The following is a 72,089-nucleotide window of genomic DNA, read 5'->3' as shown; positions in this document are numbered from 1 at the left end:
TCCTTTTTGGACTTTGCTTAATCAAACAACACAAAGGAGTGAGAGTTGATTTCCACGATCTCATGGTAGATGAAGTACAATCCAATTGAAATGTCACAAGAATAATGTACAATGAAGGGGCTGATAAGAAGATGTAAGGTCGTGAAAGATCATATCTTTTTTATTGTTGGAATAGAGTTTGATAAATCACACTACCTGCTGCTGCAGATATGTTAGAAAAGAAGATTAAATGGAGCACAAGGAATTGTGTAAGAAATGGAGAAATGCACGTTCAAAAGAGGAGGCAATATCTTAGAGTATACGTAATTGGTGAAGAAGCAAGCGAGTGAGAAAATCAGACATCCTTGCCTTGGATAGTTAGTTTAGTCGGTGGGAAATTCATATTGTACATTAGGGGGAATTGATATCAGTGGTACTCTCACTAACTTGTTTGTGTGATTACCATAAGGTCTTCTAAGTAAAGTAAATCTTAATACTTAAATGCAACCATGCAAACAGTCGACAAAGTGCTTAAAGAAGACTCTGAGGGAAATGATGAAGGTGTGAGGTCTTTATTCTCAAATGCAACCATGCAAAGCAAACACGGGCATTGTTTACCATACGGGCTCACACTTTGTTACTGGATGGTACTATTAAAAGCATAGTGACCATTATTAAGCGTGTTGCCTTTATCTTCTCTTATCTTGTTAGAGCCTTGCTGTTTGACATAGAGTTGGTGGATCCCAAATGTAACATATACCTCTGAGGTGCATGAAGGTATATACAATGCATTGCCATATGAGACTGTAATGTGAGGCACATCTCAGCCATAAACTCTTAAACCTGTCATCATATTTTATTCAAAAAACCAAATCCAATGATTACATCCTTCATCGGGTTTTAAAAAATACTATCACTCTTAATTGCTTTTTATTAAGAGTGATAGTTTGTTGATGGTGTATATTCAGTCTTTTTATTGATGGTGTATTAATTAATGCCCGTTATGCATGGGCATTAATTAATATACCATACCATACCCCTCCCACCTCTCTCAGATGAACCTCCTCCGCCAACTTCCCTTCCCACACCCACCTTTAGCAAACTTTACATCAACAACACGTTGGGTGAATTTGTACAAGCACATCAGTGCACTTGCACAAGCACGCTTCAGCTCTTAGGTGGACGAAGCTACATCAATTTCTTAATCACAAATCCTCTTCCTAATCATGATCTCACCTCTAACCTGCAGAGCACCCACCATAATTATGTAAATAATGTCCATAGCTACATCAATTTCTTAATCACAAATCCTCTTCCTAATCATGATCTCAGCTCTAACCTGCCGAGCACCCGCCCGTAACCTACTTCTCTCGTGCTTTCATTGCAAGAGCATTTATATTGAAAAGGATTCATCTAATCAGCGCCAACACAAATATTAGTCCATGCTTATTAACATTGGTATGCTAATTGATGGATCATACATCTTCGCTTGTGTGTGTTCTTTCCAATACCGATATGCCCGCAATTTCTTATCACTTTCCGTCGAATTGTCCGACATCGTGTCTTCATCACTTTCCATGGAACAGAGCACGTGAATTTATAAGCAAGAAGAACTACTTAATTATAGAATGTGTAACTATGGTATCTTTTCTTTTTTCAAAATATACTATAATTAAAACACACTATTTACATTGTTGAACATTGGGTGCATATTTGCTTTGTTCCACTACTTTATATTACATCATAGTACTTTACTCTTTTAATCTACCATCCTTCACTTTATCTATTCATAGAGATTGAATATATGTTGCGCAATATCATAGAACAATATACATCAGAGACATAAATATAAACTTTTGATAGCAATTATATCAGAATAGGAGCTCCTATCCAATAGAGATATTACATTTTTGTATACACCAAAATGTAAGATTGGAACTTGTACTTCAAGGTGGCAAAGTAGGTGCAAACAATTCATAGGAAGCAGAATACATATACAAACCACAAGGCGGGCGCCTATCATCATCATGCCCACTACACGATCACATCATCATGTGCGCTAATGCGCTATAGAAAGCTAGGCCTTTAAGACCGACTGGTGGTACCACATCCTTTCCTTCTAGTAGGATTTTTTTCATTTTATTTTATTTCAGTTTGCACACTCTACCACCCTACCCTAACCTCTGGTATCATTAGCCTACCCTACCTAGTCAATGTTCCCTGCCTGCCTGCCTCATCATCATCATCATCATCATCATCATCATCAGCCTATCTATCCTGTCTCATTAAGGTTCCCTGCATGTGCATTGACATTATTAGCTTGCCTATACATCACATCAGCCAGCCTTCCTGCCTGCCTGCCTGCCTGCCTTAACTTTCCCTCCCTACCCGTGTATAATGAATGCATTCGCGCTTGCTGAGGCCCAACCAACCAACCAACCTGCGCATCATCAAGCTTCCCTGCCTATGTATGTATGTATGCATCATCAGCGTATCTTGAATGTGCATCGATGTCACAATACCTGCAGTGCCTTCGGAGACCACTAGTATAACTTCCATAAAATATTTTATGAAACAATAGTTCTTGCTTTTCAATTTCCAATCCATCGTCATTATATTATTGCAGGGTTGGAAAATGGTACATGAGTCTTTAAAGAAGACCATCTTCTTAAAATGGCACTCTACATTTTACCAATCTCTCTGTTTGTTTCTACAATGAGTAAAGACGAGAAAATGGTACCTCCAATGACTCAGCAACAAATGCATGCTGAATAATAATGACTACAATCACTTAGAAATTCACCAGCCATATATCCTCAACAACCAATGGATGGATGGGACTCATCAGCTCTAGACTTCAACAACTGCAAATGAAAATTAGAGTGGGCGCTTGTGCCTGCTTCTTTGCTTGCTTGTCTCTAGAGCAGTGCAACCTACATACATATCAGTTTTGAATTCAAAACCTAATGTGACCACATCATATAGCATAGCATAGCATATTGTGGAAAAATGTTTCTCTATTATTCAAGTCCAAGGACGGCTCACCCCGGCTCCAAAAATAAAAATACATAATGTGCTTTGTTGCATAACCTACATAGTACATTATCGCACATTATCTATGCTATATAGCATAGTTAAACACATGTAGCAAAGATTATGTGCTATACAGCACAAATTATGTGCTATGTAGCACATTATATTTGTAAATAGGTTCAATTATGTTATATAGCATAGAATATGCGCTATATAGCACACAATCTTTGCTACATGGGTTTAATTGGCTATATAAAGTAGATAATTTCCTATATAGCATAGGCTCAGCACAGGTAAAGTGCTACGTAGCATAATATGTGGTAAATGCCACATATTATGTATTACAAAGGACATTATCCATGCTACATATACATAGCACATAATCTTTGGCATAGGTTTTATGCTATGTACCACAAATTATGTATTACAAAGGACATTATCCATGCTACATAGCACATAATCTTTGAGTTACCAAGTACCATAGTTTCTGTGCTATATACCAGAGGTTATGTGCTATCTACCATAGGTTATATGCTATATACCAACAATTATGTTGGTATATAACACATACTCTTATGTTACATAGCACATAACATCATGCATGAACCTTTTGGTTGCTATAGCACCTTCTAGCTTTGTGGTGCACAAGAATTTGACCTGTGTACAAATGGAGCTCCTAGTAGAAATGGCACATCAAACTTTCAGTTATTACAAAGTAGTGGCATGCTTACTCGTCATGCAACGAACATCCTTTTTTAGCTATGAGTATTTGAAATGTACTTTATAAGTTTTTTTTTTTTTGGTTCTTTTTTATACTATGGTGTGTGCTATATTTTTTTTGCTAAAAAGGTAGCCACATTACCATGATTTCACCCTTCTCTAACGTGACTCACCTTCATAACCCATGTGGTTAATCCTTTGATTATGCCATGCTCTTAAACTGTGAACTTGCCTCTATTGTTGTGTTGAATTGCAAGAATGTATCAGGGTAAAAGATCAACCTAGCATAATAATAAAACTCCAGATCGTAACATCGACGGCATTGATATTTCAAAGATTCGAAGTAGAAGCAACGAGGCACAATAGTTAGCCCATTAAAGTCAACCTTCCATGTTGTGTGGCAGTAAAAAGAGAAGCCATTCACGACACTTTAAACATTGCAAATATTTTTTCCTTGTATGTTTAAGAGGAGACTTTATGCTACCTCTCAACCATAAACTTTCCTCCTCCTCAAGCATTTGTCAGCAAAAACAACAGTCCAAATTGTCATCGTATAATTAGAGCGTAGAATCGATTGTTACATGTATAATATCGCTTCATAACCATCCACAAATTTTTTAACGAGGGTAACTTCATAAGAATGTTCAATCAAAATTAACAATTCTATGAACTAACCCACTGTTATATGCATTATAGGGCTTGGTTATGCATTAGAAGGCTGGGGAAAAGCCCATGTACTACGTAGGTCAGTAGTTAGGCCTCTCCTTTTCTACGTCCATCTTCCAAGCTGTCAAGAAACGTAGCAGTATTCGATCATCGTCTAGCCTAGCCTAGCGGGCTGCTACTAGCAACAGCCAACCTGCTCACCAACGCCAATCTCAACGCTTCCAGCATTCTGAAGGAGCGGGACACTAGCGCGTTCCCCTTAGGTTTGGAGGAGCTGGAGCACGTGAAGGAGTGCTACCAACAAGGGCGAAGGCCCATCTACATCGAATTGCTTAGGCAGTCCGATCCACGGAAGCCGTGTTGCAGGTGATCAGCTTGGAGAGGTTCCTACGCTACCAGAGGTAGAGCGGAGCCAGGTACTCCGCCTGCTTGCTAGCGGTGGCGCAGGTGGCAATGATCGACGTGGCAGGGGTGGGCTTGCCACACGGGACTAAATGACACATCATGAATCACGAGGGATGTAAGGGTTGAAAAGGGGCGTCGCGATCTGGCCTAATTTGGACTGTCGGATTCCTGTCAGGCAAGTGAATTAGGGGTGAACTCAGGGTATACCATGGGGATTTTTGGGACTTAGAAAGTTTTTGAGGGGTTGAGCTCAATGCAAAAGAGGATTTGAACTTGGAACTAGCTACTCAAGCTTTCAACATCTAACCACTATGCTATACCTTCCAGCAGGTTGTGGAGAGTGTGTTTAAATTTAAATCTTGATATTTTGTTCCCTAGTTCACTTTCTTATTGGAAAATGTTTCCCTAGTTCACTTTCTTGCCAAAAAAGCTCTCCCTAGTTCACCTCTACTTTACCCGCGAGTTCACCCTTAGTTTCACCCCTTAGTTCACCCATAGTTCACTTGGAAATCCAACGGTGTTGATCAAATCCTGATCTCGACCCCTCTTTCCAACCATAGATCCCTCATGATTCATGATGTGTCACTTACTTATGAGGGTGAGCTTGAAGAACTTCACTTGACTCTCCACCCGATCTCACCCTCCGTGACTTGTGTGAGTATGTACTCGTTAAGACAAATAAAACACAATAAACATTTAGATACAAAACGACTTACAAAGGCATTAGGAAGTGAATGGGGTCTTCTTGGGCCCTTTAATTTGCCCAAGCCTAATCAAGGTGATTAAGGAATAGCCAAATGGGGGGTTGCCATGTGGACTGAAATGTTGGGTTTGTAAGAGAGGTGTAAGAGTGGTCAAAGGGTGCACTTTTTCCCCCAAAAAGGGGGGGAGGCAATTTTACAATTTTCGGACCTCCATAACTTCTACATACAAGCTCCGATTTGAGCGGAGATTATAGATCCGTGATCTACGCATCAAGAGCTTTCCATAGATATGTTACATGATATGGTTTTGTCCGCTAGATTTTAAATTCCATTTTCCCCCCAAAATTCAAATTCGAATAAAGTAGCCGTTTTGAAGCTTCTAATTAGAAAACGTTTCTTCTTAAGAGAAAAGGTTTGACTCCTTAAACTGCCAAATAAAAGGGCCCAAGAAGCCTTCCATTGAGGTCCTAATACGGTTACAAACCTCAAAGTATAAATTAAACTCTATTCGTACATTGTATATAATTCAATATGTTTATTAATGAACTCTATGGTTTTACATAGTAAACACATTAAATTACATGCTTCCCCTTGCATCTTTTTTTTGAAATAATAATTTATTAATATATTAACAGCTACAATAAAGTCACAACTTTTTTTACAAAATCCCTTAATCCCACTTCCTATTAGGCAATTCACATCCACATTTCATCTTCCCATACAAGAGGATTTTTCCCAAGAGAAATGAAAACCCAGCTGCATACATGTAGACAATAACACATCAAAGAAATGAAAACCCAGCTGCATACAAGCAGTCAATAACACATCAAAGGTGAAATATTTAGGTGACTGTTCTTCAACATCCCTCCCTTTGGTCCATATCTTCACTACTCATCTTCTTCCCAAGGGGTCTCAATCAAGGGCATAAATCTCTTCTGGCTGTTTCTCAATCAAGGGCATAAATCTCTTCTGGCTGTTTTTCCTTCAAGTACCATCTCCTAGTTCTGGGTCCAAACTTGGGAGATTTGGCTTAGACATCATCCCATGTATATACCTGCCACACAGCAGCAACAAGCAGCATAAGGATATCCCAGTATACATTAACATCTCATCATCAATGATCTGAATCACCTAATCCCTGATTGTAATCCTTGAATAGCCTCAACATACCTATTATTATTTATCTTATTAATATAGTATTTAGACGAGCAAAAATGCACACATTTGAACATAATTTCAATAGCCTCTATCCCCATGACTGGTCTCTTTATTGAATGTCCAACTCATTCTAACCACCCCACACGCAACAATATCTTATAATACAAAATATTAGCTTAATCCATTTGTCTCTTTGTATACTCTCCCCAATAGCCAATCCCCCCCCAGAACCCCCTCAATGCAAGATAGTCCCAAAAAGCATGCTTCCCCTCTTCAATACCTGTTTTACATCTAGGGCATGTCTCGGCAATGTGATTCCTTTGGAGAAGTTTAAACCCAAGAGGTAGAGTCAGCAAACATACTCTCCACAGAAAGGTTTGAGATTTCACTGGAATCAAAGCTTCCCAGATCAGGTTCCACCTTTTCTTCCAAGTGTTCAGATCCCAACTTACTCTCCAGACTTTATTGCAATATTTAACATTCATTTCCCCTTTGCACATCACTTCATACAATGTCTTAGTAATGATTATGTCAAGTTTAACCCCATTGAACCAGCTCCAATCCTAAAACCAAGAATCTTCATTAAATGCTGTGGAAAAACTAGCTTTTCTCAATCTCATCTAGAACTGAACTCGAGATCTGAACCAGCTCCAATCCTAAAACCAAGAATCTTCATTAAATGCTGTGGAAAACTAGCTTTTCTCAATCTCATCTAGAACTAAACTCGAGATATGAACCTCAATTTGCTGTAGTTTGAAGTCCCTCATAATTTGCTCAATTTCTTTCTAGCCACAGCTTGAGAAAAGCCCCCCATGTCCCCTAATTTCCTTAGACCTCTATTTTCAATCTTCTAGAGACCTTTGTATCAAGAAGAGCTAGAGAGGGCTTAAACTTATGGGTCCACCAGATATCAGATTTAATAAAGAATTCCCAATAATTATATGTTTGTGTACTTATGTATGTGTATGTACGTATTTGTGTGATCATGCATGTGTACTTATGTTTGTAGAATTCCCAATAATTATATATTTGTGTACTTATGTATGTGTATGTACGTATTTGTGTGATCATGCATGTGTGATCCCATGGCTTTTGTCCCCGAATACTTTAGTTCGCACTCTCTCTCTCTCTCTCTCTCTCTCTCTCTCTCTCTCTCACACACTCACACACACACACACACACACACACACATGTATGTATATAAGTACACACACATACATACATACACTCTTATGGAAATAGTCTCATCTTCTATCAATTTATCTATCTCTAGACATCCATAAGTATACACATACATACATACATATATAATGTACTTGGTATACACATAGACTACCTATACATATATAATGTACTTGGTATACACATAGACTACCTATACATATATAATGTACTTGGTATACACATAGACTACCTATACATATGAACAACATCTATCTATCAAATTAAGAAAGAGTCATGCCACAAATTGCTATATCATAATATTCTCCTTTTATTACAAATTAGCATGTGATTGTGCATGTGTATCCATGTGTGATCTATGTGATACATGTATCTACATGTGTGTGTGTCACCATATTCTGCCATTGATAAATTCTTGTAAATCCATTGTATATATACTCCTTTCCATGCCAAAGTTATTGCACATACAAATGTAAAAAATATACATGCAATTCAAATCACAACACCACATAACCTTATAACACATACTTTATAATATACTCTCTTCAAACTCTTGCAAACGTAGGTGGGTATATGTGTATGGACATATACATACATACACATATATATGCATGTGGGGTGCATGCATACATGCATGCCTGAATCTGTGTAGGTACATGCATGCAAGTTTATGTATTTATGTATTTATGTATTCCGCAATTCTTATGGATACTGGGGTGAAAATAGTCTAAGACTTGCTCTCTATTTAAAAAACATTATACTATACAACTTTTATAATATGTATGAATATGTAGGTGGGTATATATGTATGTACATACATACTACACATATATGCATGTGGGTTGTATGCATGCATGCATGCATGTTTGAGTATGTGTGTGTAGGTATATGTATTTATGTAATTATGTACGTATGTACATGCATGTAAGTATATGTAGATTTGTGTGTTTCTCTTCTACTATGTTCCTATGAAATTCCACAATCTTTGTAGATAATGGGGGTGGAAATGGTCTCATCTTCATGGCTTAGTCTAAGACTTGCTCTCTATTTAAAAAACATTATACTATAAAACTTTTATAATATGTATGAGTATATATATATGTACATATATATACATACATAAGGGGGTATATATGTATGCACATACATACATACACATATATGCACGTGAGGTATATGCATGCACACATGATATGAATGTGTGTACACGTACTGTCGGCCTCCAGATGTGTGTACATGTATTTAAAACCAATTAGGAGAGATTCTCTCTCTCAAACACACACACACCACCATATTCATATCATTTACACGTCGAATCTTCTGTTACATATGACGCTTCCGGATTAAAAAACACACACATATTGCGTTTAAAACCAATTAGGAGAGATTCTCTCTCTCTCAAACACACAGACACCACCATATTCATATCATTTACACGTTGAAACTTCTGTTGCATATGGCGCTTCTGGATTTTTTTTTTAACAACCGGATTATATCTCACGCATATGTCTCTCTCACGAACCAATTTTTAAAAAATGACAGAGCACAATAGCTTACCTTTTGGTGGCGAAAGGTGTAGAGTCTGCCGGCCTACACAAAACAAAACACAGTCATTAGAATAGAGAGAGAGAGAGAGAGAGAGGCCAACCTTGCAACAATACCTGTCAACCACATACATCAACGTCCAACACACACACACACACACAAGGCAAACCTTGCAAAAATGGCAAGAGAGAGGGGAAGGCAGCAATACCTACAGGTCAAACACAATACCATCGTTAGGATAAGAGGATTAGTAGAGTGATTCGAAGTCTCTCTCTCTCTCGTTCTTCACCATCCTGCATCCTTTGGCAATGATACCTCAATTCTAACTTCAACCTACATGTTTCTCTGTAGTTGGTAACCTGGACAGCCCACCTCGCTAGCCTCTAGGGTCTTTCTGACAGACATTAAGGGGGTTGCGGCCCTAACTTACGAAGGCAAATTGTTCTCTCTCTCTCTATCTCTCTCTTTCTCTCTCTCTCAAACAAAACAGCCTTACACTACCGGAGGCTCATCCCACACACAGAAGTGTACCACAGTAGTAGCGAGCTGCCTCTCATCCGATGAGATATGACCGGAGGCTTCTCTTCTACAGGTTCAACCCAGAGAGAGAGAGAGAGAGAGAGAGAGAGAGAGAGAGAGAGAGAGGTACCACAGCAGTAGAGGAGCAGTAGCGAGCTATTCGAATGGTAAAGGAGACGCGCGTTCAAATCGTAGAGAAGACGTTGCAACGCAAATTTGAATCAAGGAGGGCAACGACCTCTGCAACGCGGTCTGGAGGGAGGGCGTTGGCTTAACGTGCATCCCCACGTATTAAAATTTAATATTAATTAAATTTTATATGTGTATATGTGTTTATTTATTTTATAAATGCACATGTACATATAGGTATACGTCTCTAAATATAATAAAACATATTATTATAAATAATATATATTTACATGTGGGTGCGTGAGAGAGAGAGAGAGTGTGTGTGTGCATGAGAAAGAAGTATATTTGTGTGTGTGCATAAATGTATGAGAGAGAGAGAGAGAGAGAGAGAGAGAGAGTGGAGGGGAGAGAAAGAGAGAGAAACACAGAGAGAGACAAAGACATGGAAGTCTATGTGTGAGAGTGTTTGGGGAGAAAAAGTGTCTGCTTGCATTAGTACATGTGCATGTGTGTGTGTGTGTGTGTGTGTGTGTGTGTGTGTGTGAGAGAGAGAGAGAGAGAGAGAGAGAGTTTCGACATTTGAGAGTGTGTTCATGTGTATGTGAGAGAAAGAGGGTGTGCATGTGTGTGTGTGTGTGTGTGTGAGAGAGAGAGAGAGAGAGAGAGAGAAAGAGAGATTACGTGTAAGATGCATTTATTTTAGAGTGAGCACACCTCACCACTCATCCCTACCATTAAAAATTTAATCTAAAATTTAATTAATTAAAATTATATATACGTGTGTAAATCTATTTAATCGTGTGTGTGTGTGTGTGTGTGTGTGTGTGTGTGTGTGTGTGAGAGAGAGAGAGAGAGAGAGAGAGAATTTCTATATAGGAGATAGTTTGTGTGGGAGGAGAGAGTGTGCGTTTACATTAGTGTATGTAAACGCCTATTACAAGATAAAGGAAGAGTCCCCACCCCTTTACATGGAGAAAGGAGAGGGAGAATTTTTGAAACATACTTACATACACACACATATGTGTGTGTGCGATGACCTAGTACTCCTTAGCAATAATCATGCCCTTCTCCTTCATGCTAAGATTGAACTTTCCTCCGAGTTCAACATGACCAATGGTGGAAGGATCCCTATTTTGCCTTGGTATATGCATGTGGTGCGGGATGAGCATAATACCGACAGTATCAAAATTTAGCAACACTTCATTAAAGAAATTCTCCAAAAGCTCGGCATGCAAGATTGTTGGTGGCCAAGCCTCATCCCTAGAAATCTGGCTAAGAAATCACCATTGAGATGTTTCCTACTTCATCCAATTTAAGAGCAAGGAAATGTTGGAGGTCCCCTATCAAGGACAAGAAGTTTTTGGGCTGGAGTCAAAGTCCATTGCCAAAGCTCTCAAAAGAGTGCTCTGATATCTTAAGCACACTGAAGATCTTGGAATCAGTTATACTGGATGGATGTTGGTTCCTTAACCATCCTAGTCGGATGGTTGGATTATCCAATGTTGAAGACACACGAAGATTGTTGCTATGCAAATACAACAATGGTCAGATTCTCCAAGGTTGAAGATGCACAAAGATTGTTACTATGCAAATACAACAATGGACCACATCATCCTCAACCTCCTCAAGCATGTCATCTCTATATCTTGTCAAATCACTATGTTTGGCATCTGACTTCACATACCATGATAATGTTGAGATATCAAGCTCAACTAGTGTTGTAGACATTGATGACCTGCCTAGGTAATATCTTTCGCACTTATTCCACTAGCATGGTTGGTGAGATTATGGTTGATATATCGCCAGTGTGGACGATAGGCTCGTTGACAGCCATGTGTGGATTACTAGAGTATGGCATAGTTATAACACTAGCTCATATAGGCGGGTGCACACTAGCTCATATAGGCGGGTGCACACTATGGACTGACCATTGTATGTTATAGTAGAAGAGTACTTTCCCTTATAGTATGTATTCTTATCTCTTTAGTTTTAAGGTTGTAGAGAAGAGAGAAGAGAGAAGATAGGAAAAAAAATTCAGCCATTCATCTCTCTCTTGTGTATATGTGTTTTCTTGTAAGGAACTCAAGCTCTCCCTCTCCCTCGCATTCTCTATATGGTATCACAGCTTCAGTTTGTGTGAGAGCTAAGAGATAAGTTAGAGGCAAGAACAAGGCAAGCAAGGAAGCAGAACATGGGTAAGGATATTTTCATCTCTTTAACTCTTTAATTTTGGAACAACACCTTTTGGAGCTATGAGAGCTACAAGCAGCACAGGGAAGTCATTGTCTTAGATTGAGACATCCTCCTAGGTAGAGGAAGAAGACCATATTATGTGCAATTAAGTATGTTAACTACATTTTTATGCGTTTCGGCACGTCGGGTGCATTTTAGACTCTATTTTGGCTTTGCAAGATTTTTGTAGGCACTCCATGAAAGTGTCAATTTTGACTATGTATGCCGCCCAACTTCTAGTTCAAGAAAAGTTGCAGTAGAAATTTGATTGCATGATAGTTTGTGCAAAGAATCTAAGTATTACAGGTGTAGGCAGATGTATGTTTATATGACTAGTTCACATACAGTAGTATTTAAACATATTTACAGTACTGTTATTAAAGATTGTAGATTTGCTGCAAGTGAAGAAGGTTTTTTGCAAGCACTGTTTGGTAAGATGCTATAAGTAAAGATATGTAAGAAAGAGAGGGTAAGGAAAGGAGATGCACTCAAGTGGAGTACCACTATCGTGCCAAGAGCTTCGGCTCAAGATTTGTAGTATTAAGTTTGTAAAAAGGTAATTATGCATCTCTCCAAATTCACTTATATAGGCCCATAGTGTGTTCATATGGCCTTATTGTCCATTATTATTTTGCATGTCTGGGTGCTCATAGCTAATTGCCCAATTAATGTGTTCCCCTTCATTACAAACCATCCCCCCCACCTGAATGGTTTTGTCCTCGAAACCCTTGATTAGAATTACATAATTACATTATTATAAGGGCTGGGTACAACATTGTGGAGAACACATCTCCTTAATTCCAAATGTGAATGTAGCATATAGAGGGTAAGGTCTTCCAGAAGAGTACGCAAACTCTTACATTGCTATAAATCTACATAAGACACCCCCAAATCAGCTCCTTGTCTTTGCTTCATGAAGGTACATGCCTCTCCCAGAGCTCATTCCAACCATTGAGCTTACCACATATAATATGGACTGAAAATAGTGAATTTTCAAGAATTTCCAGCAAGCCAATTCACTACTATGATACCTCCATCATTTGCTTTATCAAAATCTTTGGCAATGCTCCATCATAAAAGCAAGTTGCCATGAAGCGTCTTATTTGGGCAATCCTTTCCATTTGACTACTACTAGGTATTCCACAAGAGTTCGATCACAAAGAACCCTATCTCTTTTGCCTAATACCTTCTTTGGCAGGTATTCAACCAACCCTTCTTCATCTAAGGGAGGAAATTCATCATGAATAACTCCTTCCAACCCCACATAAGCTTTCAAGTGTGATACATGAAAGACATCATAAATCTTTGTCTCGACGATGAAGGTAGCAACAATTGATAGGCTACTTCACAAACCTTCCTCAATTCTTTGTAGGGTCCAAAATACCTATGAGACAATTTGGTATTAGTATTGCCTTTAAGTGATCCATATCTTGATTTTGGAAATCCCAAAAACACATATTCACCCTCCTTGAACTCTAAGTTCCTTATATGCTTATCCACATAATACTTCATACTCTCTTGGGGTTGCTTCATATGTGTCTTGCATTGTTGAAGCAAGCTTTCATTTTCTCTACCACTTCTTTTGCATTTTGATTCACCACATCTTGCTTAATGACCATCATTAGCATATTCATTTGTACCCATATAATACTTCAAAAGGATACATGCCAATGCTCTCATGATGGGTGCTAGTGTATGCAAATTCTTTTGCATTTTGATTCACCACATCTTGCTTAATGACCATCAATATTTTAGCATATTCATTTGTACCCATATAATACTTCAAAAGGATACATGCCAATGCTCTCATGATGGGTGCTAGTGTATGCAAATTCAACAAGAGGCAACCACTCATCCTATGCACTACCAACATCATTGCTTCTTTGATGGTGTTCGGTCTTTATGCTTTTACATCAGTCCATAAGCTATTTTTAATCCTCTAATGTACTTTGTCAACTTGAACTTAACGCTAAGACCTCCGACATGTAATGAGAGCTTCATGAATTTATGGGTGTACTCCCGTGCACTCATAAATTGTGTACTCCCATACACTCACAAATGAGAAGTGTACTCCCGAACACTTCCCATTTGCTCCAGATAAGCCCACATTTCAACCAAGCTATCCCTTTACAACTACATACGTATCTCTTCCTTAACTCATCTTTGAAGACATCCCAAGAAGGTATGACATCATCATTTGTAGCAAGATGCCTCCACCATGTGTGTGCATAGCCTTTAAGATAGAGGGAAGCATAGAAGATCTTGGTTCTTTCATTATGTGGATTCAACTCAAAGTAAAAATGAATCTTATTAATCCACTTCCAACACATCATTGGTAGACTTCTCGCCACTATGTGCCACTATGTAGAAACAACTCAAAGTAAAAATCCATATTATTAGTCCACTCTTCCAACTCATCATTGGTAGACTTCTCACCATTAAATTTGGTGAGACCACCTTGTCCTTGATGCCTTTACGCTCATCATGATCATCCTCATCATTTGCATGTCTTCTTCCATTGCTTCTTTTCCTACCCCAAGTGCTATCAATGCCAAGATCTTCCACATTAGGCCCAAGGTCATGCTAATGACCCCTTGAAAAAGAAGCATCTCTTTGGTTCTTTGGTTGAAGCTAGCAAATCTAAGTCAATAAAAGGTGCAAGATCCTTCTTTTCACCACCAAATGGATCATTACCATCATCCTTTTGGCCTTTGACATCCACCCGAGAGTGGAAAACCTCGTGCATTTGTTGATCAACTTGGTGAATGAGAGAGTTCAAGGAGTTGTTTGACTTTCCATTGAGCATCCTTTTAACTCCCTACATGTCCTTTAGAAGGCATATACTATCCATGTACCCATGTTTACTTTCCCACACTTGAGAATCATTTTAAAGCCTTCCAATTCTCTCACTCATGTTTTCAAAACCACTTCTCATCTCCATGTTCATTTGTTTGAAACCTTACGCATTTCTCCAATCATTGTCTCCATAAAAGTGTGCATTATTTCCATCATGGTTTGTGCATCACCCATAGATGGAGCTTGCTTTAATCATGTCTAAATAGTCAAATGGTTGTTGATGAGGTAAACAAAATCCAAACCATGTTCAAGTCCTCAAGAGACGAAGCTTATAAAGTGTACTTTCTAGTGGTATGATCATGTTTGCATAAAATTCCCAAGATTCTAGGACTGAATCAAGAAATAATGTCTGCTGCCATAAATTCTAGAAGAAATTTTGGACCAATCTTGAATCCAAATCACCCAATGCCTTGCACAATCAATCCCGAGCATGTACATACATCCTTGACATCAATTTGACATTCTTTCGGCATGATTTTGGCATTATATCATTAATGGCCCATAAGAATTTATCATATACATTCCAATTAAGTAGTTGCCAACAATGTGAGCCAATGCAAGGCCCTCTCAATGTCAACCACTTGTAGCATGTGACTTTAAATATTCCACCAATCCTCATGGTACCTAGTCCTCCCCCATTCCTTGGTTTCCATCCAGAGCACCACAACTACTATCTAGAAACCAAAACAAACGGGTTCCTTTTGTAGAAGCCTTGGTCTTCTAGAACCTTGTTAATGGGGATCCAACACAGCTTGGGGTTTGGGTAGAAATTTCTTACATGGGGCTTTCGTGCCTGCTACTTTAGTAGATCTCTATTCATGGTCGAGATTCAGGCTTCTGCAAGGTCTTCACATGGGTATCATAGTTTGTGTGGCTTGGGGATTGGCTAGAACTTTGTTAAAAAGCATGACATTTGAGGAGTATGGGCTAGCATTAGGGCACCAGTAGAAGAAGAGGAAGCCATAGCCATATTATTAAAAATCATGACACTTGAGGAGTATGCACCCCTATTGGCTACCAGAACCTCCCAGATTCAACCATTACAGGAGTGGAAGCGTGGAACATGCAAAACATCATGTAAGGTGGGAGAGGAACCCAAAGAAACGTTACCAACACCGGTGACAGGAAGCGAAGAGTTGTTGCCAATACGAACTGAAGAAGAGAGAGTCTGGTGGTCCTCCAAGATATGGGCTTGATTGGTCATGTGGGCAGAAGCACCACTATCACCAACCCATTCCACCACACCAGGTGTGTCACTGACCTCTTCTGGAGAAGTCATCGCTGTGATCAGGAGGAGTGAATCCTGTGAAGAAGTAGATGAATCTGTGACAGCCATGTATGCAACTTGGGCAGATCCCTCCTCTGAAACTTTGTCCTTGCCCTTGTCTTGGGTGTTGTCCTTATCAGATGCTTTGGAAGCATCCTAGGCTTTATACTTGGCTTTGGCTGCTCGAGAGTCATCACAACACCACCGTCACCCCCTTCCTCCCTCCATCTCGGATTGGGCCCATCATTGCTACCTAAACATCGCCCTTCTACATCGGCACACTCATAGAAGAAGAGAAGCTGATTCGAGGGAAGACAGTTCAAGCTACATCGAGTGAGAAGAAGAGAAGGATAAGGACAAAGATAACCTGCCATCATTGTGGCAAAATTGGTCACATAGCAAAGGATTGCTAGCATAAAAAGAGAGTCGAAAAAGACAATGTAATGTCAAAGAAGGAAGACAATGTAATGTCAAAGAAGGAAGACAATGATGAGGGCTCCCAAGATGAAGGAAACACATATCATCTCTTCTAGATGATATGAGGAGTATGGCTTTCTCAATATTTGTGGCTTCCAACAGTTGGGTGGCGTTTCCTCTCCCTAAGGTTTCAAGAGCGACCAATCAGCTGCTCCTTGAAACTTGGCACCAATGTGAGTAATTGTTCTACCAACATGTGTATTGGTTGTCGCTTCAGATCTTCCCATAGATCATATGGCTGGTGTTTTGCTTTTGTGAGTCTTCTTGGGTAATCCACCCGCTTCTATGCTTCCGCACATTCTTCCGGCCCTGGTGTCTGTGCACCTTTCATTGGCCATTGCATCTTGACTGGCAAGGCCACTTTACCTTCTTTTTCTTCCGGGTTCATATCTGAAAAACTAAGTTATGATTCCGACCGACAGATTGGCCTCTGCTTTTCTGGGTGTTTTTTTCGCAGTGCCTCTTTGGCCCGCTGTTTCTCCACTTGGGTAGATACTTCCGTCGTCCGGACTTTGTGTTGTTCCTGCCAAGTGACTCCTTTCTATTTCCCCTTCTTATCTGAGGTCTCAGTTCTTGCACCGCCTCCGGAGTCTTAGGTTACATGGATCTAGTCACCACAATGGCTGATGATTTGGCTGCCCTGTGTGGTCGGTTGGGGTACTGCTTACTCATCCAGAGCTTGGATTCCATCGCGTTCACTGCGGGTTGACTAGATACGGAAGCCTGGGCTTCCTCTAATTATTCTGCTTTATGCTTTTACCATAGTTCACACTTTGACTTCCGGTGACCTTGTTGGGCATGGCAATAAAAGCATGTGAGGACATGCCTTGGGGAACCAGACGCATCCCAAGGAGGAAATTCTCCATGGGGGCGAAATTGGGGTCTGTGGTGGTGGAACTAGTCGGGCATAGTCATGGGTTGGGTGGCTTGGACTACGGCCACCATTGGACGTTGGATTACCGATTGCAGAGGAGGGGCTCTGCCATTGTAGCGGTAGGCTTTAGTTGTATGTGTGGCCATACTATAGATGGCGCACCAAAGTTCATGCAAGCTGCATTCATCGCCTCCATGTCCATAATTGCGACACTTCACACACCAGATGTCTGACCGGATGGTAGGAGTGAGCTTCGCACCTTCACTAGCCAATTGAGCCATGGTGGCTGCAGCCTTCTTGCTCTTGGACCTCGTCTTGCGATCTTCCTCCTCTAATTCTTCACTGGCTATGGAGTTTCATCGAAATTATGCTCCCGTCTAAAGATCCGATTGACGACTTCTTGGACTTCCTTTTACTCTTAGACTTTTCCTTGCTTTTCCCAAGCCTAGCAATACCCACTCTGCTCTCTGAGAGCTGAGTCTATAAGCTGCTCTATGGTGATGGTAGCCAGGTCGGCACCAACAATAGAGCGTTTGAGTTACTTGTTGAGGCCCTTCATGAAATAAGAGTTGAGAATTTCCTCCGCGGGTCGATTAGCTGCATGTAGCCTACGGATGAGTTTCTGAAACTTTGCAGCATAATCTTCCACTGTCATTATCCTCTGGTTCATTCTACACATCTTATCTAGCACATGCACAGATGTCTCATCTTCTCTAAAGCATTGAAGGAATGCATCTCGGATGGCATCATAAGTGGGGAAATGGGCGTACTCATGAGCAACCCAAAGAGCGGCACTCTTCTAGAGTGTGGGAACAAAGGCAGTCTTTTTGAGTTGCTGATCACAACTAGGCCAGATACTTGGACACACCAAGCAGTGTCGAACATTAGGATGTGAGTATCTGCATCATCCAAGGATTTCCTAGAAAATTTGGGATACTTGATGTTGATAGCTAGTCGTGTTGCATCGTGTTAAGGTAGCGGAGGGGTCGGGGCTGTGGGGGTGGGGGTGGGGGGGTATGAACAATGGTGGTGAGGTTGGGGTAGTAGGGGTGAGTGGTTCTTCTTCTAAGTGGGATGCGGGTTGTTCTAGTTCAGATTTGGCGAGACGGGTTGATCTTCTGATTGGCGAACAAGAATTGCCGAGCTTGGTTGTGTTGCAAAAGTAGCGCCTTTCACGTGCTGACATGAGGGATGGGTTTGAAAACAAGGGGACGAGATTTAAACACAATCGCAATCAGGGGAGCAAGCAAAATGGCAACAACAAGAAGCAACAAAAAGCATCGTGGTCTTGCCAAAGTGTTGGCAGGGGAATATTACCTCTTATTCTTGCAGAAACCTATTGAGAGTCACTAGTTATACACGTAGCATACACCAGAAAAATATGGATCTAATGCACAACAAACACAACACACAAATCACTGAACACTATCGAGCTGACCGCTTAATAAACAGTGTAAAAACACGATACCTTAACATATAACTTTAACAATCATAATAACATATGAAACAGAACTAAAATACACATAGACGTAATAGAAAGATGAATGTACAAGAGAGAGAACAAAAAAGACAGTCTTGCTTATATCACTCAAAAACAGAAAGTGATACAATTGGAGCCAGCCTTTGTAAGGCTCAGTACTCATCCTTTTATAGTGCCTACTTGTAGTATCCATCTCAATACTGTGATGATAGATGCACTGGCTGAGTGTTTAAGGAAGTGCCGTTTCCTGCAATAAAGTAGGCGGGCCCTGACAGGTGACGATGCTGACATGCGACTGTTCAGTTGTCTGCTCTCTACGACGTTGGCCTGCGACTCAGGCTAGTAGACTATGGCTAACAAAGATAATATTGGCTTTCCATTGAGCATGTTTTAATTTGTAATATTGTCTTGCCAACCATTGATCTCAACCACGTTTATAAACATGAGGATCACACACACTAAATATGTGAAGTCGCACGGAGCTGTAGCCTTGAAGTAGGTTGCACAATCACGCTAATGCAGAAATCATGCAAACTTCATTGTCTAGCCTTCATTAGGCCGCTAATTGTAAAAGCTTTTACACACGCTTGCAAAATATGCACCCCAAACATTTCGTTGGGGTGCATATGACACATGTCTAAATTTGCCTTCTTTGAAACCTTTTTACTTGTTGCATGGCATGTTCCTCTCCTTTGTCTGTGTATATGGCACCTTCCTCTCCGGAGTCTTCATTTCAGGTGGTCTGTAGCTAGCGGTAGTTGCGTGTGCTGTCTTCTTCATCGCTCGTGTTGTGCAACTGTGTTGAAATATACAAGTGAATAGGGTGTGTGCGGGAACAAGCCCTTGGCAAGAGGTTGTAAAAGAGAATCTGTAAATGTGAGAGAAGCTGTGAAAAGGTGAGAAGTATCTACTGGGAGAGAATAAAGGGTAGCATGAGGAGATTTAGGAGGTGTGCGGGAACAAGCCCTTGGCAAGAGGTTGTAAAAGAGAATCTGTAAATGTGAGAGAAGCTGTGAAAAGGTGAGAAGTATCTACTGGGAGAGAATAAAGGGTAGCATGAGGAGATTTAGGAGGTGTGCAGATATTCTGGGAGAGGTGGAGAGAATCAAGCAAAAGAGGTGGAGTGAATCAAGGAGAAATCAATGGGATTGGATGCTTGGATGTAAACTCTATAAATTGAGGCATTGGCCTAATGAGAATTTACTGGTTTTTTATTATCCATGCCTACATTAAGCTATCAGTTAATTGCTCACTAATCACATCTTAATTATCATCTAATATCTTTGTTAATGATGTTGATTCTAGCATTTGATCCACCATAGCTCATTACATTGCTACAAATTTAACAAACTGTGTGTTATCTATTGTAGCTTGTGCTATGCTATGTAGTTCTACAGGCGTTAGGAATGTGCACTTGTTGTTGCCCTAGAGCGCTCTTTGTTATCGTCTTCCAATTTGCAGTTGTCGGCCATGTTGCATGTGCTGTTCTCCAACCTTCATTTATTTTCCGAGTTTTATGTTCGTGTTGTCAGTTTGCATAAATCTTCTCATACCATGCTCTAGGAGCCTGCTTAAGGCCATAAAGAGCCTTTTTCAACCTGCATACTTTAGACTCTTCTCATACACCTCCTCATGTAAATCACCATTCAAGAATGCAATCTTAATGTCCAACTGATGTACATTCCACCCATGATGTGCTACCAAAGCAATGAAACATCTAATGGTAGTCATACCAGATGTAGGTGCAAAGGTCTCATCATAATCAATGCCCTTTTGCTGGGCATACCCCTTTGTAACAAGTCTAGCCTTGTAGCGATCAATGCTACCATCTTCTTTGCGTTTTAACTTGTAAACCCACTTAGTACCAATGGCTTCTTGCCATGAGGTAGATCTGTCGAATACCAGGTATAATTCTTGAGTATGGAGTTATACTCATCCTCCATATAGCATGCATCCAATGATCATCATCCTATGCTTCCTCAAAGAAAATAGGTTCCTCCTCATTACATAAAGTAGAAATGAGAACATGATCCACATGAGAATAATCTGCATGATGAGAACCTACACGAGTTCTGCTAGGTAAAGGAGCTGCCAACTTGCTATCCCTCAATGTTTGCACAAGCCATTTTGGCATACGCCTAGATTCTTCTATGGCTGCTCTCTCCTCATCATCCACTACATCCTCAATAATTGCCTCATCAAAAGGCTGATTTGCAAGCTAATTTTACACCTGCAAAGGCTAAATTTTAGCACTTGGTTGAGCATTCAATTTCTCTATATATGGCTGCCCTCCATTAAACAAAGGTAGGAGCGAATCAAACATGTCCTGTGAGCATACATTCTGCTGTTTTTTGCATGAAAGCATGGGTTGAACTGAGTTTTCGACAAAAAACATCTCTACTTACCAAAATCTGCTTTGAGGCCGGACTTACTTTCTGAACTGTATGCCACAAATATGCATTTAACTACCTTATCATCAAGCTTACTGCGTTGTTGCTTAGGTACAAGAGCATAAGCAAGACAACCAAAAACACGCAAATGAGCCACAGAGAAGGCTACCTGCCACGCCAAGCTTCATAAGGAGTTTTAGATTGTAAGGCCTTGATAGGGCATTTGTTCAACACATAGTTTACACACATACATAGTTACCTCTAACCAAAAAACCATGAGGTAAATCTTGGGCTTTCACCATACATCATGTCATCTCCATGAGAGACCTGTTCTTCCTCTCAACCACACCATTTTGTTGAGGTGGCACTGTACATTGATGCCTTATGCCTTTTTCAACCATATATGCATGAAATTTCTAAGACATATACTCTCCCCCTCAATCGAAGGGTGCCAACTTTACATTCACATGCATTTTCAGCCATGGATACAAAGTGCCTAAAGCACATAAAAACCTCTGACTTATGCTTTAATGGATACACCATATATTTGGAGTAATCATCAATAAAAGTGACGAAGTAGAGATATCTCCCAATAGATGGTGCCTCATAGGACCACATACATCACTATGTATAAGCTAGTAACAGCTCTCATAGATCCATCCTTTGGAAATGATGACACCCCTCACATACATGTCTAGCAGGGGTCTCAAGAGTTGGCAACTCAAACACCATATCATACCTTTGAAGACGTAACAAACTGCCATAATTCAGATGGCCAAATCATACATGCCATAATTCTACATCACGAGTCGTAGAGACTGAGCAAGCATCATGTTGCAACTTCTCAAATACATCCATCTTGTATAGGCCATGAAACAAGGTACCTTAGACAATGATAGAATAACCATCATTTCTATCCTAATCTGTATATCTGTCATCCACAAATTTCACCATCAAGCTTGACAAGGCTAAGGCTAAAACTGACAGCAAGTTCTTCTTAATGCCTCGCACATATAAAACTTTAGAAAGAGTAAATGCACCTCCATTTACAGCAGTGAGCACAACTCTACCAACTTCTTTGACAGGATATGAGAAAGCATTTGCACATATGATGGTTTCTGCACTTGGGACAGATTCCAGAGATGAGAACAATTTTTTTTGTGAAGTAATGTGCTTCTTAGATCTGAACGAAGGGTCCCAACTTTACATTCACATGCATTTTCATCCATGGATACAAAGTGCCTAAAGCACATAAAAACCTCTGACTTTTGATTTAATGGATATACCCAACTATATTTGGAGTAATCATTAATAAAAGTGACGAAGTAGAGATATCTCCCAATAGACGGTGTCCTCATAGGACCACATACATCACTATGTATAAGCTATAATTTCTGAACAGCTCTCATAGATCCATCCTTTTTGGAAATGATGACACCCCTCACATACATGTCTAGCAGGGGTCTCAAGAGTTGGCAACTCAGATACCATATCACACCTTTAAAGGCGTAATAAACTGCCATAACTCAGATGGCCAAATCATGTATGCCATAATTCTGCATCACTCATAGCACGAGTCGTAGGTTGAGCAAGCATCATGTTGCAACTTCTCAAATACATCCATCTTGTATAGGCCTTGAAACAAGGTACCTGAGACAATGATAGAATAACCATCATTTCTATCCTAATTTGTATATCTGTCGTCCATAAATTTCACCATCAAGCTTGACAAGGTTAAGGCTGAAACTGACAAGCAAGTTCTTCTTAATGCCTGGCACATATACAACTTTAAAAAGAGTAAATGCACCCCCATTTGCAGCAGTGAGCACAACTCTACCAACTCCTTTGACAGGATATGAGGAACCATTTGCACATGTGACGGTTTCTACACTTGGGACAGATTCCAGAGATGAGAACAAATTTTTTTGTGAAGTAATGTGCTTCCTAGCACCACTGTCGAAGTACCAAGCATCCGATTTTGCCATCACTGACATGCATACATTATGAACAGAAGGGTCATAACTGTAATGTACATTCCATGCCCAATCATCTTGAGTAAAACTTGCAAATTCCTTCTTCTCTGCACTTGGTGAAGATGCCACAACCATACCCAATTCTTTCTTTTTCTCCTTCTCTAGCCTTTTCTTGCACTCATTTATGTAGTACCCTGGTTTTCTGCAATAGTGACACTTGCCCTTCTTTTTAGGCTTATCACCTTCTTGCATTCTTACCTGAGGATTCTGATTTTAGCTTATAGCCACCATGCGAAGAAGCTTTACCTTTGCCTTTGTGACTGCTGGCAACAAAAGCTTAGTCACCAACTCGCATGACAGATCTGTTTTACCTAGAGTGCTCTTCTTGCAAGAGTACTGAAACTAGCTCATCAAATGTAAGGGCATTTGGATTTCCCTTCATCATGAGTCTAAGGACAAAGGCAAAACTTTAATAAGAATCCGACAATGCATTGAGAACCGTGGGCAGCACCAATGGGCAGTACCAATGTACTATCAGGATATATCTCATCCACACTAGCGAGCTGCTCCTTAAAATATTTAATCTTGGTCAAGAAGTTGTCCATTGAGTCTCTCATTCATGTGCTCAGACTCCAACTGTTTGCGTAGATATGCAACACGTGCTTCATTGCGCACCTGATATAATGCAGTAAGTGCATCCCATGCCTATTTTGAAGTCTTACATGACCGAATATGAGGAATAATGCTTCGCTTCACAGAAAGTGTAAGCAATGCATGTGCCTATACATCTCTTCCATCCCATCTCGTTTGAGCAACAGTGGGAGGTACTGGTGGTGCATGTGGAGGAGCCACATCTGTATCAGATTCTACTTCAGAAATACCTGCAGCACTTGATTGCACTAGTAGTTGTTAAACAAGACGAGTTTCACCACCACATTCCAAAGGCCTTTAGCAACCAGTACATGCCTCATTATATAGGACCACAATGGGTAGTTAGTCCCATCAAGTTTGTCCTCAGCAGACATGTTAAATACATCACTACTGCCAGCCATGACTGTTTACCAAATGCAAAATCTTTCAAAACACTGCAAGTACTCAGTCCTCACTAAATACAACCCCGAATGGCTACCAACTGACTGAATCACCTGCAAACTGTATGAAAAATAACAGAGTAGAGAATAGAGTGTTACAAGCGAAAGTATGCTGGTCGATGTTGTTGAAGACACTGTAGATGCTGCTGGCACACCAAATCTTTATCTGCACAGTCCAAACACCCAAAATCGAGCAGAAACAATCCAAAATGCCACCTCTCCAAAACGTTCTGCAAAAATCCTTTAATGCCCAAAACGCGCCCAAATCGCGTCGTAGACCCTGATAACTTCTGTATACTTCGTATACAACAAACACACTACAATATATACCTTCTTCTCCTAAGAGGGTATCTCAATCAGAGACAGAAAACCAAGGCTGTGAGGAGGAAGGCAGACTATTAGATCAAGTGTTAAGAAAGCTAGCTCTGGTGGATTGTAACAATGCACACACACAAGATAGAGAAGCTTGAGGGCACACAAACTCACTAGATTAGAATAAACAAATGTGTATCAGATACAAAAGATAAGTACACATCCCAAAATGAGTAGATAAAAAGGTGTACATACGCATGGGGAAAAAAACCTCCTAGTGAGAGAAAAGGTACCCCAACGGTCATTTAAGTGTGTTCACACACATCACTACCATATAATGCTACAATCGGTGCAACACAAACCCAAGAAGTAAAACATTATCATTTCAAGGGTCGAGTTAAGAAGAATCAATCAAGACTTTGGGTAGCCTTGAAATTAACCGTCGAGATTTTACTAATTTTAGTTGTGAAACTACCAAAACATCAACAAAGGTTGTTGGATAGCCAATGTTGTGCTCTTCACAAGAAAATAAATTGAAAGGACCCCGCAAGAGAACAGCAAAAGAGAACAAGGTTACAAGGCCTATGACCAAGTTTTATAATCGTTCCAAACTAAGAATTTCATAGTCTACACCCTGGCACAAGTCCAAAAGCTACTTGCAAATATAAAGAGTTCTGAAGAACAAATTGCAAAGTAATACTAAGTCATTTTTTTTAATAATTCTACTGACAACTAAATACTCTATTAATCCACATCTCATATGACAAAGGGTAGTGATGGCAGACACACTGGTATTTTGAACATGTATACACCTAATCATAAGAGGGGAGAGGAATTTCTTTTGAAAGGTCCTCACTGATTTGCTTCCTCGTGCTGAACATTGGATCATCGGGGGTGATTTTAATATGGTTGATTAGCCTACAGACAAAGGAGAAGGACAAGTGGGTATGGTGCACTCACTTGAGAGGGTCTCCTAGGAGACGTTTGTTCTTTCTATACATAGCAAAGATTGTTGGCTTGAGGATGATAGTCAAAGGAGGCCATCCTCTCTCCTCTTTTCTTGGTCTAATAGGAGGGATGCAGGTTGCGTCTATGCACACTTAGATCACTTCTACATTGATGAGACCTATAAATGTATGACCAACTACTTGGAAGCCTTTTTCATATGGCTACAAACCCATTTTACCTAGGACTTATAGAGCCTAAACCACACGAGGCTATATAAGCCAAGGGTATCTCATGAAGGATAACTCTGCCTATGTGTGGTGTCAAACATGAGACAAAAGGTTACAAATGAGTGCCATGCTCCTCCGTACACAAGACAGAGGCATCATACCTACTACGCACATGATTGAGCTCTATTTCTTTTGACCACGTATGCACAAGGAAATCAAGGCATATGCATCATCACCTTGATTTCTTTTGGGAGATCTTACTAATCTGATTGTATCTAACCCCTCAATCTTATTCTACCAATGATTGATTAGACGTCTTGGTGGCATTTCTTCTACATTTCTATTAAAGATACTTGGAGCCCTTTCCTTGTATAGCTTTCAACATGGTTTTGAGCCATTGATTACTCCACCTAGGCTTCCATATTTGCCAACTAGACCAAAGTACAAATGGACTATACTACTGCATCATTTTTGTTATTTTCGTACATTTGAAATTCCAAGTCATGGGAGAGAAGGTTGGATACCTTATCGTCCTTAATGCAAGTAAAGGCTCACGTGTACTTTTATACATAGAATATACTTTTTATGAAGTCGCAGCCACACTAGAATAAACCAAGACAACCAGATTGAAGAGTAATTTGAGTTAATGCAGATGACCTTTAGATCACAACCAAGCTAGGTATGCAACACACCCAAGGCACATTGATGCATATAAAAATTTTGTGCATGCACCTGAAGAGTTGAACACATGGGAGAGACAACTAAGAGTAAACAAAAACTACAACATATTGCATTGCTTGCCTCTATGAAATTAACTACGCACAATGATGGAATACACAAAGGAATACACCTCATGCACCATCTATGAATGCATTACTATCTTTTCAATGCAGCTAGAAGCAATGAAACAATGAATATGACCAGAACAAGGGTAGACCAAAATAGATCCAACCTAGCATATTCCCATCAAGAATGAGTCTTTATAAAGACAACCTACCCACAAAGTCTAGGAAGGGTTCACTGATGTGGATCCACTTCTTGACTGCATAAAGGAGTTTTAAGAAGCTTCAAGTTCCATTGCATAGGTTGCATGTGGAGTTGGTGAGTATAATGGATGTCACAACTGATCAAAAAGGTGGAGGCCAATGTGCAGGATTTGTATGGGCATTGTGAGGACCAAGTACGTATGGGGCTATACTTGCATAGGAATCACAGGGATATAAAAGAATACTTACACCGCCCAAAGATGGCTTGTTTCTTCCATGTAAAGGTGGATTTCCCCCAAAAAAATGTGCATACAATTTACCAGTTGTAAATGGTGCACAACACAAACTAGGAGAGCTAAGAAAAAAAAGTCATGAGCATGACAACCAAGCACATGGATCGTTACTTGCATGAGAATTGCAGGCATAGAAAAGAACACTTTCCATAGGGAAGACTCTACCCAAAGACTCCTTGCCATGGATCCTAATGCTGAGTGCAAGAGGCACATGGCAAACAAGACAACGAAGCCTCAAATTGAGGCTCACCCATAAGGGACTTCTATGGAAACAGCTTCGCGCTTGGGATTTGTGGAATCATATCCTCTATTGAGGTTTGTAAAATCACACCCACTGCCAAGATATAACAGCAGAGAGACCATATGAGAGCGCAGCACCACCTTGACTAGTTCTTGTATATGGTTGAGGGTTCACCATCTAGGGCCCGCTTTATAATGGCTATTTCTGACACAATGAACTTGCAGGCTTAGCATAGGAGCATATTGTCATAAGTCATTAGTTTGTTTTCTATTTGTTTATTTACTTGTTTGTGTGCGTGTGTGCGTGTGCACGCACATGCAGGTTGCTTTGGGGGGCGCGGGGGGGGGGGGTGTTAGAGGGGGTCAAGCAGCAACCACACGTGTGGTGCAAGGAATAGTTGTCACAGTAGTACAGGTAGAGAAGACAGTAGGGATGTCACACAACATTTGCATGTCGCAAGTTGTAAGGGGCATAAATAGAGCACAAACAGAAGTAGTTCCTCTGGGACAATCTTTCCAAATCATGTTATAAAAGGAATTCTTGAGCTATGAACAGCCAAAACTTGCACATTCCTGTGTGGAAGGTGAAAATTTAGAAAAATACCTTGTCAAGAAGCAATGTCACAATTGCCGCTAGCATACATACAAAGATACACATTAGCCATGAAAGATGATCAAACTGCATCCTTCAATGTGATAGCATGTGGCACAAGCATCAAAGAATTATGCTATGGGTGACAGCCTGCAATTACATGGTGTAACTCATTGTTGGAGCCTGTAAGATTTGTAAGATTTGCAGACAGTTATCTGCCATTCAAGACAATGGGAGGGGTGTAACACAATAGATATCTAAATCTGACAGAAAAAAAAAATCTCTGTGCATGTCAACCTCTGCAGCATAATCAGGGGAAGATGGTTTTCTGCAGTTGCACACAAATATCCTTGATCTGCAATCATTGCAGGAGTTTCACATGCCATGCATGGCACATTCAGAAAGAGTCCTGCTCATGGGAGCTTTCTTTATGTAAAGTGATGCAGGGATCTCCTGTAATAACAAAATCTTTGAAGTTGTTACAAGGGGAGATTAGAGAAAAGCCAATGTGTCTGTATACCTTCGGAAATTAGATGATGAGAATTATTCAAATGCTTACACTAGAAAAGGCATCAGCAGATCTTCGCACTGGTGATCTAAGACACCCATCTGGATAACCTGCAAACCAACTGCATACATAGGATTCTTCCGCTGAGTGACTGAATCGAAAACAAATGCTCTTATGCATTTAAGGCCATGGATCAGCTATACTTGCTTGTTGGGATTTATTACCACATTTGCTGCTGTGTTTTCTTGACACTCAATCAGGGACAAAAATAGAGGGCATGCACGCATTATTCCACTTTGTGTTGTTGTAGTGGCACACTCTGATCAGCATACATTTGAGTAGTGTCAGAGGATCTCTGGAATGAGCTAAACATGAGAATGAGCATAAAATGAAGTTATCTGAAAAGCCCATCCTGAAATCCATCAAAATGCATGAGAAAGTTTAGTAACGACTTGTGACAACCACCTAAATATGGCATCCACAGTGATCTTGAAATAGATCATTACATATTCAGGTTTTGAAACTAGAAGCAGAATACAAGAGACTTGGCTTGTTAACCATACCTTGTATGATCTCTTAATAGAATCTAGCCATTGACAAAAAACTAGAGTCACCCATGGCTCTAGACTTTCTCTGCCTCCTGTTTGTACCTCAAAATAATTTGATCCTTTGTAAAACCTTCATAATTCTTCATGCTCTTTCCTCCAGAAGTCCTGCAAACCCCAAAGGAAAGGCCATGACAAGACTGCCTTCACAGCTGCTTTAACTTCTTCATCTTTCTCAATACTCTCTGTGACAGCATTTCCAGAAGCAGCCATATCTGGATCTGATATATCTGACCCTGATTTCAACTGATCCTCAGCAGTTATCCTGCCTGAATTCTCGGTGACATTCAGATGACTGTTACCACCGCCTTTTGATGTTATGCCTTTGGTATTATTGCGCTTATTCTCACTCTTGCGACAGAAACGTGCAACATCATGCATAAGCCTGACGAAAGCTGTAGTTCCATTCTTGCCATGGTTGGACCTGTGCCTTGTGTTGCTCTTACTAGATTTCTGTTTACTTGGCTCCTTCTGTCCCTCCAATCCAAGGTCTGTCCTTGACTCTACTAACCGCTTCCAGGATCGCATTTTCCCTGTGGCCCTTGCTTGCCTTAATTTTTCTAGCCGTTCAGCACGACGCATTTTTGAATATTCAGGTGTGAGCATGCATTGAACGCCATCACTAGCTGTTTCTCCACCGTCAACTCTCGGTTTCTTGGTTGCCACTTTTGGTTTCTTGGCTGGCCTGTCCTCAAACCATACATTAGTCATGAAGTGATTCTATAAACACACAAGAAGACGCAAGAAACACAACTATTATCACCGACGTACCTTTTACGTTTGTCCCCATTTTGGCATTTCTTGACACCATTGAGATTGTCTAACTTTGCAGACGCTTTGTTATCTTCAACAAATGCACCTGGTTCAGGAACAAAATCACTTGAGCTTAACTTCGATCGTTCTTTTCTTCTACCTACAAAATTACTTATGAGAGCAGCCTTCTGGATAAGATTATCTTTCTGGAAAGCCATAAGATGCTCTGGATGTAGATGCTTCCATCTCCTGTGACAATGTAGAAAAAATCCCATTGTTAGAGAGTGTGTGTGTGTGTGTGTGTGTGTGTGTGTGTGTGAGAGAGAGAGAGAGAGAGAGAGAAACAGGCAAGTTACCTCCAGCACTGATTGTCAGTCCGTGGCTTTAAATCATTTGCAACCGTAGACCACCGGTGTTGCCCATGCTTTGCTACAGCTTCCTCCAGCCGTTGGTCCTCCTCCTCAGTCCATTCTGCTAAAGTCAGAGATGGATCTAACACATTACACCACCTGTCAATTGATATTTGTTCCAAATCAGTTTTAGAATATTCACAAATCACTTGCTTGCCAAAGCCCACAAAAGCTGCAGACCTTGAACATGCTTGCGGCTTAACTAACACATACCTTTCACGGCATTGAACCTCAGTTCGACCTGGTACATGGACAGCAATCACCTTCCACAGCCTTGGTCCATAAACTGATACAGCCAATTTGAGTCGTTTGTCTTCTATGACATCCCATCTACCTGATTTTTTCCGCATAGGATGAAGGATTTTGTGCCATCTAAAAGACCCCCCCCCCCCCAAAAAAAAAAAAAAGAGGAGGTCAAATTAACATCATTTAAGGACTCTTTGAAGGCTAAAAAAATACAAAAGGTGTAATCAAGACGAATGGATCACCTGTTCCAGCACTGCGGGCCAGTGCGACCTTCAAGACTTGCAGCTACAGTTAGCCAGTCTTGATCCCCATACAGCTCCACAGCCGCACGAAGCTGCTCATCCTCTTCCTGTGTCCAAACACTGCGCATAATACCAGCATTTAAACTACGCTGATATCGAATCAAGCATTGAGCAACAGACCGGTGTGTGCCCAGTGCCTGAGCAATGTGATCCCAGTTGCAGAGTTTGTGCTGTCTAGCAATACTCCATAGACGCTTATCCTCAGTTTTAGTCCAAGGGCCATGGTGTATTAGAGGATCTACATGATTTGACCACCTGCACAAGCCATGATACATGTGACTTCCAAAGCAAGAAGCATTACAAATAGGCATATTTAATACACTTTTCCATATGTTACAGCATCAAACTTCAGCAAAATGGTAGTGAGAGGAAACAGCATCTGTTTTTTCAAACATTAAACTAACCTATGTAGGACATGCAGGGTTTAAAACAAGGATCCAAGTGATGTCTTCTGCATCCTGCTCCGGCTGAGATAGAAACTTCATTTGTAGATAATCTAAAAGAGTTGGCGGCGGCGTTTGCAACTGCTTGTTGATGCTTTCTTTACAAACACAAACAGCTTTCTCTCAGGATGCCTTAGCCAACAAGACGTTTCTATATAGCCACTACCTATTTTTTTCTCCTACATTAGGGTTTGCTGCTGCTGAACTATGGGGGGTAGTGTCACCAGCCTAGACATTTCCCAATATGAAAGGGGTCTGGTGGACTCCAGGATGTCTAAATATTTGGAAAGTACAAGTTTTGGGAAAGGGGATTATCCTAGAATACAAAGGACCATGCTCCTAAAATGTAGGTGAGTTGCTATTTTTGGCCTGACTCCGATGGAAATTCTGTTCGCGTCATTACATCTGGAATTGAGCAGATACCAAGAGTTCGCAATGTGCCTATGACAGAATGTCTACCAATTGGGATATTTTTAGAGATAAAGTTTATGCAAGGACCCATCTCTTAGATTGGGACGTGGCAAGAAAGTGGACCAAAGTGAGACAAGTGGCGATCAAAGTGAGACAAGTGGCCTCACACTTGTCACTTCAGCTATTGTGTGGCTCTCCACTTGTCATTGTAGCCTTCTCTTGCCATTTTAGCTCATGGGAGGCCTAAATCTATAAATTGGAGCCCTCTCTCTTCATTAATAGAGGCTCTCTTGCTGCACACTAGCCTCTACCACCGTTGGCTACTCACTTTCTCTCTCTCTTGAAGGCTGCCCATGAGAAGAATACCGGTTGTTGGGGACTGTTTTGGAGGCTTCCATCGCAAAGAAATACTGAAGGCAAGGGTATTTAATCATTTATTATGATTTCTAGCCATTGTACTTGTTGTATCAACCTTTGTACTTGTTGTACCAGCCATTGTACTAGCTGTACCAATCCTTGTACTTTGTTGTACTTGCTGTACCACCCATTGTACCAACTGTACCAGCTTTTGGTACTTACTGTACCAACCACTGTACCTGTTGTACTAGTCACTGTACATGTTGTACCAGCATTTGTATTTGATGTACTTGCTATACCAACCACCGTACCGACTGTACCAACCACTGTACCTGCTGTTCCAACCACTATACTTGTTGTACCAGCCATTGTACCTGCTATACCGACTGAATGGAGAGTTGTACTTGCTGTACCACCTCTATTGCATGAAGACCCGTGGTTTTTGGGAAAGAATCAGTACCCACAGGGAGGTATATGGATTATATTGTTGGCTCGGCATTTCTACAGCCTGTGTTCCGGCTTGGTAGCCTCGTGTTGGGCTATGTTATGACATTTGTATATGGATAATCCGGCATCTCCAGTGGGGAGAGTAAGGCCCTCAAAGCTTGTATACATGATATTATTCTCCTTGGGTAATAAAATACTCCAAGGGGGGGGGGGGGGGGGGGGGAGGCGGCCCATTCCGGCCTCTATGCATGTTACACGTGCAAGCTCCATTTTCAGCATTTGTGGATGTTTTGTCCAGCTTTTATGTTTTATGCAAAGTGATGATAGATACGTGATAAGGTTGTGGCCATGTTTAAATGTTTTAATATGCTTTGATGGTATCAACAGGTGTATCAAAGGCCCTAATCCCCCGGGCACCGCCGCGAGTTACATTGGTATCAGAGCATAGGCTTTCTTGGAAGCGGAGGCTTCCTTCTATCAATAAGGAAGAGAAGATCTCAAGTGGGGACCACACTTACCATCATTGCTGTTAAGCATGGCTAGCCGCTTCATAGCTTGTGAAGCAAGAGCATGAGCAGTAGACAGCTTGTTGATCTAAGGATTCATGAATTCACAAAATTTATCTTGGAAGTATGGAGTTGGCTTTATGTGCACATGTTTAGCACTCTTTCCGTATGGATATTGTGGATTATATTATCAAGCTTACAGGCAAGCTATATGGAGATATATCTCGGGATATCTTAAGGATATGGTGACGAGATATTTCTTTTGGCTTTATGACCAACCTAGCAGAGAAAAGCTAAGTATACTTTGAGTTTGCAAAGTTGGTGCTTTAGCTATTTACTATGAAGTGTTTTTTATGTTCACTAATCCTTGTATAGCCATGCAAGGAGAAAGGTGGTGTTGTAACTTGTTTGCCTTGAGATGGTTTCAGGGAAACATTGTTTATGGCTCCCTTTATTGGGATGGATTATATCTATGGAGATTTCTTTCTTGGACAAGATTATGGACGAATCTGTCCTAGTTTATAGAGAAGAAATATTTGGATATCTCATGGATATAATGCTTTTATGGATAAAAGTCCACCTCTACTCCAAGGTATGTGGTTAGCACGGAGTATGTGGTAAGAGGTATGGTATACAGGTCTATGGATTCCTGGACTTCTTTTCTAGGGATTTAGATCTATCCTCAGGTTTATGGATTATTCTTTTTGGCTCCCTTTATTCGGGATGCATTGGACTTATGAAACTCATGGTTCGCATACCCTGTGTAGTGTTCTCTTGTCCTACGTGCTCTCTTGAAGATTATTTCTACCATGTGTGGGTGGAACTACGTGCTCTCTTGAAGATTGTTTCTACCATATCTGGGTGAAACAATAGAGAGCAGATGGAAGGGAACATCGGCACTTGAGAGGGTAGTGTGAGTTGGTGGCCGAAACGCCTACAAACTATTGGTGGCTAAAATGCCTATAAACTATATGTAGCAGAAATGCTTATGGAACACCAGGCTATCTATGCCTGCAAGTGATTGTTTTATCTTGTTACTTGAGTCCACCTATCATCCAAGGTGTGTGGTCAGAGTACCAACACGGAGTGCAAGTGGTAAAGTGGACATGATACCTGGTTGGCAAGGGACTTATGTGTACGCTAAGGGTCATGTGGATTGGCACATGTTTGTGTGCTTTGAGCTTGGATTATGATATCTCGACTTATGGGACTGTTTTGTCTCGCCCATTTATTTGGGACATGGATTTATTTATCTTTATGCCATATTAGAATCACTATCTCCCCATACAAAGGCCAAGAGGTTCATTGTTCATCTCACCATGCATGTGGATTCATGTTGGGATTGTGAGAGGGCAATTCAATGAACACTCCACCATACACATGGATTCGTGTTGCGATTGTGGAGTGAGTGTTTCATTGTTTCCACACCATGCTTGTTGATCAGAGTTAGGATTGTATGGGAGAACATGGGAACTCTTGGGATTGGGAGAAAGGATTGCCAGAACTATGGAGAACTAGCTTTTCTGTCACCATGGTTTGTGCTCCTGAATGGCACCAGTTTGTGTGCATAGCACATGTTTCTATGCGAGGCACTAGTTTCTTGTGCATGGCACTTATTTAAGTGTCTTAGCACCTGGTTGGTGATTTTCATTGGCATATGATTATCTCATTGATATTGGTGATTGAGACACAATTGGCTCTTGTGCCTGTGTCTAGCATATCTTCCACGGAATTCTCGCCCATTTATTTTGGAACATGATTTTGATATTGGTATTATGGAGGCTTATTTAGTCTCACCCATTTCTTTGGGACATGGATTCTTCAATTATATTGGATTTTTGAGACTATCTTGTCTCGCCCACTTGATGGGACATGATTATATCTTGAATATATGCATAGTCACAAGGGACGGGGGACGGTGACGGGGGACGGGGACGGGGACGGGACGGGGGACGGCCATAAGTAGGGAACGGGGACGGGGGAGGGAACGGCACTCAAAAAATAATTTTTTTTAAAAATTTTCTACTCTGCACTTATTCTACTTTGGAAGCACATCAAAATGAGCACAAATTTACACTAAAATGCTAAGATTTTGAGTCAAAGATAATAATTAAGTAGATATCTGATACAAAATGAGTCATGACTCAAGAGTCAGGACTCAGGAGCCTTAAGGAGGCAAAATGAAAATACAAGGACGGACTCAAATGAGTCAATGACAAAAAAGTGCTGAAGACTGGAGGCTAGAGGCTAGAGCTAAGTAGTAAGGCCCATGAATCATGATCCATGAATGATCATCCACGTGAAGTGCTCGCCTCATGGTCATGGGTAGCTTGTGCGGCTGCCAAAGAAGCATCAAGCTCATCCTCAGTCTCATCCTCACTGGCATGCTGCTCCTGCACCTCATCCTCCCGTTGCTCTTCTTGTTGACTCATCTCCCACTCGGTGAAGGAATCTGCCTTCTTGGTCATGCTCTTGCAAAGCATTCGCAAGTTCGCGCTGACGAAGACAAGGTCATTGGCACGCTCTACCCCGAGTCGGTTCCTCTTCCTAGAGGCAATGTGGCTGTAGGTACTCCAAAGTTGCTCCAAGCAAGAGGAGCTGACGGCCTGGCTAAGTATGCGGATGGCAAGCTGCTGCAGCTCCGGTCCATCTGAACCAAAGTCCTCCCACCATAGAGCAGCACCAACTTTGGAGCGGTCAACCTGTGCATCATGACAGCCATAGGAGCCATGAAACGACCTGTACATCGAAAGCTGGTCCCTGATCTTGCGCCTAACCGATGCATCAGGCACAAGACGATCCAAGATGATCCTCCATCCAGCGCTCACCTCCCGGTCGCTCTCCTGCTTGTTGCCTTGGAATTCTGGGTCCACCACATAAGCTGCTGCATGCAATGGAGAGTAGTAGGAATTCCACCTTCCTAGACACAAGGCATGGATCTCCTCGTATCTGTCTTCGTCAGGCACGAAGTCTTTCAACTTCTCTATCATGCGATCCATGGCCTCGTAGACCTTGCCTATGCATGGCTGCATAGCGTCTACAATCCTCAACAGGTGGACTATGGGCCTCACCATAGCATCTGTGGTCTTCACACGCTCCCACCAAGAGGCGTCATCCGCCCGTAGCCTACACTCTTGGCCAGTGTTTGTATGGGACTCTTGCATGGCGACAAACTCGTCGCTAAGGAAAAGCCCCCTCAAAGCACCACTACAATCCTTCAACCGGCCCAACATGAGAAAGTTGTAGGCGAACCGGGTGTCGGAATATTTGAGAAGAGAGAGACAGGACCTCTTGTTGAACTCATGCCGAAGTCTTTGGTGGTTGAGGACAAAGGAGACCATGGTGTTGGCCTCCTCAATGAGCGGGCTGATCCATGGTAATGCCCCGATGTCCTTGAGGAGGTTGTTTAGGCAATGAGCCATACAAAAGGACACCGTGACATGTCCATACATACCTTGGAGAATAGCTCCCGCCGCCCTATTGGAAGGCTCCCCATCCGCAACAAAGCCGACTACATGCTCGGGGCCAACGATCTCCATGGTGGTAGCCCACTCCGCCGCAAGCACATCCGCGCTCTTCCCAGTGCCGGATGTATCATGAGATGAGATGAAGTACATCTCTCCACGGGAATATGCAACCATGCCGTGAATACTCCTCTTGCGGGTGTCACTCCATCCATCCACAATGAGGGAGACTCCGTTCCTCTCCCATTGCCGCTTTGTGTTGTCGGCCGCTTGCTCTACAATGCGCTTCTCCTTGTCGAGCAATGTAGTGCGCAAGCTCTCGGATGAGGGGGGCGTATAGGTTGAGCCATACTCCCCAATCTTCTTAACCATTACCTTGAAGTATTCCGACCTATTCAAGAAAGTAATTTACTAATGAGAAGGAGACTAGGATGATGAAAACATGAATGATGAATTGGCAATGATCGATTGCACTTACCTAGCCGCTTGAAAGGCAATGTGGTCGTGGAAGAAGAAGCGGGCCACCGCCATATCCACCTCCTCCTTCAACTTGGGGTTCCAATTCTCCCCAAGTGTAGATTGTCGCCGTGGGCCACGTAATGATTGAGAGGCCGTGGAGATGGAGGGTGCCGGTGTCGTGGATGGAGTAACATTCCGACTTGATGGCGAAGGTGATGGTGTGCATGATCCCGATCCACCACATGACTCCATGGTAGAGGCTTGAGTTCCTCTCCCCATCGTCGCGGGATCCACGGCCACTCGTGGTGTCCTTCTTGTCGCTTCGACCGCTTCGTAGACGCTAAGCTTGTCAAGAAGTTCCCGTCTCTTCTCGGGCGTGACATTCGTGCAAAACCTCACCTCATGCCCACTCTCATGCAAGAGGTGGGCTCGCACTTTGTCGGCGCCACCCGTTCGCCGGTACGGGCAAAGCTTGCATACCCATGGCCGAGAACCGCCTCCATGAACGGATGTGGTGTAGTTTACCTCCTCCCACCATGTCCATCCCGTTGTCCTTCTACGAGAAGCCCCGGCACGTGAGGAGGATGCCATGGTTGAAGATGGCTTGCCGCTTGACTCTTGAGCCTTGAGGAGTGTGAGAGAGAGAGAGAGAGAGAGAGAGAGAGAGAGAGAGCCTTGAGGAATGAGAGAGAGAGAGAGAGAGAGAGAGAGAGAGAGAGCCTAGAGGCTTGGAAGTTGGAAGAGTCAAGACTCAAGTGGCTTGAGGGAGAGGTGAGAGCCTAGGCCCTAGAGCTTGGAACTTGGAAGTTGGAAGAGACTCGAGAGAACTTGAGAAGATTCAAGAAGCTTGAGCAATGAGCAATGAGCAATGAGCAATGAACTTGTGTGTGGCAGCTTGTAGCCTTGTGGGCTCTTATATAGATAGGCAAGAGAGAGAGAGGGCCAAGGCCCAACAGCCATAAACGGCTAGTAGAGCCCAAGCCCAACAGCCATAAACGGCTACAGTGGGGCAGGCACGCGGCACGCAGGCGCAACGGCCAGAAACGGGCGCAACGGCCAGAAACGGGCCGGCGCAACGGCTATCTGCCGTCCCCCGACAGCCGTCCCCGACAGCCGTCCCCCGTCCCTACGGCGTCCCCTGCGCCGTCCCCGGTTTGAAACGCCAGACAGGGGACGTCCGTCCGTCCCCGTCCCTGCACCGTACCGTGACGGCGTCCCCGCGTTCCTAGGCGCCGTCCCCGCCGTCCCCTGTGACTATGAATATATGGCTTGAAGATTAAAGTTGCGGACAACTTTTAAGAAGCTGGGGAGGATGTCACCAGCCTGGACATTTCCCAATATGAAAGAGGTCTGGTGGACTCCAGGATGTCTAAATATTTGGAAAGTACAAGCTTTGGGAATGGAGATTATCCTAGAATACAAAGGACCACACTCCTAAAATTTAGGAGAGTTGCTATTTTTGGCCCGACTCCGATGGAAATTCTGTTCGCGTCATTACATCTGAAATTGAGCAGATACCAAGAGTTGGCAAAGTGCCTATGATAGAACGTCTGCCAGTTGGGATATTTTTAGAGATACAGTTTATGGAAGGACCCATCTCTTAGATTGGGACATGTGGCAAGAAAGTGGGCCAAAGTGAGACAAGTGGCCTGACACTTGTTAGAAAGTGGATCAAAGTGAGACAAGTGGCCTCACACTCGTCACTTCAGCTATTGTGTGGCTCTCCACTTGTCATTGTAGCCTTCTCTTGCCATTTCAGCTCATGGGAGGCCTAAATCTATAAATTGGAGCCCTCCCTCTTCATTAATAGAGGCTCGCTTGCTGCACACTAGCCTCTACCACCGTTACAGGCTGCCCTAATGATGGCTACTCTCTTTCTCTCTCTCTTGAAGGCTGCCCATGAAGAATACCGGCTATTGGGGACTGTTTTGGAGGCTTCCATCGTGAGGAAATACTGAAGGCAAGGGTATTTAATCATTTATTATGATTTCTAGCCATTGTACTTGTTGTTCCAGTCTTTGTACCTGCTGTACCAGCCATTGTACTAGCTGTACCAATCCTTGTACTTGTTGTACCACCCATTGTACCGGATGAACCAACTTCTGTACTTACTATACCAACCACTGTACCTACACTGTACATGTTGTACCAACATTTGTACTTGTTGTACCTATTGTACCAACCACCGTACCGGCTGTACCAACCACCGTACCTACTGTACCAGCCATTGTACCTGCTGTACTGGCTGAATGGAGAGTTGTACTTATTGTACCAGCTCTATTGCATGAAGACCCGTGGTTTTTGGGGAAGAATCAGTACCCACACGGAGGTATATGGATTATATTGTTGGCTCGGCATTTCTACAGCCTGTGTTCCGGCTTGGTAGCCTCGTGTTGGGCTGTGTTATGGCATTTGTATATGGATAATCCGGCATCTCCAGTGGGGAGAGTAAGGCCCTCAAAGCTTGTACATGATATTATTCTCCTTGGGTAATAAAATACTCCAAGGGGGGGGGTCCGCCCATTCCGGCCTCTATGCGTGTCACACGTGCAAGCTCCATTTTCAGCATTTGTGGATGTTTTGTCCAGCTTTTATGTTTTATGCAAAGTGATGATGGATATGTGATGAGGTTGTGGCCATGTTTAAATGTTTTAATATGCTTTGATGGTATCAACAAGTGTGTCAAAGGCCCTAGTCCCCCGGGCACCGCGGCACCGCCGCGAGTTACAGGTAGAACTCCATCGTGGAGTGTAGACAGAAGAGAGAAACAATGGTCAAGTGTTTGCATGACTCAATGAAGATTAGATTGCTTGATATGATTTGAAGTACACTAAGTACATGCTTTTATAAGTTGCAAATCTTATTTTTCGACTCACACAAATCACACTCCCATATGGGGACATGACACATGGTACACACTAATGTGGACATTCTGTAACTTCATACTCACAACTATAGGAATGAGCATTACGAGAAGGCTTCAAATTCTAGACTTGCCTTCTGCACTGCACAAGGCAAGGTTAAATAGAGAGAGAGAGAGAGAGAGAGAGAGAGAGAGAGAGAGAAAGATTTTATTAACGTCTTCCAAAAGACCGAACTCGGCCTATAAGACAAATCAATATACCTGTTTTTTTTTTCTTTTTTGTTTTTTATATTAAAAAAAATCCCAGGTGCGAGCCTTCTCTTCTTTTTTCTGTGGTGCAAGCCTTTCCTTCTTTGACACGTTGGCAACACGCTTCCAAGTTCTTCTCCAGGTTGGTTGATAGTATTCATTTCGAATGTGGCTGGCCAGAGTCCCTCAATGACTAGCGTGAGGCGCGTGTTGAATGTGTGGCTGGCCGCCGTTTGCAAGTGGGTTACGCCCTCTGTATTGAGCAACATGGCCATGTGTTACTGCCAAAATAACAAAAAACGGTCAAAAATAAAACTAACGTCATGGCCTTCGTTCCACCGCTTCAAACGCTGCATTCAAACCAACCCATTCCCGGAATGCGTGTTACGTGACAGGCCGACAGTTGCCGTTCCCAGGTGTTCCCATGCTCCCTTGGACAGCAAACCAGAGTTCCCACGTTCCCTACACTCTGGAACGCCGTTCCATGTAACTATGGTTCACACCTATACAAACACATAGATGGATACACACATACTGACAAGTATACGTAATGTACATTCAAGACGCAAGAGACTCCGAAATACCCAACAACAGATTGTACAAGGGTTCGTCACAAGGATGAGAGAAGGCCCTCACTACTAGGTGTAGGACGATTGTGGATAAGCCGATTTAAGGAACTGAATTTTAGGCTCAGTTCTAGGCTGAATTTTTCAGTGAGACAATGAGTTCGATGTGATGACCAGACTTGTACATGACCAGATTAGCAGATTCAAGCATGTGATGCGGGTTGGATGTCTCTTCAAATAGTTATTGTGTGTTGGGGGTTATAGAGGGGAAAGGTAGCAGGGCGCATTTAATATGGATCCTTGTGATGGTAGGCTACCTAGTATATACCAGGAATTGATGCAAAGGATCGACAGCATGACTTGGACGGTGCTGGGCTACCTAGTATATACCACGAGTTGATGCAAAGGATCAATAGCATGACTTGGACGGTGCTATGCACTTTTCTACTTTTATTTTGCCGGCAGAGTTGCCATGATCGATAATTCCTTCGTGCATCTAGGAATAACATCGGTTAGTCTTGGATAGATAGATTCCAATCAGGAAGCCTCAATGAAGGAATTTTGTCCCGACAGTTGCTTTAATTGCAATCTATGTATGTGAGATATGTGACTGCTTGTAGTTGTTTCTTACTTACTTGTACGATCGTTGATCTTTCCTGTTGTTTACCTAAAGTAACTTTAGATCATGTATATAATAGAGCACATTTCTTGGATGTAGTGCACACGATCTCGAGTGGGGTTTTTTTATCATCTTCTGACGGAGAGTTTCCGGTTTTAGACTAGGGATGCATGTCTTGACTTTTACGTAAACTCACAAGAGTACTCTATGACCATGGATAACTCTATTGTTGTCAACATGGTGAGGATGGGCTGCAATACCAGGTGTTTTTTTCCTTGACGTGGACTAGGTTTACCGGTGATTATACTGGTAATTATAGAATGTACAATTTTTTTGTATTGTAAAATAGATATCTCCTTTTGAGATTGGCTGATAGAGGATAGACCTAAGGGCAGTTTACCTTCCCGAGTTGGATGGGTACCAAGCTTTAGTATCAAATTGGTCAACACAGAGGGGGGGGTGTTATGCATATGTGTAATCTAGCCATGCACCCCCCCCCCACCCCCTTGCGTGGCCCCAACATCATCCTCCAACTTGCTCGCAATGGTGTGGTAGCTGTCCACCTACAACTCCTCATGCCCCTTGTCACCAAATCAGATCTTGGTAACAACTTTTGAACCCAACTGACCCATTCATTTTCTCATCGCCGATCTTAGCTCCCTCCCCAAATTGGCCTAGAGTCAATCAAAAGCTAACTAGAGGCTAATTATGCCTAAGGACTTTATATTAAAAGCAATGGACCAATAACAACCTACTTATTACTATATAAGTGAGGTTGGACTAACTAATGATTATTATGAGGTATCCACGCAGTAGAGAGGCCTACCAAGGGCATTTAGGACTCACAACCGAAGTGACTAGAGTAACTGCAAGCAAGGAGGCGGACTGTGGTATGAGACACGAGGACACATGGCAATCTGGCCTCATGCTCTAGGGCGGTTCTAAAAAGGAGTTTATGGCTAGGAGGAGACTAAAGTCACTAGCCACAATCTATTACCGTCTTTCTTCTTCGAAGCTTGTTGGAAGCAACTTCCCCGAATTATTTGAGCCTCTGCTTCATGATCTTCAGATAAAACCAATCTCCTTCTTTGAAGGTACTATCCCGACAATACTTGTCAGCCTCCTGAACTTGCTTTGTCTATGCCTTTTGTATTTCTAACCAAACATGTTGCAACAGGTGATCCAAATCTTGGACCACCTAATCTCCATCATAGTTCCTTGTGGAAGTTTCGAGAGCCCGAGTCATCAAGTTAATAACTGGACGACCATATATCACCTCCAAGGCAGTCTTCTTAGTTGACACATGCATTGTATCATTGATGGCATGCTCCACCAATGGCAAGATGCCAAGACCTCCTCCCAAAGAGTCTCATGCTCCTAAGATAACACCGTAACATCATGATCACAATCTTGTTCATGCTCTCAATCTGGCCATCTGTCTCGGGATGAAAGGCGGTATTGAACCGTAACTTCATCCCCAAACATACAACAAGGCCCTCCAAAAACCTACAATGAATTTTGGATCCTTATATGGGACGATCCTCTTCCGAAGTCCATGTAAGCGGAAGACCTCCCGAATGAAAAACCTAGCCACTGACTTGCAAGGAATAAGGTGGATCTGCCATAGTTGTCGGGTACGAAGGTACAAAAAAAATGGTACCAGTACGGGACTTTTTATTTCGGAAAAATAAGTTCGATAGAGGTACGATCGACTTTAAAAAAACACTTGAAAAATAGATATTTGTACACATTTAGAGATGCAAAGTCGAGAGAAGGTGGCAAGGTAGAAAGCCCCCATTGTCCAAACAGCCATTAAAAATAGTAAAACAAAACAGGAAGAAAAAAACAGACATAAAAAAAAGTCACCCAAAAAAAACGGACATAAAAAAAAACAATTTCGCAATAGTTTCACTTGCATAGTTTCGTACCGTACCATTTTTTACGTACCTCATGAGTGGGACTAGTTTCATAGACAACTATGGGATCTGCTTACGCAACCGATCAACAACTATACGAATACAATCATTTTAAAACCTCCGACTCTTCGGCAATCCAACCACAAAGTCCATATAAATGTCCTCCCATGGCAACTCTAACTTATTGGTAGCTCTCCTAATGTTTGGCTTTGACTTCTCACAAACTTGGTAAAACCGTACATACACATGCACATCCTGCTTCATTCAAGGCCAAAAGAAAAGACAAGATAACTTTTCCAACACCGGGCCTTCGCCACACGATGTCCTAAAACGGGAACATCATGTGCTTCATATAGAAGCACTTCGCAGAAATCACCACCCTTGATGACACAAAGTCGATCCTTGTAGTACAACCACCCATCATGAATGGAGTACTTTGAAGTAACACTATCCACACATTTGCTCCAAGGCTCCTTGTAGTTCGGGTCCTTGTCTCCAATGCATACCATAGAAAGTTTTCATAGTGACTATTTCATGCCAATAAAGGCAATGTATCCTAAGGACCCCTTCTTCCCCTCATGCAAGGCACAAGAGTTCTTCTTGCTAGTCATGATTATTCATAGTTGAGACCACATTGAAGGGATTTCTTCACTTGGAAATTGGAGGAGCTAGTTATTACTATTCCTTTTCAAAACAAGGTTGAATGTTTTTCTATTGGTGCATGCACCTCCTGATAATGGTTTTCCCATGCATGGCATCACTCAAGACAGTGAACCTCTACCCGCACATAAAGGATGGTCCACTAACACATTACAAAAGGCCTTCTTGGCCCTTACGGGTCCAGATAAGAACAAACTCACTCAAGTAATGCCCACCTAGACCACTTAAAAAGAAGTTGGTCCTACATTACATAGATCATTACTTTGCATCCTAAATGATTTACTCACCAGAAGAACCAACCCCACCACCACCCACACCCCACTCTCTTCCCCGCACCCACCCCCTGTTGAGTAGAGAGGGGAGCAGCAGCAACACTCAAAGAAGCAAGTACACAATCGTGTTAGGTTGTGAGACGAAAAGTCACATCACTCAATAATGTTGGTTGTACCAAAATGAAAGTACAATAACATGATGAGTTAACACACTAAGTGGCTTAGAGTGTGTTCTTGTGCATGCGGGAAAATCCCCTCCTAAGGAGGGTAAAAAGTGCCCTAGCTATCGTACAGTATTCACACACCACTCCATGTGACATAGATGCTACCAATAGATGCCTCATCATATAGGCCCACAATGGGTAGTTAGTCTTGTCATGCTTGTCCTCGGCAGAGAGCATCCCGAATGCATCATTATTAGTCATGACTCAAAGCAAACTAACAACTTGTCCCACGCAAATGCCACTGCACAATGCACTCAATGTCCACTGGAAGACAGCCTTCTGAGACGCCCAATGACCCACTAATGACAAGGAGCTGCAAGTGTATTGAAATGATAAGAGTAGAGATAGAAAAGTTAACTAAATAGAGGCTTGACGACTAGAAAGGGCCCCAGTGAGGGTGTCGGAATGTCGTATGTCAATGCCGATTGCATGAAAAGAGAGCACAAGGAATACTAGATTCAACCATGACTTGATTCAGCTCTATTTTCGGAAAAGCTGAAAATTTGCATAAGGGTTTAGATGGCCTAAACGGGCTCCGATTATGGAGTTCTTTGGCTTGGGAGACTCAGAAAATGATGAGGAATACACCAGCGGGCGGAACTAGCTGACGGAACTAGTTAATAGGCGCTGCTAGGGCGGACAAGGCGGAGTTGCCCAAATCAAAAAATTGATTTGGGGCTTCTCTAATTAATGTCTGGACGAGTTTGCTCATGTAGGAGTATTGTTGGAGCTGTGAGCGGAGGCAGCAACGCTCCTACTGATGGTCGGCGGCTGCCCTAATTAGGGCAAGCTCCAAGATGGAGCTTAGGCTTCCTTAGTGGGGGCCTAGCAAGGCCTTGTAGAGCCTTTTGGTGGGGCTTCCCAAAGAGAAAGAGAATCGGCAAGTGAATTGGGCTCCTCAATTTTTGCCCACGAACTGCTAAAGAAAAACTTTGAATCCCAATGGCTGTAACCTCAGCCCTGATACCAAATGTTGGGTAGAGAGGGGAGCAGCAGCAACACTCACACACACATAGAGAAGCAAGTACACAGTCGTGTTAGCTTGCGAAAATGGAAGTACAATAACATGATAAGGTAACACACACTAAGTGGCTTAGGGTATGTTCCTGTGCACGGGGAAAAAACCCCCTAAGGAGAGTAAAAAGTGCCCCGGCTATCCTACTGTGTTCACACACCACTACCTTCGACATAGATGTCAATGCCACCACCCCCCCCCCCTCCCCCAGGTTGGGAAAAAAGGCCCGCACTTATCATGAACATGTCAAACACAACAAATGCAAGTACTTTTTCAGCACAACAAACGGATAGTTAGGGAGACATTAGCATTTTTTAATAAAAGGCCTTGAGTGTTAAAGATAGGAATAGCATACTGTATCCAGCATTCCGTAGGACTGCGACCAACCACGTAAACACGAGTCACCTCATTCCAATTGATAATTGGCAGTGCAGCTCTAATGTCATCCAATGTAAGTGGTCGTTCTGCAATAGCTTTTATTTGATCATCTAGAAACGTTGCATCATCGGTGCCAGCACTGCACCAATCCAACCCAAAAATTTCATTTAGACAACGTTCTTGATCACTATGCTTCTTAGCAGCTTGCCTTACATATCAACTTCACAACATGGAGAAAAGATCTGTATACCTGAATATTTCCATGGCTGATCGAATGCGGCTTTCTTGAACCTGCTGTTTTACACCCTTGACCAGCTCTTTTTTCTCTTCTTTCGACCATATTCTCAGTTCAGAACCCAGAGAATATTTCTTTTGCACTGCCCTTAGTTTAGCCACATCTGCATTGTCAGGTGGTCGGCCCTTGCTCCGTCTAGCACCCTGCCAAATATGAATTCATTTGATTTGGATATTGATTGAGAATATTTTAATCACAAAGCTGCATCACAAGTCTTACTAAAATAAGTATAAATGCATATCAAGGCTACTCAAACCAAGGTTGCATTTAAAACCCGTTTTTTATTATTTAGGATGTTTTGGACTTGCAAACGTTTCAAACCCGTTTTTTGTTTTTTATTTGGACTTGCACTTGTTACTCTCTTTAGAAGAGGTTTTTTCCCCATGTCCTTTTTGGCTTGCCCATTGGGAGGTCTAAGCATTGGTTCTTCAAAATTAGCTTATTTTCATGTCATGTTATGGAACATGTCATGACAACACATGGATGATGACTCATATGGTTTTAACATTAAAAAGTACGTAACGTTTTTTAAGTACTTTATCAATCGGCAACGTTCTATACTACGTACTAAACTCCTATCGTTTCGTACGTTTGAAACTACCTTGACTCAAACCAGCAGACTCTTTCCTGCCTTGGGGCCCAATGAAAAAGCCCATGTTGCTCCTAGCTTGCTACATTATGCTTGAGGCTTCACAAATCCTATCCAAACCTTACATAGCTTGAAGTAGCCCATTTCGGACAAATGAAACCCTACCAAAACGTATCATTCCAAAAAAGACCTCTTTTTCAAGTTTTTCAAAGTTGTATTATCGGACTTTAATCAATTTTGCAGCCAATCACATCCATGCATCGTGTACATCTTTGTATATGTCACAACACTTTCCAACACCCCCCCTCCCCCACATCACATCCTTAGATGTTCTTGGTGCAAACTAGAATATTGGAGCTTTTTTGTTTTGGCACTTTCAAGGCATATTTCAGCTATTTCTTCAAAACATTAAATGGAAGAATGGGCTTAATTTTTACATATTCCAGGGGTCCAACCGTATCTAAACCTCAAAAAAATCCCAATATACCCACCTCTGCTAGCGGAGGCGGATGTTGACGTTCCTTTGTACTTCCAGTGCAAAAATTACTGACAGCAGGAATTATACCATCTTCCTCAAAGGCATATCTCCTCTTGGTAATGTTTTGGAAGTCCAGAAGTGCTCTGACCCGTTTCTTTAGGTCAGTATTTTCTTCCAATTTGGATTGCAGCAGCTCCAGCTTATTTGTCAACACTCTCTGGCAAAGCCTGTTTTTCTTCAGAGCATCTAGAGTGCTTCTAATGCTTCTTCCCTGTGGCTCAGCTGACAAATCTGCCAACAGATTATAATTATACACAACACCATCTACTGGCTCATCAGAAAGACCTTCCATGGTGTCATCAAAGATTTCTACTTGTCCTGGAAACGTGAAACCAATTGGTTCTGGATTATGATCTGGTGATAGGCTTACATCACAGTAAGGAGATAAATCACTGGAAATTTCAGATATAGAAGCCTCCTCAATTGAAACGCTTTTGAAAATCCCTGTGTCATCTTGTCCTGAAATAAATAAAGCTTTGTAATTTTCGTCGTAATTTTCGTCACCATCTCTGAGCACACTTTTATCAACCTTGCCTGCAATCAACAAACAAATGCATCCGGTTATTGAAAAACACAAAGTTCAACTTTCAAATTATTTCTTCTGTTTGAGAGCACAATTTACTGAAATGTTTACCTATTATTTACTGAAATGTTTACCTATTCGACAACATAATTTTTTGAACACACTGTACAATTATGTATCTCAAAAAATTGTTATAAATAACCACTGGATTTCTCTTCCTTTTTGTGGCTGAGGCCATGAGTTCCTTTCTTCGAGCACAAGATACAGGCCTCCAAGGGTTGCGCTTGCCTATTCACACCATGAGGAGTTTCTGGATGCAAAGTTTGCAGATGACACCACCGCATACCTCACAGAGTCGGAAGGGAACCTCCGCCACTTTGCAGCAACTGTTGAGGAGTTCTGCCTGGCTTTATGGGCGAGAATCAACCGGCACAAGATGTGTGGCTTCTAGATTAGTAACACTCCCAGCCCAGCCGAGCACCCAGTTGACCAGTTCAGATGGATCCCTCACGGCACGGCTGTGCCGTGAGGGATCCATCTTGGATGCCAAGTCGGGTAATGGCAGGATCCAGAAGACAGAGAGGAGTCGCCTGGTACCCCCTTCTTTGCCTACACTACATGGCTGAGCCGCAGGATTCAGATGTCAGAGGTGGAGGGCACTCCAGCAGCAGCGGCACATTCACAGTTCCAAGGCCTGCCACTGCATTTTCTCACAAACTTATCGAAAGCCGCTGTGGGATAGCTTTCGACCGCAGATCACCCTTTTTATGTGGAAGCTGGCACACAGGAGCTTAGCCGTTGGCACTTTGTTGGCCATTGGCGGCAGACCAATAGCTCTCTGGAAGAAATCTGAGCTGGAACTGTCTCCCACCCCTAGTGGGAGCGGGTGTTTGGAGGAGTCTCTCTCGAGAACTATGAAGCTCTAGTAGTAGTCTGCCAAGCTGTCGCTGGTCCGAGGCCTCCATCAACTGATGTAGTGAAGAGTGCTCCTCAAACAATCCTGCATATCTATCTCTGACCCCCTAGTGGGCTCTACATCTACATACAAAGTGATCCTCAGTCTCCACCTCCTCGCGACACAATCTGCATATCTGCTCGGCTCTGGGAACCCATGTTGCTCTCCCAGCCTCTATCTCTAGCTGATGTGACGAGACTCGTAGCTGTCCAATAGAAACGCGAGAGCTGTGTGGCATGTATACATCCATATACCGCGGTCACTGTATAAACCCATCCCCTGAGATGCTCATAAAGTGGTCTCTATAATACAGCATCTTCGGTGGTAGTGGGCTCTCTGGTGCTGTCCATGTCTCCTGTATGTAGCGCTGCCATATGTCCTGTCTCATCACTCTGTTCCTCTCATTGAGAGACAGGTAACCCCGTGGAGCAAACTGATCATACTGAAAAGGTGGCAACCGCTCAATGTCTATCCCATGATGTGAGAATCACTGTAGCATCTGTGCATACCAAGATCCAGTGTGTCCAGCCTCAGCCAGCTGTCTGGATGCCTCAAAAGCTCGGCGGGATAATCTCTCTCTGGGCATCTCCCTCATCCTGTATATAAAGGAGATCGTCTGGAACAATGCCTCCACTGCCATAGGTGGTGCAGCAAACTCAGCTCGAACAATGTCATGCGGGACGGATGGTTTGCTGCGTATCATCCTCGAGAGCATCAAGATCTGTGGTCTCTCCAGCTGTACCCATGTGGAGGCTGCAAGCCCTGGTGCCCAAACCGCTGCTGCATACATCAAGGCTTGTGTCACTAATGTATCAAAGAGCCACCCCTTCGTGCGGGGTTCCTAAAAATGTGCCTGATGACACTGACGCTCAAGGCCAGCAAGAGCTGCATACCCCCGGGTCACTCTATCTCGGACTGCATGAGCCATGGAGAAGCGTCCAGCTGAGCTAGTAAATGTGATGCCAAGGTAAACATAAGAGCTCACCACCTCGACCCGCCCTCCTGCTAATGTGAGAGTAGTGTGGCTCCTGACTGCGGGTGAGGTGTGGAAGATCATAACCTTCGTTTTCCCGAGGTTCACTATGAGACCCTGCTGTGCGCAGAAGTTATCAAGAGCCACAAGGTGTCTTTGAAGCCCAACCTGTGTGTCGGATACCAAGACGATGTCATCAGCATAAAGCATAACATGGACAGTAATACCTGATAGCTCAACCCCAGAGCCTCCTCCCTGTGTGATGTAGTCGGCCACCTCATCAATATAGAGCCCAAAGAGTGTGGGGGAGAGCGGGCACCCCTGCTTCACACACCAATGGTGCTAGCAACTGTGTCGGACAAGCCTCCTGGGCATCGGACTCTCCCAAAGACTTGCTCATATAGCCTGTATATGCCCCACATCATGTCTGAGGGTATGCCTAGTGTCTGTAGTCGCCGAAAGAGGCACTCTCTGGGCACAGTATCAAATGCCTTGCGGAAATCCACAAAGCAACAATAGAGCCATGGTCTCCGTGCCTTGGCCTGATCAATCAGGCACCTCAATGTAAAAATGTGGTCGATGGTCGAGAAGGCTCGTCGGAAGCCTGCCTGGCCTGCTGCTCTCAATCCCCCATCCTCTGCATGACTGCTCAGCTCTGCCTCCAAAACTGCCCCGTATAGTTTGGCCAATATATGGCCAATCATGATGGTCCTGTAGTTCCCGGGGTCTAGTACATCTCCCGCTTTATGGATCGGCACAATAGTGTGCATTGTCGACTCAGCCGGAAACCCCTCTGACAGAACTCTGTTGAAGAGATGAGAAAGAAATGGTGCCAATGTATCAATAGCATAGATGAGATGCTCTCCCTGTAATCCTGTATGATCTATCGCCCGTCCATGTTGGAGTCGGCATATGGCCCTCCAACCATAGGTGGGGTGAAGAAGGTGGAGACTGTGGGGCATGGCTCTGTGGGCTGTGGTATAGGGGGCTGTGCAAGCACATCATAGAGTCTCTCTGCATATGTCTGCCAGGTCTGAGGATCGGTAATAGGTGTGGGAGGACGGGGCTCTCTGAGTCTCCTCCAAGCAGCAGCAGCATCTCTGAGTCTCCTCCAAGCAGCAGCATCATATCTGCTCATGAGCATGTGATGTGTGTCCCAATACTGAGCCTCCTCATAAGCTCGCCGCTTACGGTGGGTGAGAGTATGCATCCTCCTGCCTGCCTGTCTCTGGGTGATCTCCCCACGAGCCCTCTGCACTCGGAGACTGCGGTAAAGGTTTCTGCACTCATCATACCATCGATTCTGGGGCATGCTCCCAGATGTAGGTGGCTGTCCTGTCTGTATGTGGTATGGGAAACTCCTCGCAGCTGCAGAGTGCAGTACATGTGAGAACTGCGAGGTGAGCATAGCCATGGGTGCTGATGGGTCTAAGGCAAATAGCTGATCATGAACATGATAGTCATACACATCGGCTAGGTCCTGAGTGAAGTGGAAAATAGTGCGTGGTGGCTGTATGATGGGTGGGTGGGTCTCCAGTAAGCTCCTAAAAGTGAGGGATAGAGATGTATGATCCACCCCAATGGGGCATGGTGGTACGGTAAAGTGAGACACCATATCTGCTGCCTCCCGGGATCCCATCACATAGTCCACTGTACTACTGCCACCCCCCACTGGAAAGCAAGTCAACCCACCTAAATCTGGCCACTGAGTCATCCCGTTATAAATAACGAGATGGTGTCGGACCCCAAGCTCCAACAAATGTTGCCTATATCCAGTGCTGTCAGCTCCTCCGTCAGCGGAGATCCGAGTGGTCCCTGTATCCTCTGTAGCTAGCGGCTCTAGTCGCAAGGGATCCTCAAAGTCATAGATTTCGCAGTCTGCTCTGAGTCCGTGCATTGAAGTCTCCCATCAAGAAGACTTCTCCTAGTGTCAAATAGTGTAAGATCTCCTCAGATAAGACAGTATGGAGACTCACTAGCCTCTCCTCCACCCGGCTCCTCGGTGGTGGCAAACCACGACCCCTTCGGAGGAAAGTAGCAAAGGGCGATATAAATCCATCTGGTCTCCGAGAGGCGTAAGCTAATCCACATGTATCTTGCCTCCGAGTCTCGTGCTACGACTCGAACATGCTCATGTAACCCATGTCTGAAAAGCACTGCAATACCTCCTGAACCTCGGGAGGTGGCCTGTCTCATCCCCTGTCGGTGAGCTGACTCCCACTGATAACCCTCAACCCATGGTAAGCCCCTCTCCGGGCTCTCATGTGTCTGTTAGCCCCTCGGCGCCTCCTTCAGCTCGCCTCCTTCCAAGAGAGAGATAAGAATCAAGCATGCTATTCAGCCCTTGCAGTCTTCCTGGCTACCTGACTGGCTGTAGAGTGTCTCCCGCCTAGCGCCCATTGCTGGCTGAAGCCCATACGTGCAGCCACCTGGCGTAGAGAGCCTCCCACCTGACACCCGCCTGGCTGCCTGAGTGGCTAGAGCCCGCCTGGCGCCCGTAGCTGACTGTAGCCCGCCTGGTCGCCCATTGCACAGTTGCCTGGTCACCCGTATGCGCAACCTGACGCCCATGCTACAAAGAGCCTCCCGCCTGGTGGCTATAGCCCATGCACGCAACAGCGCCTACCTAGCTGTGGCCCATGTGCGCAGCAACGCCCGTACGTACCACACCACGACCACATGACGACTTCGCTCCAAAATCCACACTTTTGTTCCCTTTCACACTTCTGCTGGCCACACATATGGGTTTCCTTTTCATATCCAAACTGATGCCTGTTCACACTGACCATCCCGTGCCCGTGCCCACCTGCTTGTTGTGCTGAGGGAAAAACACAAGGTCGTAACAAGAGCTCCATTGATTTAGACTAGGACTCAGGGATCATTCCATTAATATGATACAAAAGGTTGCATAAATGCTTGTACATGATGCTGGCCCTTGGTCAACCCCCAAAGGTTGACCTATGGCCTCAACATAACTTCTATTGCTGACTAGACTTATGAATGGTGTGATGCTATTGATGAAGATGTTGATGCTACTAATGATGTGAGCCTACTGGTGTTGACCAACTACTTATTAACCAAGGATTAATGATGCTCATGCAGAGGTTTGGCCATGGCTTACTCTTGCCATGGACGTGGTGGATCACGAGTAGTGTTGCCGAGGGCCTCTATGGGTAGGTACTAGTGGTATGGGACGCCATGGTTGATTGGCTTGGACCTATGGGAGTGGAACCTTAGCTCCTTGCTCAAGGGTAGTCATGGTCGCAAACCTAGGTTGGGTGGTGGGCTTGCTTGCTCCCCCTCTATTTGGTTTGTACTAATCTTGTTTTGGCTTGTGTATTATGGTTGATCTATGGGAGGATCTTACACTTCCAGTACAAGATCTCCCCATGTGCAATCCTCATCTAAGACTAAACACAGATTGTGTTTTCACAACTAGTACATCCTCACGTCTTTTTTAGGAAAAGCATAAAACTTCCCATCAACTTATGCGTATGTCCCAAGTCCTCGAACATCCTGAAGACACCTTACAGCTAGGCTAGCATCCACTTTCACCCACCAAATTGGGATGAACTAAAGGTCCCATTAACAGAGATCTTGAAGGACAATAGTTATAACGTAAATATATTCCACCTCTAACATGTCCATGGATTACACTCCATCAAACATGTGGAAATCCACATGACTCCCAAGTCGTGGAATCAAAATAACCCTGTGCAACTGTGTCCACCCTGGAGTATCAAACGGTCCAATCGTTAATTGGTCCATACTAATGTAAGGTCTCCACAAATGTACCATGCAATAGGTTGGTCATCGTAATGCGCAACAGAGCCTTCTCTATAACCCGTGAGTTTATGCAATTCCACTTTACTTGAGAGAGGAGAAGAGAGAGAGAGAGAAAGAGAGAGAAGATAGAGTCGACATAGTATTGGGTCCCAATTACCCACTGAAGAACACCCCACCCCTCTCTCTGCAAGCAAGAGTATTTGCTTATATTTCTTTGGAGAACTTTTACAATGAATATGAATGATGACTGAGAACTTTTACAAGGACGAAGTAGACCAAACGCAAGCTGATCCAGATGTTGTCCAAGCTCCTTTGAATAGCTCTTTCAATGACCACTATGCAAGCCCAAAACTAAGGGAAGTTGTAAGCCCAACGGAGCGTGCAGTGACAGATGCAACCATGTGTACAAGAGATAAAGATGGAGAGAGAGAAGGCGGAGAGAAAGATGGGAATAGGGGATTCACCCGGTACACCACGCTGAGTGGGGAACAGGCCCGCCCCCTCTTCAAGAATTTATTTCAAGAACAATCCATGGGCTTTTCCAAGCCACGACCAATACAACAAATGAATACAATATCAAACAAAAGTGTCGATGTCAAGATCGGGCATAGGTCGATGTCGATGCACAAGATATATCACTCATGCCGAGCTCACCACGAGGTTGACCAACAAGAGTCTTACACCGGGCTAGAACCAAAATCCAATGTTTGATGTTCCCAAATATCCACAAAAGCTCTTTGTTCTTAATCCAATCCGGACAAGGTAATCCCAAAAGCGACACACCAAGATGGGTATGTATCTCCACAAGGAAATCCCCTCCTTTGTAAGGGTTCTAGAAAACTAGTAACTGCTGGTTTTTAGCAGTGTCTTAAAACAGCACAAGGAGATGGCACACAAGACGGATTCAGGTTCTGCGAGCTGAGGTGGGTGCTACAGGTCTTAATGGTGCAGGCGGCGGGGATATGCAGGAGGTTCTGTTGGGTAGGTTGCTGCAGCCTGTGCTCAGGGCAGAAAACTGGTGAGTAGGCACAGCCAGGCGTTAGGCAACGCAGCTGCAAATAGAGGCGGTTCTGCTGCTCTGCAGGCAGAGACTGCATGCTCACAGGGTGGCTCAGCTGCAACGCAAGCGGCTACACAACAAGGTAGAGGTAGCGCACAGGTAGTGGTGGGCAAAAGCAGCAGGACAGCGCAATTGGCGGGCAGCGGCGGCTGACTTCTCAAAGCAGAGGCGCAGGGCAGCCGAGCAGTAGCAGCAGGCAGCGAAGGCGGCGGCGCTAGTACTGTTGGTGGCACACAGAACAGATGAAGGTGACGGCAGCAGAGGACTCCGAATAGGGGCACAAGGTGGCGGACGCCAGCTGAGGAGAGCGCTGCTCGGCGGAGCGTCGGTGGTAGAATACTTCTTCTATGAGCCTCCAAGAGTTCTTCTATGAGCCGCCAAGAGGGTGCATGCTCCTTTAAATACTTGAGGAGATGCCTGCTTTTAACCACGCTTTGCGTTTTGCCTTTATCCCCTAGCTTTTGTTTTATTATCTTGCTTTTGCTTTGATAATAGTCAATGTTAGCTTTTTGACTCAATTTGATGCTCTCTTTCCAACGGTGCCCTTAGCTTTTTGGTTAACAAAGTTTGACTTTTGCTTTTTCCAGCTTTTTGACCCAGACGAGTGCTTTTTCCAATTCCAATTTTAGGAACCCTGTTTCCATGTGTCCATCATCCTGTCCATGTGTCCGGACATGAGTTCTATCATGTCCGGACACATGATAGAGCATGGAGGACCAAACGGTTACAGATGCACTCTTGCAATCCTCTCTCTCTCTCTCTCTCTCTCTCTCTCTCTCTCTCTATATATATATATATACATCCATTTCATCCCACCATGACCAAGAGTTCACCTTCTTAGCTCTTTTGGTACCCTTGGGAGGCATTATGAGAGAGCTCAAAGAGAGAATGGAAATTATATATATATATATATATATATAATATTTTATCCGAGATTTACTTCATCTATCATACCATAACAGAATTGAGTCTCATTTTAGGGACCCATCAATCCAGCCTAACCCCATCCAGTCCCATGGGTTAACCAACCGCCCAACCACTGTACTGATGGGATCCATTTAAGAATTTGGTTAGGTTTTGTCCCGGGTACCAGGGAAAAGAGTACCCAGGTCCGTAGCCGGATATTCATGCAAACTTAAAACTAGTCACACCACTTACACACCCAATATAAAATTGCCTTTCTCACAGAATCAGTTGTCTTCAAAACAATCTTGAACAGGGTGTTGGAGGGGGAGCTGCGAGATGGAAATGTCGCTATTGCAACATTACCGAATTCGCGGGAGCCAACCGGATACAAGGACATCTTCTTCATGAAGCTGGCCAAGAAATACAACCTTGTGGAGCCATCCCTGCCAAGAAAAAAAGGGAGCTTGAAGCAAAGCAAAATGCTATCCTTTTTCATGCTCCCCTTCCAAGGTCTATGGTTGTAGACCCTTCACTCTTTATAGCTCCTTCCAATCCCTCTCAACCCATGAACTTCTCTACATCGATTGGCTCCTCTTCCATGCATTAACCACCCCAAGAGGCACCCAACACACTCTTGCTATCTCTTGGGATCCGCGCAAAAGAGAAGCAATGGATGCAACTATTGCGAGGCTTTTTTTACCATGACCATATTGCATTCAATGCAGCAAGGTCTCCCTTCTTTCAAGAAATGGTTCGCCTCATCACTGAGTTTGGGCCTACCTATACTCTCCCCTCCTCAGAGTGGCTCAAGACCACCCTTCTGCTATAGGAGTGAAAGAAAGTGAAAGCAACAGAAAACACGAGTGTAGGCCCAGGTACAAGACTTGTAAATGCTGAAAACTGAGCACGAGGGAAGCCCGTAGGTGTTGTACAATGATAAGAAGCAGAAGCAGCTGCTAATGACCTCAATTGGATGCAGAATAATGAGATGGAATGAGGGCATAGTTGCCAGACATTTTTAAAACGGGAAGTTTTCTACGAGTTTTATACTTTTAAAAACGTTTTTTATTTTTGGAGAAGTTTTTTAAATAAGTTTTTTATTCATTAATTTTTTAAAGCTGTAATTATGGCCTGTATCAAAGAACGATTTACCAATGACCATTCAACATTAACCATTCATATATATAAAAATAATGTCAAGACTGAAGACTGACACTCTAGAGTCTACACATCCTAATCCATCTCAACATCATTCAGATGCCTCAGCCTCCGAATCTGTAGTGTAAGTATATGAATCATCCGAATCATCTAGATCTGCCTCCTCTATCTGTGCTGCAACACCCCAACTCGAGCACTAGACTCGCTGCTGATGAACTGGTCGTGGCCTGAACTCGAGCTCACTCTCTTGAATGGCTCCGCGTGGTGCAAATCGGCTGCATGGCCTCCTCGTAGAGCATAGCATAAATATCTCGCTCATCTGGTGGGATCTCTGGAATTTCCTTCACTTTCTCGATGTCAATCAAGTTGACATTCACCTAGCGAGGCTCAATGGGATTGCCTTTCTCCTCAAGAAGATGAAGGTTGCAGTGGCAATACACCAAACGCTCCAGCTAAGCGGTAGATAATCTATTCCTCTTTTTTGTGTGAAAGAGGACCCAAGTACTCCAATTTCTCTCACAAGGACCCGCGCTGCAGTCCTGTGAGAGAACTCTCATGGCAATGCTTCTCTGCCATTCAAAAATTAGAAGAACTTAGAAGCTACTACAATAAATGAAACAATAAATTAGGATCATAAGCAAGTTGCAACAAAGTTCCTACCAAATGGGGAGCACCAATGCCATAGTTCTCTCACCATGACACAGGCTCAAGTTGGCACTCTCGTAGGCAAGCAATGGGGGACCCAAAGTGTTTTCCTGTGCCATTCCGAAAGTGTAGGCGCTCCTGCTCTAGTATCCTCAACTGCTGCACATCTCCACCAGTCAAATCATCAATGTACTCCCTCCAGCCATCCTCCAACTCCTCACATAAGAATTGCTTGTCATTTCTCCATACAGGATGAAGGATGTGTGCAGCAGCATGAATTGGTCTATAAAACCAATCCCATCGAGTGAGCCACGCATTGCGAAGATCCGTCACCCTAATTGATTCATTTAAACATAATAACATTATACATAAAACATTAAAATTCATTAGGTGTGTTATGCATAAATGATACAACTTCCTAGTCAATGTAGTAACGTACTTACTTCTCTTCTTCCAACCCTTCTACCTTGTTAATGCATTCATCGATCTTGTCCATATACTCATACAATAAGCCAAGTGTGCTGCCCTCCATATTGGTGATGCGTAAGACACTATAGAATGGCTATAGAATCCTCACCAACACTTCAGCCTTCTTCCAAAAGGCTTCATCTCCCATTCTAGTGGTTTCAAACTTCACATATTTGGCCCTTCTTTCTTTCACCTCATTCATCTCAAACCATGCACGTGAAACAACTCTACGCAAGAGTCCGGCCCGAACTCGTAGTACCCTGTCAACTAGAATAAACATGTAGGCAAATCTAGTGGAGGAGGGTTTTTGGAGCTGAAACTCACTCTCTACTCTAAAGATGTTCAACACCTTTGGCCTCTTTGTGACAAATTCAACAATGAACTTTGAAGTGGCCAACACTTTGGCAACCCATGGCATCTTGATTCTTTCCCACATCCTCCATCAACAAATCCAAGCTATGTGATGCACAAGGAGTCCAAACAATTTTTGGGAACTCCCCATGCAACATACGGCCCATACTAACACAATTAGAGCCATTATCTGTAATAACTTGCACTATGTTCTCTGGGCCTATCTCCATCACAGCCTCACACAAGTCTCTCCAAATGAACTCCCCTGTCACCACTGTAACTGGCAAAGAGGCATCGATAGCCTTTAAGAACATAGTACCCTTGCAGGAGGACACCAAAATGTTACACTTCTTTTGCGTACATCTGACCATCCATCACATAGAAGTGTGCATCCATATTTCTCCCATGTAGCTCTAAGGGGTTGTATGTCCTCCTCTACCTGCATACGCTCTCTCCGAGTGCGCAAGGCCTCATATGAAGGTCCCTCCCACTCATAGCCGATGCGGCTCACTGCCCTCATGCAACTTTTCCATCGCTTTGTCTTCAATATGTGGAAGGATAATGCACATTGAATAAACAATTTGGTTATCTCCCTGGTAGTTGCTGCCTGCTTTCACACTCCCCCTCTTCAATGCATTCACCATGGACAACTTAAGAGGTGGACATGACGGTGCGCCACTAACAAGCATGTGAACTGAACTTGAAGCCACATCTTGCCCAACTTGACCCGATCCTTCACTTTCCTCTTCTTGATCCTTTGCCCTTTTGGTCACACCTTGACCACTGCCCGACAACTCCTCTCTCTCATCTTGAGACTTTGCAGCCATCTGTGGTCGTACCTGATTCACCACATCTTTGGGCACTCTAGGGCATATAGCAATGCCCTTTCCCTTTAACCCGGCCAAGTGGGCTTTGATACGGGTAGCCTTCCCTGTATAAATGTCACCACAATATTTGCATCTCCACCTGGATTGGCCACTTTCATTGTAATTAGTTAGGTCCTCTACATGTGCATTCACTGGATCGGGAGTTCGGCCCATTTCAAGACTCAGAAGCAAATGGGGTAAAGTCGGGTGTAGAAGAGGCAAAAGGCAAGAGCAGAGCTTCAAATGGCAGAGGCGAGAGCACTGAGCAGAAGGGGCAGGTCTGAGGTGGCCTGTGGGAGCAGTAGAGAGGCGGGAGCACTGAGCAGGTTGCTGCCTGCAGTAGATAGGAGGGACCAGGGTGCAGCCTGCACAGTGCAGAGACTGAACTTTGAAGCAAGTCTGTGCCTTGAGGTGGACCGTGGCCTGTGGGAGCAGTAGAGAGGCGGGAGCACTGAGCAGGTTGCTGCCTGCAGCAGCAGATAGGAGGAACCAGGGTGCAACCTGCACAGTGCAGACTCCAAAGACTGAAGCAGGTCTCAGCCTTGGCCCTTGAGGTGGCCTGTGGGAGCAGTAGAGAGGCGGAGGCTGCTGCAGAGGGAGCAGGCGTGGACAGTGGAGCAGCACTGAGCATGCGAGAGCAGGAATGGAGCAGCAGGCCGAGCAGAGTCAACAGCAGGCAGCGGAGCGCGAATAACAGGTTGTGTACGGTGGAGGACGTCGGCAGCAGCTTCAAAGAAGTGAAAAAAAAAACATGCGATAGGCGACACGTTATCCAAGGTTTCTTTTACCCCCCAAAAAAAACATCTGCAAAAAAAACGCATTCCCAAAAAAAAAACGTTTCTAAATGTTCACGTTTTTTATTTCATGAAAAAAACACGTTTTTAAACAACTATGAATGAGGGGAAAGGGGGACAACCCTTATATACCCCTCATGAGAGCTGGTTGGCCAGCTATAGCAGGCCGACAGCACCATAATAGCATAAAAATGCTATAAAATGCATAAAAGGCTGGAAAAAATGTCTAAATAAATATGCATATGTCGGGCCTCATAAATGGCCAGTACAAGCATGAAAACGATGCAATAGACTCTCAGGAGATGATATATAATCCAATGAGGAGAAAGAAGCCACTAATCTTGCCATGCGAAATGTCAAAGAAGGTTGGCAAAAGAATGGTGTCTTTGTCATTAGTGATAGATGGAGCGATAGCCGTTCTCGTTCTATCCATGGCATTATGGCCTACTCTCGGGGCAATGCATTCTTTTTGTCTTCCCATGATGCCTCTCCTACAGGCAAATGTCATTGTGGAGGAGTGGGCAAAAGCAATCAAGCAAGTTGGCACTATGGACGTCATCCAAGCCATCGACGATGGAGAGAACTCAAATCAAGTTGGCGCTACGGATGTCATCCAAGTCATCGACGATGGAGAGAACTCAAATCAAGCGGCAGGTGAAAAGTTTTTGACAAGGTACCCGCATCTCACATTCACTCCATGCATTGCACATGGATTGAATAATCTCTTGGACATTGATGCCCTCTCTTGGGTTGCTCCGTGCATAGTACAAGGTAAAGAGATTGTTAGCTTCATCACGCAACACCAACTCATTCTGTCCAAGTTCAAGAGAAGATCTCCAAACAAGGACCTGCTCAAATATTTTGAAACCCGCTTCGCCTATAATTTTCTCATGCTAGAGAGGTTGATCAAGGTGCAAAATGTTCTCAAGCAGATGGTGAGCGATGAGTGGAACAATTGGCCAACCTCTCGCACAGCACAGGGAAGAACATGATATAGCCATATCATGGATGACAGTTCATGGAGTGAAGTGAAGCATGTTGTCGACATCACCAAGCCTATTATCCACATGCTTCGAATTGTGGATAGCAAAAAGCCATGCATTGGTAAGGTGTACAAAGGCATCAGCAAGATGGTGGAGCGCATCAAATTAGATGAACACAAGCGAGAGCAACTCTGAAAACTATGCCAGGATAGGTGGTATCAATACCATTCAAATATGCATGCAGCTACATTTGTGCTAGATCCGGAGTTCCAAGGCGATGGGCAAGAGAGGGATAATGAAGTCTCTAAAGGTTGGGATCTTGTTCTTGCGAGACTGGTTCCAGATACTGTGGTACGTAGAGCAATTAGAAGCCAGCTCTCCTTGTATAGGAGCAAAGCTGGAAAGTTCGGTTATGTAGATGCACAAGCGAACAAGACACATGTGGAAGGGCCTCTTTGGTGGGAGGATTATGGAGCAACAACTCCATATCTTCAACGTCTTGCCAACCACATTCTTAGTCAAAATGCAAGTTCCTCTCCTATTGAGCAACAATGGAGTGTCTTTAGCCATGTTGCCTCAAAGAAGAGGAATCGCATGTTAACAACTAGAACAAATGATTTGGTGTATATGGCAGCCAACTTGCACCTTTTGGCTCAAGTTGCAAGTGGTAATCTTGACAATGAGAGCTTCATATCATGAAGAGAGATTCGGATTCAGATTATGATGAGCTTCCAGCTTCACCAGCTCACGATGCAGCTACAAATGAGAGTTTGGATGATATTCTAAGCTCTATTTGACATTCTCCTTTTTAGAGTGCCTTAATAGCTCTTTGTATTCATTTCCTTAGTTATCAAAGCCCTCTATTGTACCCTTGTTTTCTTCATGAGAAATCTATGAACATGGGTAGCTGCTGCTACTTTTGAAAATTGTTCTCTTCGAAGTTTTTCCCAATTTATACTCTGTAAATTTATTGCATTCTTTACTCTATTTGTCTATCTTGTAACTTGTTCGCAACATAATTTATGTATCATTTCTATCTAAACTCTATCTCATGATGACTTGTCACTCCCGTTCCCGTTCCAAGTACAAACATCTCCGTTCCCCGTTCCGAAGTCGGCCCTCGTTCCCGTGCCACGTTCCATGTGACTATGGCATGCAGGCATAGAGTTGCAAGGTGGGTGGTTCAGCCTAGTGGCATGGGACACTAGGTTGGGGCCATCAGAACCATGTAGACTTGCGGCAATCAGACTTCAATCTCGGGGGTGGTTCGAGGCACTGAACCTACGGTTGGGTGGTGAGTTGCTAGCCACAATCCATCACAATCATGCGATGTGTACAATGTCGGGTCTATGAAACCTTGTTAGGGTTTCGGTTCTAGGTCAGATAAGCCTTGGGCGTAGTCTGTGGAGACTTACAGTTTTGGGCTTTTTGCTATGGACATTTAAATGGCTCCCCCTAAGATGGGTGTCACTTGATTTTTCCCAACAAGTACTCAGCCCAATGTTGCTACATATCAACTTTCAGCTTTTCCAATCAGCTTGCAGATGTGTGTCTAATGCATGAGATGGGGGGCCGAGTGGCTGGTCGGACAGCTCTTACAACCATGATATTCCCCAATTTCCTCCACAAGTGGGTTCACACTGGCCACCCATATGTTGGTCTGGTCCAGCCAACCCACACCTAGGCACTCATATATTGTTGTCCTGGCTGCCCAAAATGCAGCCCAAAGATGTACATGGGTTGTAGGCATATCGCATTTAAAAGATATTGGCGGGTTAAATAGGGTAGAAGAGAAGACTGGATACACGAAAAATTACTCTCAGTTGGAACCTTTATCATATGCTACCTCACCTAATTGGCATGTATGCAAATAAAGAGCTCCTGAAGTATTCTGCATATAACTTTATCCTTCTTTGCTCTCTTTAATGTGAGAGCAACCTGAAACAAATGGTTGTATGCCATAACTGAGAAAGTTGGCCTACTTCTAGGCAGTAGTAAGGCACTTAAGGCTAAAGCACATGTTGGAAAGAAGTTTTGGCCTGAAGGCTGAGATAGAGCATCTCTTCAAGTATACTTCAAAATTATAGTAGTTTTCAGGCTAGTTGATAAAAATTTGCCTCACATTGACAAGATATTAAAAAATTAGTGGCAGCCTTCAAGTGATTAAGACTAATCTTGCTAGGTTGTAATTTGAGAAAGGTGAAGGATTTTTTTTGTGACCGTATGGAACCGATATGTCTCCGTTGCACTCAGCTGCTGTTTTGCTTCACCCATAGTGGAAGGCAACAACAATCAAATGGTAAAGTGGTGAGTAATTGGAACTCTGCTGCTTGGAAGATGATTCAATTATCACCTTGCAAAGGAGAAAGTAGAACTCTTATGCTATCACAACAACAGATGCATAAGCCCACCATTTTGTGTTTTGATTTATTTTATTTCAATGTTTTGTCTAATTTTGATTAACTCATTATATCTCTGCCAAGCCATGGCATGCACCAAAAAGTCCCCCCCACTATGACATTGAGTCCTTCTAGGAGGGTTTGTACCATAGTGACATGGGACGGGGGGAACGCGTGGGACGGGGGCGGCACGTCCGCGGGACGGAGGGACGCGGACGGCTGCCTGACTGCGGGACGGGGACGCCGGGAATGCGTTCCGGGAACGGCGTTCCCTGTCCGTACGGGGACGGTCAAACTGACCGTTGGCGGCAGACTGGCAGTTTTTGACCGTTGGCGGGGCGCCAACGGCTATCTGTCCTAGCCGTTTGGTGATGCGCAACTCCTCCAAGGCTCCAAGGCTTCTTCCTTGAGTCTCTCTCTCCCACATGGCTCCCCTCTTCTTCTATATAAGAGACCTCCATGCTCTCCTCAAGCCATCTCCTCTCCAAGCTCTCCCTCTCCAAGACCCAAGGCTCAAGCTCTCCCTCTCCAAGCTCTCCTTCTCCAAGCTCACCCTCTCCAACCTCTCCAAGCTCACCCTCTCCAAGCTCTCCTTCTCCAACATCCAAGCTCTCCCTCTCCAAGCTCACCCTCTTCAAGCTCTCCTTCTCCAACATCCAAGCTCTCCCTCTCCAAGCTCACCCTCTCCATTGTCCAAGCTCTCCTTCTCCAACATCTCCATCCCGATTCTCCGTCTTGACTCTTTCTCAAGCTCTACCATCCATCTCAAGCTCTACTCTATCACTATGGCATCCTCTTCTCAAACCCCTTCCTCTCCTCAACCCGGGTCCGCCGCCGCCTCCACCACTTCAACACCCGCTCCATCACGAAGGAGGAGGCCCGCCGTACATCGATGGAGTTGGTGGGATGAGGTAGAGTGCTCGCAATACGGTCAAGGGGGCGCCGTACATCGATGGAGTTGGTGGGATGAGGTAGAGTGCTCGCAATACGGTCAAGGGGGTGGTTCAAGACCATGGGTATGTAAGCTTTGCGGCTACAAGCGAACCGGCGGTGCCCACAAAGTGCGTGCTCACTTCTTGCATGAGCCCGGCAACGAAGTGCAATTTTGCAAGGAGGTTTCGGCCGAGAAGAAGAAGGAGCTCCTTGAAAAGCTTGTGGTTTATGAGGCGGCCGAGTTGGCAAAACGCAATCCTCAAGTGGCCGTCGACCCCACATCCTTTGTGAGGACATCAACGCCGCATGTACCTCGTTCATCAAGAGAGGCATCCGCTTCCCGGGGACGCCAAAGTACTCTTGATGAGAATTGGAACCCTCAATTGAAAGAGGAGGTGGACATGGCGGTGGCACGATTCTTCTTTCATGACCACATAGCATTTCGGGCGGCACGGTAAGTCCTTGGCACTATGCTCATGTACTATTCAAAATTCAAATATCATGCTCTAAAAACTAAAACTTAAAAGACTAAATGATGGTAAAAATCTGAATTTTGTTTGTGTTTTGCATATGGTGTTTTGGATAGATCTCCATACTTTCGGGCCATGTGCAAATTGATAGCGGAGTATGGACCCTCTTATGTTCCCCCCTCTTCGGAGACCATCCGCACCTCTCTCCTTGACAAGGAGAAGGCAAGCGTGGAGGTGGCGGCCAACCACATGAAAGAGCAATGGGCTGAAAATGGTGTTACCCTCGTCGTTGATGGGTGGAGTGACACTAGAAAGCGCTCCATGCATGGAGTTGTTGCCTACTCACGAGGGGAGACATACTTTGTCGACTCCCATGATGCTTCCGGGACGGGGAAGAGTGCCGAGATACTTGCTGCGGAGTGGGCAACAACACTAGAGACGGTGGGGGCGGAGAATGTCATTGCCATATGTGCGGATGGAGAACCGGCAAATAGGCGGCGGGGACAATTCTCCAAGCAACTTATCCTCGCATCACCGTGTGCTTTTGCATGGCCCATTGCCTCAACAACCTTATCAAAGACATAGGGGCCTTGGATTGGGTTGCACCTGTCATTGAGGGTGCCAACAAAATAGTGACCTTTGTCCTCAACCATCAAAGGGTGCAGCACGAGTTTTCCAAGAAGTCAAGCCTCTCTCTTCTTAAGTATTCCGAGACGAGGTTTGCATTCAACTTTCTCATGCTAGGCCGCTTGTGTACATGTAGCGGGGCATTGAGGGGACTCTTCCTCAGTGATGAGTTTGCACGCACTTCAGAGGCTTCCACGACGGTCGGCAAATTTTGCAGGGAAAGGGCGGATGATGCGGCATGGTGGGAGGAGGCCAAGGCGCTTGTGGAGATGGTGCAACCGATTATTGATCTCCTTAGGGTAGTGGATTCCACTCAACCATGCATTGGCAAAGTGTACGAGGCAATGGATCGCATGACAGAGAAGCTAAAAGCAATGTTCAAAGTCAAGCCTCACTATAAACAGGTCAAATCCCTATGTTTGAAAAGGTGGCAAGCCTACCACTCTCCCCTCCATGCTGCTGCCTACATTGTTGATCTTGAGTTTGAAGGCAAAGGGCAACACAAGGACAAAGAGGTGAGCAAAGGCCTTCGACAAACCTTGGATCGCCTTTACACTAGTGAGGAGGATCGCCGCACAATCAAGGACCAATTGCAGATTTATAGAGAGAAGCGGGGGGCTTTTGGTTTGGCAGATGCACAGGCGGACCGCTTCAAGGTAGGGTCTGCACTTTGGTGGGAGGATTATGGTGCGGAAACTCCAAAGTTGCAGGAATTTGCTGTGCGCGTACTCTCATAGGCTTGCAGTAGCAGTTGCCTAGAGCAACTCTGGTCAGTTTATAGCCACATTGCCTCTAAGAAGAGGAACCGCCTTGGTGTACAGCGTGCAAATGATTTGGTATTTGTCAGTGCCAACTTGCGAATGCTTTGCAAGGGCTTGACAAAGAAGGCAGATCCTTTCACCGAATGGGAGCAGACACAGCAGGACCCACATCTCTCTGATCAGCAGAGGGCCGAGATTTTAGAGGAGCTTGAGGTTGTGCCCGAGGCATTGTCCCCCCCACCTCCCCCTCCCCTCCCACTTGAGGACCAGCCTATGGAGGACTTCACTGAGGAGGTCACGATTGATCTTCACCCTTTTCAGCCTCTTGCCTAGTCTCTTGAGTCTAGAGTCTCGAGTCTCGACTCTTGCCCCACTTTTTTGCTAGCAATCTTGTATCTTGGCACTCAGTCATTTTGCCTTGAGTGTACACCCTCCTTGGGCCTTTCATTATGCCATTTGGCATTTTTGTTTAGATTGATCATTGTACACTCACTTTTGTTTATCACGCCATCGGCGCCCCATTATAGTTTTTTGCTAATACGACTATGCATTTCTCCTCTTTTTGGTGCAATTTTGTGCTTAATGTCTTGGTTTCTAAGTGTAAATCAAGTGTGTTAAAAAAATTTACAAAAAAACAATCGTTTTCAGATTGCCGTTGTTTCCACCGTCCCCGGGACGGCCTTTTGCCCCGTCCCCGTCCCGTTCCCCGTCCCATGTTTCTATGGTTTGTACAAATATATTTAGTCTACTGATAAAGTGCTCCTTCCTAGTTCTAGGTTTCAGCCCTCTCCCCTACACTAATCCTTGCCACAAAAGCTCCACCATGAGCATACAGCTACCTACTACCCTCTCCTCCACTCCTCTATCGATGATCCTTACCACCCTCCCTCATGCGCACACAATGGGAGCTGACACTTTGACATTTTTTGCATCCAGCAATGTGACCTCCTCCCAAAAAGGATCACCTAAAACACGGGCGAGTTGTATGATGATTGCTGGTCAAAGAATTGGTATTGCAATTTGGCCTAAACTAAAGTGTGCAGGCAAGGGGTACGGTTCACTCCCACAGATCCATGCCAATCCTGGCATCCCATACCACCAGTGCCTACCTGTGCATGCTCTTAGTAAGACTCTCTCTGATTCGCCATGCCCACAGCAGGAGTATGACAACTCTTGGTCCAGGCACAGACCAATGTCAAGCCATGATGATAATAACCCATAAGTCACTTATATAGTTACTATTCCTAGCATAAATAACTATCCTATCATAAATCGGCAGTATCCATGGATTTATTAATAATGAGCCCTAGCTACCAGTATCATCTTGCTTCCCCTAACCTTGCCAAAGTAATATTAGGTACGTAACAAGCAACTTGCTTCTTGTCTTCAATTCTAAAACTTTGATTTGCTTCTTGCGCTTCTCTTTGTTAGCATGTGTAATAGGCATTATGTCTACTTATACCAAAGCGCGAGAGATTTCTGATTAAGGCTTGTCCCAGACGTCACCAAGCATGAACTGCATCAGACCATCAGCTTCACACAGCATCAAATAAACACTAAATACTTAAAGCGATACTATAAACCCTAAACAAAAAAAGAGGCGACAAACCTTAAAAGCCCCAAAAAAAAAAACAAAAAAAACCCCCAAAAAAAAAGAGGAATTGAACCCTAGAAGTTAAATCGATTAGTGACAGCTAACCCTTCTAGCAAGAAAAGGCAGTAAACGCTAATTTAAAAATGAGGCAACCAACCTTAACAGCAAAGAAAGCAAAGAAGCAGGCAGTAAAACCTAATGGCAAAGAAGCCAATAAACAGAAAGCCAGATGGCGATAAACGATAATAGCAAAGAAGGAGATAAACCCTAATGCCAAAGACGTAACTCTTATGCGATAAACAATAATGGCAAAGAAGTCAACAAACCCTAAAGCGTTAAACACAGACTCAATAAAGCCTAATAAAAACGAGGTAGGGCACACAATCAATCCACCACAAGTTTTGTAACTAAAATAAACAATGGAATCACCTGTTGAATCGGAACGAGTCTTGATGTCAATGCGATTGATCGATGAGAATCTCTGCTGCACAGCTCGCAGGATTTCTTCATCGTCCTCTTCCTCGAAGGATGGAGGGGAGGGAGCCTCCTGGGCAGGCCTGAAGGCGTCCTGAGCAAAGGCCCCAAATCGCTTCTGGATGGATAGAAGAAGCACGTCATCGTCGTCGTCATCATCACCTACACTAACATCTGCATAGCGGCAGGAGTTTTCCTCGTCGGAATCATCGCCATCACCATACATCCGGCATGCCTCCTTCAGGGCTCGAAGGTCCTTCACGCAATCCTCCACCAGCAGATCGTCTTCATCGTCGTCATCGCGACCCAAATGACAATGCGGCATTTCTCCCTCCCAAAGCTCAAGCTTCTCCAGATCATGAACCCTTGACAGGGAATCGATAACCGCTGCAGGAGAAGAACCCTAAAGGAAACCTAACTGTAATGTCCATGTCAACGGCCGACTATAAACCATCTTTTTCGACACTAAGTGGTGCTTATTCACTCTTAACATTACTAATTTATTTTTTTAGGGTGCTTATTCTTAATTTTTGCTATAGGCATACTAAGGTTTGAAAGTTATGAGATAACCTTAGTACGATATAAAATTAGTAAGGTTTGGAAGTTAAGTGACAACCTTACACGTTTTTTCTTGGGCTGAGGGTGCTTATGATAAAATTGGTAAGGTTTGAAAGCTAAGCAACAACCTTACACGTTTGAAAGCTAAGCAATAACCTTACACGTTTTTTCTTGGGCTAAGGATGCTTATTCACTCTAACACATTAAATTTTTTTGAGGGTGCTTATTCTTAATTTTTGCTATAGATCCTTAGGCATACTAAGGTTTGAAAGCTAAGCGATAACCTTAGTATGAGATAAAATTAGTGCGAGCCAAAAATTTAAAAAGAAAACATATTTAAATTTTTGGAAAACATATTTAAATTTTTGAGATAATTATAAATTCAACATAATAAAGTAAGCCATGCACTTAAAAATTCAACGAGAGATGCATTTGCACTTAAGCATGATGAAAGCAGTTCAGTTTATTTCTAAGCAAGAGGACATGTTGAATAAGCCAGAAATCTAATCTAGCAAAAGCTAAAAACGTAATCCAGTACAAGCCAGAAAACCAATCCATTACAAGGTAGAGGCACAATCTACAGGAAGCAAGCTTCTTCCTCTGTGAGGCCCACAAATTTACACACTTTAGGTGAGAGCGGAACAAACTCATCGCCATCCACAATTGCATTGCGGAATAGTTTTCTTATGATTGATTGTCTTGCTCATCGTCAATGACAATAGGATTACCATGACTACCAAGTTCTGCATTATGGTTGCCATGCACATCTTTATTGCTTTGACCTCCATCAGCATCTTCACCTTCATCATCTTCACCATGTTCTCTATTGTATTGTGCACATAAAGGATTGAAGTATCTATAACAAGGAGTATCTACAAAGAAGATTTCGTCAATGTCTATGCATTGGGTCATGAAGCTGTTGGATAGTATTGAAGCACCCAGTTTGTTGGCTATGTAATTGTCCATGTACACATATGCTCATTCAAACAAATTTAAAGGTGACAAGCATACTTTGTTTTTCAGGTCTGCTTGTCCATAAAGAGCATAGAGTTGGCACTCTCTTGTTATCTCCTCAGTGGATATATTATGCGAGAAGAACTTGAAGTGCGGCTTATGTAAATCTTTCATACAATATCCTATCATCCCTTCAAATGTGTGCATTTTTAATCTGTCTTAAACCTCTACACAATACCATCCTCTCGTTTGAACAAATCCTAGCTTAAATATCTTTTGATGGTTTTCCCTACATTTATGAGTGATGGAGCCATAAGACTTACAACCATTTGAAAATTTAAAGTGGTTCAAAGTACCACCTTTTTCTAACGCATTCCTTTTAAATAATCCATCCTTATAAACTCTTCAAGTGACTCCCAACATGAGAGATGTGTGTCTCTATTTTCTATAGCCACAATCACTGATACTTCAAAGAGGTTTGTTTTTTTCTCAAGTGGGAATTGAGGAATCTTGTGTACAGAGGGCTCTCAGTCTACATTCTTTTCATTTGTCATGGGTTGTTCCCCTTTTGAGTTGCGATATATAGATCCTGAGCAATAACATTTTCATTGTTAAAATACATCGCATATTAGCATATAAAGAGCTACAACTATAATTTTGAAAAAGTAGCACACCAACAAAGCTGGAATAATATGTTATGTGCTAAAATAGTATATTTGAGGTACATATTTAACATTCAAAAAATTAAAATTAATATGGCCCGCTACAAATCAATGTGATGTGCATATATATAAGCATGTTTTGTTTTGTGTTTGAAATTAATGAAATGTGCATATACATAAGTATGTTTAAATAATATGTATGTTATCTAATAATATGTTTTGTATATATAATAATATGTTTTGTGTTTGTGGTAAATATTTGGGGTGCATATGGGTTGTATATTTTACGTTCAAAACCTAGCAATTGATATGGTATACTAGAAATTAATGAGATGTGCATATGCACCCCAAACGTTGCGCAATAATGTCAAGCCAATTTTAAAAATGTAAATGAAAGGCTTAAATATTTTTTTTAAAAAGAAATTGTGAATGCCACTCGAGCATTTATTTGCAGTAACTTCGCCCACAAAAAACTGTTAAAAAAACTTAGAGGAAAATCAAAGGCATAATTTTTAAAAGAAAATACATTCATATTAATTGTGAAGGCCACTAAAGCATTCGATATGTAGTTAGCAAAAATCATTATAACTATCCCCAACACAAATATAAAACTTGCAAACCATCAGCGCCTAAGAGAAACATAAAACTGAATTTTATTTTATGTGCAAATACATAGATATCAGAAGCCATAAATGATTTTTCACACAGAATATACACAATATATTCAGCAAGTAATAAGTGAGTAATATATACATATCAGAAGCATAAAATATTACAACAAAAAAAGCAAAATATCAAAAAAAAATCCCACATAATATCAAACGCTTTGTTCGGGTATACGCACAAAATATTACAACAAAAACGTAGAGAAATGTGAGGCGTCATATAAAAAGCAAATGCATACAATATATCAAACTTCATGACAAAGAATAAATCACCCATGCTTTCTCCTTCACTGCACAAAACTACGAACCATATAAGGGCCCTCCAGTGGTGTCACAATTTGAGGATATGGTGTATGGCATTCGGCCCTAGGCACAGTCAATGCAGAGGGCTCATCTTCATGGCAAAGCAATACAAAAGAAGAACCATGACGACCATATGTGATGATATGACCAATATCATCAAAAGCCTTCCTTCTAGGAGGCATGACGAGAACACAGAAGCAAGAACCTAGGAAAAAACGAGAGATAAAATAAGAACGAGGGATGATGTACGTATATATTGACACGCAGCAATGCTCTTTAAATAACCCATAGATAGTCTAGAAACACAAGCATGCACATGATGAGTATGGCACTAAAATCATACCTGCCAAAGAAACGAAGCTTACTGAAGGCATCGTCGTGATGAGGAGCAGATGAAATCCAACAAATAATATCTACACCACAACAAATATGCAAAAGAACAAATTAAATAAGGACATGAAAAAAAGAAGCACATGATAAGCATGGGAGAGACAAAGGTATACCAATAAGACAACAACATGAACATAAAACTCGGAAAAGAAATGAAGGTTGGAGAGAAGCACACGCAGCATGGTCGACAACTGCAAATCGAAAGACGACAGCAAAAAGTGCTCCGGGGCAATTGCAAGTACGCATTCCCCGTACCTACACAACAACATACACAACATAGCACAAGCTACAATAGACAATGCACAGTTGCACATGAGCATTAAACATCACATGCAACCGCTACTGCAGACGACTCGAAATGAAGACTTCGAAGAGGAACGTGCCATGCACAGACTAAGGAGAGGAACACGCCATGCAAAAAGTAAAAAGGTTTCAAAGAAGGTAAATTTAGACACGTG

The 72,089-nt window shown here is 43.2% G+C and overlaps 2 protein-coding genes and 1 long non-coding RNA gene across 7 annotated transcripts; 1 reads left to right on the top strand and 2 right to left on the bottom strand.

Moving 5' to 3' along the window:
• Positions 1-6,178: 6,178 nt before the first annotated feature.
• Positions 6,179-10,178, bottom strand: LOC147633655 (uncharacterized). Its single transcript, XR_015266855.1, has 3 exons — positions 10,042-10,178; positions 9,405-9,437; positions 6,179-6,561 (listed from the first exon to the last, which is right to left on the bottom strand). It is a non-coding gene; the product is annotated as an uncharacterized LOC147633655 (long non-coding RNA).
• Positions 10,179-28,189: 18,011 nt separating this feature from the next.
• On the bottom strand, positions 28,190-68,557 carry MYB4R1 (myb domain protein 4r1). 4 transcript variants are annotated; one of them, XM_086804620.1, is made up of 12 exons: positions 68,055-68,557; positions 47,327-47,907; positions 46,202-46,389; positions 45,929-46,090; positions 31,043-31,357; positions 30,768-30,926; positions 30,501-30,653; positions 30,163-30,393; positions 29,350-30,076; positions 29,011-29,198; positions 28,838-28,907; positions 28,190-28,731 (listed from the first exon to the last, which is right to left on the bottom strand). In XM_086804620.1, exons 1-9 carry the CDS (start codon positions 68,422-68,424, stop codon positions 29,467-29,469), a joined length of 2,769 nt encoding a protein of 922 aa, XP_086660746.1. In that variant the 5' UTR covers positions 68,425-68,557; the 3' UTR covers positions 28,190-28,731; positions 28,838-28,907; positions 29,011-29,198; positions 29,350-29,466. The 4 variants fall into 4 exon arrangements, with proteins under 4 accessions (XP_086660746.1, XP_086660748.1, XP_086660747.1 ...); XM_086804622.1 differs by having other exon boundaries at positions 28,994-29,103; XM_086804621.1 differs by having other exon boundaries at positions 29,011-29,103.
• LOC147633654 (uncharacterized) lies at positions 63,666-67,062 on the top strand. Of its 2 annotated transcripts, none has more exons than XM_086804616.1 (2): positions 63,666-64,151; positions 64,212-67,062. In XM_086804616.1, exons 1-2 carry the CDS (start codon positions 63,666-63,668, stop codon positions 64,629-64,631), a joined length of 906 nt encoding a protein of 301 aa, XP_086660742.1. In that variant the 3' UTR covers positions 64,632-67,062. The 2 variants fall into 2 exon arrangements, with proteins under 2 accessions (XP_086660742.1, XP_086660743.1); XM_086804617.1 differs by having other exon boundaries at positions 64,039-64,151.
• Positions 68,558-72,089: the final 3,532 nt, after the last annotated feature.

Source organism: Cibotium barometz, chromosome 11, assembly GCF_041138505.1.
Source record: "Cibotium barometz isolate CiBa-2024 chromosome 11, ASM4113850v1, whole genome shotgun sequence".
Lineage (NCBI taxonomy): Eukaryota > Viridiplantae > Streptophyta > Polypodiopsida > Cyatheales > Cibotiaceae > Cibotium > Cibotium barometz.
The sequence above is the reverse complement of the archived record's forward strand: the minus strand, read 5'-3'. Positions and strand labels throughout refer to the sequence as shown.

Excerpts from the sequence above, each read along its gene's own strand:
- LOC147633654 (XM_086804616.1), top strand. The coding sequence starts at position 63,666 with ATGGCTCCCCTCTTCTTCTATATAAGAGACCTCCATGCTCTCCTCAAG. Across the intron at positions 64,152-64,211 it reads GATGGAGTTGGTGGGATGAG|GTAGAGTGCTCGCAATACGG; the intron begins GTAGAGTGCTCG and ends TGGTGGGATGAG.
- MYB4R1 (XM_086804618.1), bottom strand. The coding sequence starts at position 68,424 with ATGCCGCATTGTCATTTGGGTCGCGATGACGACGATGAAGACGATCTG. Across the intron at positions 46,390-47,326 it reads ATCCGCCTCCGCTAGCAGAG|GGTGCTAGACGGAGCAAGGG; the intron begins GTGGGTATATTG and ends CATATTTGGCAG. Across the intron at positions 30,927-31,042 it reads GGCCCGCAGTGCTGGAACAG|ATGGCACAAAATCCTTCATC; the intron begins GTGATCCATTCG and ends GGGGTCTTTTAG.